Source organism: Macrosteles quadrilineatus, unplaced genomic scaffold (assembly GCF_028750875.1).
Source record: "Macrosteles quadrilineatus isolate MER2022 unplaced genomic scaffold, UCM_ALF_1.0 Scaffold_2__2_contigs__length_208266976, whole genome shotgun sequence".
Taxonomy (NCBI): domain Eukaryota; kingdom Metazoa; phylum Arthropoda; class Insecta; order Hemiptera; family Cicadellidae; genus Macrosteles; species Macrosteles quadrilineatus.
The window spans coordinates 205,624,155-205,693,791 of NW_026542595.1; the positions used below are offsets into that span (position 1 = coordinate 205,624,155).

The following is a 69,637-nucleotide window of genomic DNA, read 5'->3' on the forward strand; positions in this document are numbered from 1 at the left end:
AGTGATTCTTCCTTGCCTCGTAAATGCAAACTGCTGTGTGTAGTTGATTAAGCACTCCCAAGAAGCTAAAATTATTGGCAAATTGTTGGCCCAACGTCTCTGTCGATGGTTGGCCATCGGTATGTTTTGGTACTAAGTTTTACGGTTAGCCAACCAACCAATTTTTAACGAAGGGCCAACCATCCCATGGGACCTAAACATAAAAACACAAAATAATAAAGATTTAGTATGAAAAGCATAATTATTAGTTGAGTAATTATTACTTGAGGGGCATGGAAAATATGATCATTCATAAACAAAATTCAAAATTATGTCTCTACGCTGATGACTCAAATTTAATTTTATCAGCTGACTCATTGGAGGAGATACAAATTTTTTCTTCTAATGAACTTAATAACATTGGAGACTACTTTTATGATCATAACCTTATTTTAAATTCTGAAAAAAAACTAAGTTCATAACGTTTAAAACACAACAAAACCGAAATCTTCAGATCCAACATTAGAATAAATCACAAAAAATCAACCGGGAAAGTAGTATAAATTTTCTAGGTTTAACGATAGATGAGCACCTAAATTGGGATGAGCATGTTAAAAAGATCCTGCTAAAGATTAATTCTGGAGTTTATGCTCTATCAAAAATGTCTTTTTATTGCAATATAAACACTTTAAAGAATATATATTTTGCTCATGTACATTCCCATATCCAATTCGGCATAGCATTATACGGTTCAACAAAACAAAGAAATATGGACTCTATTTTAAAACAGCAAAAAAAAAAAACTATCAGGATAATGCTCAAGCTTAAGGGGGATGATTCAGCCAAACAACACTTTACACATCTAAAAATTTTTACAGTTTATGGACAATATATATATGAAGTTAGTCTTATTGCTAGAAAACAAGATTTGAGTGAAAAACCAATTACAAGCCAGAACTATAAGCTTAGGAAAAAAAGGTGGGGTTGTTGAACCTCATAGGCTCAAGTTTTATGAAAAACCCGTCCAATGCAGGCCAAAGATTTTTAAAATTTATCCCCAAAAATATAAAAAAAGAAACAGATTTTAATAAGTTTAAAAAATTACTCAAAGATTATATATTAAATTTAGCTATTAGAGTTCTCCACCTCCCTGGCATAGGTAGCATTAAGTTATTTTAAATTTGTATTTCATTCTTGACTAACTTAAGACTTGTTGTTATTATTTTACTTGTTAATATTTACTAATATCATTGGAATTGTATTTCTTTTTATTGGTGCTATTCATTGTACCACCTTTGTACAAAAAATATGAATAAAGAATATGAATAATTAATTAAATAGGTAAAAAAACAAATTGGAAAAACTAGAATAAATATTTTTGCCCAGACGGCCGTCTTACCTCTGAGCTATCTGTGCTTGTTGATATTGAGAGTTTTCAAGTGGTCAAAGAGTAGGTGACAGTTTTAATGGTCGCAATACTTTTACGCAATATTTTTGATACAACTACAGTATATAATGTGATTCTGTTATCTGTTTAGGCATCAAGTAGTTGAATTGTTTTGTTTTTCTGGGAGTTGAAGAGGATACTGGCATTTGGATATATATTATTTAATTACCATTAGATTAGTAATCTATCCATCTATACTATTATCATTGACTATTGGATACTGAAGTAGACTTCCCATCTATATGGACCAGCTGTAGCCAATTTTTTATTAAAAAAGAATGTAGTTGAGTGAGCCAGTCACAGAATGCTCTAGTGTCTAAAATTCTAGTATACCTTATTTTTTGTTGCTGACCAGGTTGATGGGTCATAACAGTTGCTAAAACTCATCAAAAGTGATTCCCTAAGTTTGACTTGGTTTAAAAGATTGTGTATTAGGGAGAATTTAGTAATTTAGATAAGCACAATCTGTAGGTGGCTCACATCAACTACAACGATTTTGATTAAAATGTTGGCTACAAATTTAACACGAGGAAAAGCTATTATAAAGAAGAGGTTGTGTCTGTCCGTGTGCGTGTGTGTGTGTGTGCGTGTGTGGGTGTTGGTGTGTGTGTGGATGTGTACAGATCTACTAGACTACACCTGTGGTCCGATATTGATGAAATTTGGGGTACTTTCCTGTTAAAGTGAACATTCATTATTATCGATGATTTATTTTCGATATACCGATATTTTATTTTTTTACTCAATATATTTATATTGATAAATTGAATCTTATCAGCTGACAACAACAATAAATAAATATTTTTCAGTATCAACAAACAAAAAAAAACATATCTTCTTATATATAAAAAAATGGTTTTTCTTTTCCGAGTTCGTTTGGCTCTTCTACACGACCGATTTTCATGATTGAGGTCTCAAATTGAAGGTATGCATGCACATATTTGCCATCAAGCATCGGCATATATTTAACTATAATCCCACTCCGCTCATACGTAAACAAAATTTGCCCTCCGTGTGTTTCTTATGGGAGTTAAATTTGGTTTCTCTTTTCCGAGTTCGTTTGTCTCTTCTACCCGACCGACTTTTATGATTTAGGTCTCAAATTGAAGCTATATGCACGCACTTATTTGCCATCAAGCATCGGCATATATTTAACTATAATCCCACTCCGCTTATGCGTAAACAAAATTTGCTCCCCATGTATTCCTTATGGGAGTTAAAAATTTGGTTTCTCTTTTCCGAGTTCGGTTGGCTCTTCTACCCGACCGATTCTCATGATTGAGGTCTCAAATTGAAGGTATGCACGCACAGATTTGCCATCAAACATCGGCATATATTTATCTATAATCCCACTCCTCTTATACGTAAACGAAATTTGCTCCCCATGTATTGTATTCGCTTTCCATACAAAATTAATTCCACTGCCACTGCTACTCCCCACTCCATCAACGATTCATTCCGATCCGATCCGATGCCGATTCCATTTCCATCTCCTCTCAGTCCACTCCAATCCAATCTCCATCTGAGGCTGACGTCGATCTCATTTCATTTCATTTCATTTTATTATTCTCTTCTTCTCTTCTCTTCGTGTTGTTTTGTATTTTTTTAGACCTTTGACCTTTATAAATCTATCAATTTATAAACATTAACATGTTTGGTTAATATGGGGGAGTGGTTTATGGAGCTTCTTTTATTTGTGTTTTATTATGGTTAATTCATTCATTACCGGTATAGTGTAATAGGAAATAGGATTTCATGTAGTAGGCCTAACTTACTACACATAACCTAGCTTTTTTGTGCTCTATAAGTTAGTTGTTTCCCATAGGCTACTGTTACTTAATTATGTTACCCACTATGTTTGATAATATACTATCAAAAAGAAGAAGACAAATAGACACTCTTAAGATATTCAATGCAAAGTAAGTGAACCTATTTTTTTTTATATTTCACTAAGCTAGCCTAGGCGCTTATTGCTCATATGATAGCCTACTTACAATAATAACTCAGGCTTAGGCTTAGCCTATCTAGTACTCCAAGGCTTAAGGCTTAGACCATATCATATAAAGTAGGCTAATTGGATGCAATACTCCCTGGTGTGGATTAAGTTTAACGTCCACACTAGTGAGTACTACCAGTAGGCCTAATCCTGATAATTAGACCAATTCGTCAGCTGCATTTTAGTTTATTTCCTACACTCATTCGAATGAAAATTATCAATATAACTTATAGACTATTTGATATATCAACTATTTCATTTGATTAGTCAAATATAACTTATACAGTAAATTAGTTAGAATAAGTTAGGTATTATATATGAATATTGAGCGAGTAGTCATTGATATTCGATGTTTTGGTCTTATCCTAGCAACCCTAATATTGTCGATCCATGGTTTTTGTCCTAATTTATATGTCAAATTCATGTTTATTGTACATTAAGCTATTCTGTGTTATTTTTTCTTTTACGAAACCCTTCTGGAGGATCTAACTTTGGATATTTGGTTGAGATTGATGACTCAACCTTGGTAAACAAAGAATTGAAGTGTTGAAGACGTTATGTCAGATGCCAATGACTTCTGTGAAGCTGCCAATAACTTCGCCAATAACTAGTGCATGTGTGTGTGTGTACTGTGGAGCGCGGGCAGCGCGCGCGCCCGTGTTTGTGTTTGGGGGGGGGAGAGGAGAGGTTGTGGGCATTGAACTGTAACTGTTGAGCTCGCGGGTGGGGGGAGGGGAGGAAGAGAGAGAGAGATGCAATTCGTTTGAAAATGTCATTCGGTCAGTAGTGATGATTATTGGAATTATTGATATGTTTCATTAGTTAGTTTTAGTTGTTTTTTTTTTTAGTATTTATGTATTGTAATGACCATTTCCTTTAATAATAGTTTATTTAATTCTATACACGCATCAAATTATTACGAAGCCAATTTTATTTTTGTCAGGTTTACTGTATAGGTTGTGTTTTGTTTACAATTCGTTTCTTGTTATTTGAGTATACTGTCATTTAAAAGTACGTAAAACCAATTAATACTAGGAATTATACACCATAACTCGTCCACTAGATTTGTAACCAAACAGTGAGACAAAAATCAGGTCAAACAAATAATATATTACTGTAAACTTCCACTATGAACACTTGATTGAGGACATGTTCACGCATACCACAGTATCAATGTAGTATCTCATGAATTGCCAATGAAACCTTCACCTCTGCAAAGAACTGGTTACAGTAGCAACAAGTTAAAACTGAATGAAGATAAGACTCAAAGAATATTATTGTCTCTTAAAAGAGAAATTCCAGCAGGGAACAATGAACCAGTCAAAATTCTAGGCTTCTGGCTAGATAACAGGCTTGATTTGAATTTTCATGTGGCCAAGGTTTGTGCGGGTACACTTCCATATCTTTTGGTACAAACAACTGAGTGAAAATATTGATCGATTTTTCGATATATCGTTTGGTTAGTTAGGTAAGGTTAACCTTACCTAACTAACCAAACGTCATATCAAATTAAACCATCGAATAATCAATATTACTCATTCGGTTGTTTGTGCCAACAGATATGGAAGTGTACCCGCTTGTGCAAAATTATCAAGAGTAATTTGTCTTAGGCCTATTAGTAAATTGACAAAGGCGTTGACTGTGGAACACCTTCTGGGAATTTATCATGCCTTGTTCCACAGTCAAATTTGAGCTATGGTCTTCTGTTGTGGGGACACTCGGCTGCCTGCAGTGATGCTCTTATTCTGCAAAAGAAAGTACTAAGAGTAAATGGCTTCGACTCATGACCTTGAACACTGTAACCTCTTTAAAAAAATTTAGAATCTTCACAGTTTATAACCAGTAATAGCTGTGTGCCGGTTCTACGCACGGAGATCTTATAGTAGTCAGTTGAAACCTTATTATATAAAGAACAGCGTTTGGTTTGCATATTTTCAGATGTGCTGGCAAAACTATTATATATAAACCTATAATGACATATAAAGAAAAAGCAAAACTTATACATTAAGACATTAGTTAAATTGAATACTACTGTCCTAAGGTGCAATACTAACGATAACTAATTTGTAATAGTGATGTGTTGGTAGCCTACGTAAAAATTATTCTTGTTGATACCACCGGTTCTAAGGAAAAAACCAGTAACTTACCAAAAACCAATGTTTACAGTTGAGAACTATTAGTACATCCGACCACGTAAATGAGTTAATCTCTTGGTTTTGGATTTTCTGACAAAAAGTTAACGAAAATCAACGTTATTTCCCATTAATTGCATTATTTGTAAACACTTTTAATGTAGGGCCTAAAAATTTTGGTCACAGTTTGAACAAAACAACCTCATCCAAAGAGCTTTTTGTTATTTAAAAGATTTCGTCCCTAAACAATGTTTCGTAAGTATATGTACCTAGTTAACATATGAAGGAAATGTGAAAAAATCACACAATGTTGTGTTTTTTAACGTTTTTAATTTGATTTCCTAAGTAGGTAGGCCATGTATTGTAGGGAAAAGTACCGGTATCAAGGATTGTCGTCGAATAGGTTGTCATTAATCATTGGGTAGGCCTACGTACCCAAGATACAGTCTATGGGCTTATTGGCTGTATGGTCCAGCGATTGCAGCACATAGCGGTGAGTAGAAACCGAAAGTGACACATTGGAAAAGCGAGTTTAGCATCATCCGTAAACCGGCAAACCTCTGTTACAATCACCCACTGCAGTTATGATTTTTCACACTTCACACAACCGCCATTGAAACGCCGTCAATGAGTGAAAACCTTGTTACTAAGCTATTGGCGACGATGATTTATAAATATAAGTTCCCAGCCCTATACGCCACTGATTCAATCAAGGTCTTTTTCCCGGTATTTAAAACTTCAGAACAATTTTATACACAAATCTCTTAAAGCTTGGTTACAATAGACATGATTAAACTTTCGATTAATTAAATCCTTTATGTATGGAAAATAGTTTTTAATCTCACTTGGTTTGGATTTTGCTTTCAAAACGTTATTGAAAATGTTTGTGGTATTTGTAAACAACGTTTAACGTAAAAATCAGTGACAGCTAGAGAAAATCATATTGATCCGTACAGCTGTTCGTTACTTCATAGATGATTATGTGATGGACATTGGGAGAAAACTTGACAAAAATCGTACGAAATCAAGTTTTTAAACATCCGTAATTTTATTGAAAAATAGTGAGGCCATATTTTAATGGCTAAAGACAATCGCCAATCCAGTAAATACATTAAATTGATTTGGATCTTGATAGGTAAACTCTCGTTTTTCAGGAGACGGCCGTGTAAAATGCCGTAACAGACAGACCAACAGACAGAAATGGAGATGAGACTTGTTTCGGCTTCTTAAATGTATAAAACGGAAAAATAACCTAAAAATTTATAATTTTGAGCAATGTACAGACAAAACTCAAATTTTATTTATAGCCTATAGATATTTTCAACTCTCTAAACTACATCAAACAGAATATCAATTTTTTTAATGACAGAACTACCAACACCAACATCAAACTCGTTTAAAGCTCAAAATCTGGAAGTCCAAAAATGCAGGCTTAGTAAAACACAAAAATCCTTTCCAATTGCAGCCACAACACTGTTCAACAGCCCCTCAGCTAACGCGAAAAGCCTTACAACTTCAAATTTCAAGAACCACATCAAAAATGAAATATTATAATGGCCAGTATGTACCCTGAATGATGCAGAAGAAATCCCACTTTTCACGGGAAAGAAATAGAATCAAGAATCAAAAATCAAGAATTTATTGCAACAAATTACAAAAGAGAACATTTTGTATAGTTGAGGTCAATATGAGATTAACTTAGGCTAAGAAGTCTCAGTAATCTGCAAGGATAAAATTTCCAGTGGTTAGCATATCAATTATCAAAATATATCAAAATAGCCGAAAGGCATCTGACGCAATCAATCCCACAAGCTGGGTCAAAGACGAAGACATCAAGTATCAAGTGGACCATGTAAGCTAGATCCAGACTGATGATGAACCTTAGGATTTGAAATCTATTTCGTTGGATCGATAATATTATGATTGCCAAGGGAAGACCTCATCATATCAACTGTACATTTCACTACACTGCGTCTAAAGTCCTATCGATAGGCTAAAAGTAAATCCTGAGTACCGTAAAAATTACCTTAATAAATTTTTTGCTAAAGATAGGTAGCCTATAGGGTCTAGGTTATAGGTAACCTAGTTTGAGAACTAAAAGTAGGTAGGCCTAATCAAAGAATTACACAAGTTTTCAGATTTTCTAATAATTTCTATGAATAGTGTGTCCGAGGTGAAAGAAGACAGTGAGTACAGAGTAGACTTCATATCCGGCAGCAATAACCTATCGCTGTTGGTCATTCTTGGTCCTGACTTTCCTCTAGAGAAGCCCGTGCTAAAGATAGTCCCAGCTGTGCAGCATCCTTGGGTGACAGAGAACGGAGAAGTGACTGGAGCTCCGGGGCTGTTGAATGTAAGTCCATTTTGCTGAGATTACAACAACTCCACAAGAACATAAACCAACTTACTTACTTAGCCTCCTTACAGATGGGGCGTCACAAATCTCAGTTCATTTTTCGCCTCGTAGATTAGCCTCCTCCACTCTTCTCTATCCTCCGCCATTCGGATTGTTCCTCCGCACTGGATCACATCCTTCTTAAATTGTTCATACCATCTTAATCTAGGCCCACCCAAAAGACGTTAAATCCTGTAGGCACGTCCTCACAAACCTCGTTCAGTCTTGTGCCTTCCTGTCTCCGAAGTACATGACCTAACCAACTAATTATTTGGTATTTTATAAGCGCAATCATATCAGGCTCTTTGTATAGGGCATGTAGCTCTCTATTTTTTCTTATGCCCCAACTCCTTCTTCATAAACTGGGCGGAATATTTTTCGAAGTAGCCTACTTTATTTTCAAACACCATCAAACGTCCTTGAGTTCTTTTGTAGAGGGCCCATGTTTCACTTCGATACAATAACACTGGCTGTAGAATTGTCTTGTAGCCTATAATCTTAATTGTGAGCATCTTGGACATAAACTTAGTTATAGGCCCTATATAAAGGCTAAGGATAAAACTAGGCCTATAAGTGTATTTAAGATTGCTGCCAGAATAGTATAGCCTATTGTTCTATTTTATATACTGAGGTTGACGTTACACTGTTTCAGCACTTGATCGCTAACAAATTGTCTCCATGCTTTAAAATTATGTGTTATTTTTGATAATTATACTTCTGGCTCTACAATTTACACTTAAATTTAAATACATGAAATAATGTTTTGTTACAGTTAATGACATCTTTTTTATGATATAATTGAGGGTCACCATCTATTTAGGCTAACTGAATTCCATTAACAAAAATAGTTTTAGTTTAGTTTACAAAGTTTTTGTTTTAAGTACCGGTAGGCCTATAGGATTAGGCTGATTGTGATGGTTGTACTGGTTCCAAAACAAAACATGTAGGTTCTTCAAAGGAATAAGCAAAATGACATACGGTAAATACATTTCCACTCCACACACGCTACCAAAAATCTACAGTAATTTAAAAAGAATAAAAGTTTTCCAAAAATGTTACAGGACACCAAAATGCTGGTTCTAATATTGAGGGGAAGATGTGGCCTGGACTTGGGAGATATTCTGAAGACTTACGCGTCCTACCACGAGAAAAGTATTATAGATAAAAACAAGTTTGTTTTATTTTAGCGAATTTCCCTATAGGGAAGTTATTACCGTAGGTCTCATGGTAAACCGGGACCGATTTACTTTTTCATTTTGATGTCCCCAGAGGCCAAAAACACCATTCGTTCAAATCTTTATATATGTATATTTGTCCATCCAGACGATAACTTGAGTTTTTTTTCTGATTTTGATAAAATTTGGTTTGAAGGTGTAAGACAGGATAAACCGAAATGAGTTCGCGAACCAGCATGATCGGACCATGGGAAAGGGGGTTTTCTCATTTTTTACCCTTAAAACACAAAATTTATTAATTTTTCTCCAGACCTTTTTAAAGAGCATAGCAAAACAAACAATTTAGTATATCAAAGTGTTTTTGTACGGTCATTGGTTACGGAAAAAATTCAAAAAATTGTTAATTAAAATTACTGTACCATGTTATTCTTATGGAGAATATTATAAAATGTTCTAGTTGGCTTGTTTACTTATATGGATACATTTTGATCAAACTTGGCGGATTTATTTATTTCATACTAAGATATTGATATTTTAATAAAAAGCACACTTTATTAGTTTCCCTGTAGCAGCTAACCTAGGTACTCGTTTAACATAATGTTAATATTAATTGAAAATCAATCCAGGCAAATGGAAATTCGCTTAGTCGGCAGGTTTGCTGCAGCAGGGGTATTATTCTATATCCATTGCTACTTGATTCTGGATTTACAATAAAAATAAAAAAAACTTAAACTTTTATTATTTTTTATTTTAATAATCTTGCTCAATATGGGAACAATCGCTACTGACCTATAGTTCTCTGGTTGTTTTACATCGCCCTTCTTGTAAACTGATATTACTTTGTAACTTTCAAGCAATAAGGAAAACATCCAATAGCAAGAATTGAATTTACAATAAAAGTCAAAGGCTGCAATATTACATCAGCAATGTTCTTCAGCAAAAAGTTTGACATTCCATAGACATCTTCTGAACGAGAATAGCTCAGTTTACTAACCACAGACAATATTGTTTATTCGTTAACTAGTTTTAAATTAAAATTGCTATTACTAGAATCTGTTTTCTTAACACAATTCTTCAAATAATCTGAGTAGTCAAGTTTGCTCACATTTTTTTGTCCTAGGACGCTAGAAAGTCCTAGACGAGCCCGGAATTGTTTTTCATATTACTCCAGGCTAGACCTAGGGGTTGCCGCAATATCACTTTGATAAAATCCATTGGTGATTTGGCAGGATTGAAACCTAGGAACTCAGGGACCAAAGTCCTGCGCTATGACCACTAGACCAGCTCGCTCCCCATGTGCCTGTGTAATATGTGTCTAAGGAAATTTTTAAACCGTATTCTCAAAAAACTTTGATTTTATTCACCAAATTCTGTGGACCCTGTCATACAGGTTGGATGATAAAACTTAACGGGTGTGTCACCATCAAGCTGTATCCTTTTTTGTCCGGGTCAAGTTGTATCCATGTCAAGTTGTCTCTTGGTTGAAGAGATACAAAAACTAGATGCGTTCCTCTTCTTGCCTGTTCAGTTTTAGTTGCTATTGATTTGCAGTGATTAAAACCCAAGCAAATTAATAACAAACATAATTTCTTATAGTTCACCGTCCACTCAGACCTGGGCCGAGTTGTTCAAGCGATTGTGAGAGAGTTAGAACTGCGACCCCCTCCTCTACTGGGGGGGACTGTCTCTCCCCCCTGCACTCAGAGAGGTAAGTTCAGTTACAGTCTTAGAGAATGTAAGCTTCAAGCAATATAGGTAGAACCTGAGTAGCCTTTGGGAAGCCTTAATTATACCGATATAAGTGTGCTATCTAGTTAGTAAGTGGCCTAGTCAGTAGCTCAAAGGACTATGAAACCCAGGCAGAAAGAGTAGCAGCCATGTGTTGGGTACGTATTTAGGTCCCGCAACTTAGAATAGTAGGCCTACAATTGTTTATTGTTGTACTGGCTCACTCCTAGTTCAGTTTCATATGTTACATGCATAAGCCTTGCTGTGCCACATAAAGAGAATATACAAGGTTCGCGAGGCCTACCTCTTTAAAGTAAAAATGTAAACTATTGTATCTATCCTGTTTTTTTTTTTTTTTTTTTTTTTTTAATAGAGGGCCAGGCTTCAAGTAACCATGGGATTGCAACGCAGCTAGAACAGCTTATTGTGCACCCTCATTCACAGGTCCTCATTCTTTGTCAAATCCCAGGTCCTTTGTGAACCGTGAGATCCTTTTGACAATGGTGACCCGTTCTTCCCTTTGATCTCCAGTCGATAGGCCAAGGGATCTCATGCGCAGACCTTGTAGGGCTGGGCACATAAATATCACGTGGAATGCTGTCTCCTCCTCCTCTCCACATTTCCTACATAAGAGGCTTTCAACTTGAATTCCCATCTTGTGTAAATGTCCACGGAATACCCAATGGCCGCTAATAAAGCCAACCACCTTCCGCAGGGTCTTCCTACTCAGCCCAAGGGCTTCTGCCGCTATCGCACCTGTAGGTGCCTTCAGCATTCTCTTTGACTGTACATTTCCTTCTGTTCTTTCCCAGTTCCTTTGATGTTCTATGCCCATCCACTGGCGAACAGCTCTCCGTGCTGTGTTGTAAGCAATACCACACGTCGGCTCTGGACCCATGAGCGGGCTTTCAGCTCCTTTGTTTGCCCACTTGTCAGCTCCCTCATTGCCAGCAATACCTTTATGCCCTGGAACCCAACTAAGGATGATCCTGTTGGTCTTTCCCAGGGCTTTCATGGCTTGATGACAGTCCCATACAGCCTTGGAGGTAAAGTCGAAACTGTCAAGTGCCATTAGTGCTGCTTTGCTGTCTGAGTTCATGTATATAGTGTGGCCTATAAGACCGCGCTTCAAACACACTCTCGCACACTCAGACAGGGCCACCACTTCTGCCTGGAATACAGTGGCCATTTTTCCCAAACTTACGCATAACTGCACCTTGGGTCTGACTCCATATATTCCAGCCCCCGTGCCCGTTGGCTTTTTTGAGCCATCCGTATACCAGGTGATCCCCCTTTTCATGAATTCAGGTTCACCCTTATCCCAGGCATCCCTGTCAACAATGTTAACATTGTATGGTTTTTCTAGATCTGTGATCTTCACCATCCTGTCTGGTAGCATTTCCAAGGAGTTCTTTTGCACCTTGTCTACAATTCTTGTGTGCTCACTGGAGGCATTATACTTCCAGTTGCCACTACAAGCCATTCTGTAGGCTGCCATCCTTGCCTCTCCTTTCACAATGATGTCGAGAGGTGGCAGGTTTAGCACTACTTCCAGGGCTGCAGTTGGAGTGCCTCTCATGGCTCCTGTGATGCTAAGGCATGCTACTCGCTGGATCTTTTGTAGTCTCTTTACAGCGGTAGTTTGCATTACCTTGGTCCACCAGACCACCGAGCCATACACTATCATCGGTCTTGCGACCCTAGTGTATAGCCAGTTAGTCATTTGTGGACTTAGACCCCAGGTCTTCCCAACAGCCCGCCTCATCATCATAAGTGTGGTCTGAGAACGTTGCGTTATATGTGCCAAATGGCTGTTCCAGGTGAGCTTGTCGTCCAGCCTTATTCCTAGGTACTTGAACTCCCTCTTAACCTGGATCTGATTACCGAAGAGAGTTGGTACTCTAGCGATATCAACATTTCTCTTCCTTGTAAATGGTACCATTACAGTCTTCATTGGATTGACCCTCAGACCTTCCTGGTTACACCACCTCTCCACTATGGACAATGCCCTCTGCATGAGTTCCAGGCAAGTGTTCATAAATTTTCCTCTTATTAGTACAACAATATCGTCAGCATATCCTTGAGCGTACATGCCCTGTGCATTGAGCTCGGACAGGAGATCGTCAACCACCAGATTCCACAGATTTGGTGACAAGACGCCACCCTGTGGACACCCTCTTTGGGCCTTGACCTCTCTCACCGTCCCACACAGAGAAGCTTGCGCTCTCCTACTTTCGAGCATGTTGGCTATCCACCTCACTACAGTGCTTTCCACATTTCTTGACACCAGCTTTGATACAATAGAGCGAGTACTGGTGTTGTCAAAAGCTCCTTCTATATCAAGAAATGCAGCCACCGCTATTTCCTTGTTCGAGATAGCACTTTCAATCTTACTAACCAGCGCATGCAGGGCTGTTTCGCATGACTTTCCCTTCTGGTAGGCATGTTGGTTCGGATGCAAAGGATGGCTTACCAAGACCCTATCCTTTATTCGTCTATCCACTAATTTCTCCATGGTCTTCAGGAGAAACGATGTAAGGCTGATTGGTCTGAAAGCCTTGGGCACAGCATATGTATCCCTTCCGGGCTTCGGTATGAATACCACCCTTGAGGTCCTCCATGCTGTTGGTATAACTCCACTGGCTAAGCTGGTCCTGAAAAGACGCACCAAGGGGAGTATCAACTGGTCCCCACCTTCCTGCAAAAACCCAGGATAGATGCCATCGGTACCAGGAGCTTTAAATGGTTGAAATGCCCTAAGCGCCCATTTGATACCGTTATAGGTAATCACAGCCCTAGCGCAGGCCCAATCTTCTCTTACCGTCCGCACCCTAGTCTCTCTTTCTATCTCCACCTGGACTGTGCTCTGCGGTTGTAAGGATCCTGGGAAGTGAGCGCTCAAAAGGCTCTCCAGCACTTCTTCTGGGCCGTCTGTATATGTACCATCCTCCTTAAGCATTGTTCCTAAAGGATTAGCTTGACCTCGAGCTAGTACCCTATGAAGCTTTGCACATTCAGAAACACTCTCCATGTTCTGACAGAATTCTCTCCATGACTCTTTCTTAGCTCTTCTAATTGTCCTATTGTAAACAGTGAGCATCTCTGAGTAGTTGTTCCAATTTCCTGTACGTTTTGCCACATTATACAGTCTGCGAACCTTCCTCCTCAGAGCTTCTAGCCCCCTATTCCACCAGCAGGCTTGCCTAGACATGTTCTTTACAGTCTCTGGGCACGCTTCTTGGTATGAGCTTAGTATGGCCGCATTTAGAGAATTCGCCATACTCTCCACCCCATGCCCTTCTGTGTCTTTTAATTGTCTTAGTCTGTCCCCTAGCACCTCTCGATACTGGTTCCAGTCTGTCCTTCTAACGTTCCTATAGGTCTCTTTTACACAGATCGAACCTATAGTGAATTCAATGTAGCTGTGATCTGACGCTGAGTGATCATCAGATACCCCCCATTTTACAACCTTTGTCGCCGCATAATTACTGGCCAAGGTTATGTCCAAAACCTCTTCCCTTAGTACCACCCCTCTCCTCTGTCTAAAGGTTGGTTTGGATCCCTTATTAAGTATAACTAAATTAGATTCAGCTACAAAACTTAACAAGCTCTCACCTCTCTCATTGATATTGCTGCTGCCCCAGGCCACATGATGGGCATTGGCGTCGCAGCCCAACAGCAGGTGTTTTCTTTCCCTGGCTCCATATTCGACCACCATCCTCATTTCTCTGGTCGGTGGTGGTTCCTGGGAGTCATATGGCAGGTATACTGAGGCAAGCAGGATTTTGACGTTACCGTCACCCATCTGCCCGTATACCTCGGTCACGGCACAATCCCTAGAACAGAGATTAGTGACTTTCAGTGTCTTAATATTTCTACTGACAAAAATGCAAGCTCTAGGTTTGTCACTGTCAGTATCATATATCAACTCACCTTTTGCGGTGCTCATCCCCATGATTCTGCCTCCTGCGGTCCATGGCTCCTGGATCAGAGCCACGCCTATGCGGCCGGCAAGAATTTTCTGGCAAAGCGTAGCCGTAGCCGCCTTGCTGTGTTGGAGATTTATCTGGAGCACCGCAACCATCCTCTACTTGTGGGGATCCTTGCTCCCATGCAACCTGAAGGTTACCCTCTCGCAGCCCAAGAATGGGCGCATCGCAAGAGACTTCAGCTTCTGCAGGGAGTTTTCGTCAATTATTATGACCAGGAATTGTCCGCTAGGGTTTGAGTTCCCCCCAACGACCGCCCAGTGGTCTGTGTCAAGGTCATTCTGCAGCTTTATGCCCTGCATCACGTCCTTCTTGGTTGTTGCCCCCGTTGTGGTGGGAACAAACACTGATACTTTCACAGCCTTTACAAGTTCTTTGGCTGGGGCAAGCTTTAGCGAGCTGCCCTCAAAGGGGCTCAGCTCCTGAACCTGTTTGACCAGCCATTCCTTTGTGGTTGTGTTAGTACAGCCGACTACTAGGCATCCACCTTCAAGATGGCAGCTGCTTATCCTGACGTCTTTGCCACGAATGGCCCGTCTGGACAGCTCCCCCTTGATTTTGTTGGCTTCAACCTCTGTCAATTTCCTGTCCGGGTGTTCAGTTCTGGCGATTGCCATCTTCTCTACGGACAATGTCTCAGAATATGTGGGTGCCGATGTCCTCTTTGAAACACCGGACCCCTCTCCTTCCTTCCTCCTTGACTTCTTTTTATCACCCCCAGCATCCTCAGGTGTCAGGTGCTCTCGCCCCCTCTTTCCACCCGTCCTTCTAGAGGCTTCAACAGAGTCGGCTTTGGGAGTGCCGCCCTCACCCTGCTTTTTCCCAGCATCCTGGTTCCCAGAGGAACCGGCTTCGCCGGGAGCAGAGTTCGGGTGCTTGGCAGCCCACGCCAGCCTTCTCTCACTTCTAGATAGCACCTTCTCGCCTTTGGCTAGAGCTTCCGCTATCCTTTGTCTTCGTAACTCTCCCCTGGAAAGTCGTTTGTTTTTTCGTTCCTTTCCAGTTTCCGGGAGCTTGTCATCTTCATCAGATTTTAGTAGGCCTTCCTCCTCCATTAGGGTCGGATCTTCTACATTTACACTAGCAATAGAAGTGCTTTCGACCTGTTGGTCACACTTTTCTTGCTCCTCAGTTATGTTTTTGTCAGTTTGCTTACTAACATTTATTTGGACATCCATTTTGTTCCCACGAGTACCGGGTATATAAGGTCCACCTCCCCAGTGACCCGATTAGAGAGGTAAGGGGTTCATACGACTGGGTTCCCCCTGGTTCCCAGAAGGCTCCGTTTCTGACACTGAGTATTAGGCCCCCAGTGCCGCAAGGCTCTCAGCACGGGTCGCATTACACCTTAGCCCAGGGCCCGCAGTGCTCAGACATAGCTATTGCTATGACTGAACGTCTAGGTGGGCGCCCTGCTCTAAGAGAGGCAAGCCTCTCTTAGACCAGCACGAAACACCCAGTTCTGATGGTGCTGCTGCCCCCCACCAGAGAGTCATTCAGGACTCTAGCCTAGATCCGCCGAGATCAGCGTGACAGGGGCCACGACGTGAACGGTGCAGTCATTGGACTACACAGGCCTGTACTTCATTTTTGTACTGGCCTTCTCGGACGGTCTTGAGCACCATAGATGCCCCTGGGGGAGAAATAGTCCTCGGTTTCAGATATCAGTGCAGCTTTAGCTGTCCGAGGAACTACCTCACCCCCTTAACCCCCAATATCTATCCTGTTTGATGGTCTATATCTTAAAATATTGGGAAGTTTCTGAAATAGAAATTTTTTTAGCTAAAATACTCATTAAAAATTCTTTAAGTAAGATTACAAAATTTCTTGGTAGTTCTTATGAACTTATGATCACCATAAAGATTGGTTTTAGCGCTAGCCTCCTAATCTGAAGAATGCTGGTTCTATCTGAGTCAGACCATTCTGGATCCACCCAGATAACAAATTGTCTTTGATATATCAATTAATGGTGCTATCTTATGTAACAAAATGTTGATGTTCAATAGTAGGACTTTACCAGAAGACTGGCGTTTAGTCTATTTCCTTAACATGTTGAGTGCTGACAACCTATAAACGGGCGCTCGTCAATAGCGGGAAAAGCCCTGGCGCGCAAACCGAATCAGCGAACGAAATTGGCATTCAAATATTTCAAACTGACGAATCGCAAAAGAGCAGTGGTGATTGTGCTGCATTACCCCGAGAGTGGATGTAGTTCACTGAAACACCCAAAGGTAGCAGCACTGCACGGATCCGTATCCAGTGTCTTTGTAATGTGGGTCGGAGAGAGAAAATCCCCAAAACCGGGACAAAAGCATTGCCAGACGGGATTGTACGGGAAATCTTAGTACCAACCTATACCAAAATAAAGCATGCATTCTAAACTACAGGCTGGCAACGATTATAACGTTCCCGGGCAATGGCTGAGCTCATACTGACTCAATGTATTTCAGGTGGTCGGAACGTGCCACCTGGAAGCGCTAGTGACGCCGATGAAAGTCGGCGTTTAGTCAACGTGTTAAGAAAAACTTAAAGAATGTTTATTATATTAATGACTTGAGCAGTCATACCTTCAATATCTTAAAAGGTTACCTTAAACTTATAAACAGTTTACTCACTCTACAATTCAGCTTTTAATAGTAGGGTGAAAACCTCCACTACATTGTGATCTGTGTATTCCCTAGAGGTATTCACCCCCACTCTCATAAATGTATGACTTGCCTTCTGAAAAATTACTTTTTCTTTATTTCAGTGGACATCAGTGGTCCCATGTCTCCTAACAACTACGGCTACTCTGGGACACCTCCGGGCGTTCCTGGCTTCTCCAACTACAGACCTTCTATGTTGCAGAATCCAGCAAAACATATGGTATCTTACATTCTGCCTTTAACTAGATACTGAAGTAGAAATCCCATCAATATGGGCCATCTATAATAGCCAATTTTTTCCCCAGGTTTAATTTTTAGTCCTAAGTATTGCTAATTTCCTTCTAAAAATTTGAAGAAGAAAAATTATAAAATTAAAGTGGTGTTTTAGAGAATGAAAACTACATGAAGTTAAGTAAGTTGTCTAAACCACAAAGAAAGGTGTGTTAGGTAGGCGGTAGAAAAAATGTATGCCCAAGAACGAAGATAGACAACTGCACGGTTCTATTTGCATTCAAGACAAATTTTTATGAAATTTAGTTTACTAGGTGATCATATGCGCTTTAAGAGTGATGTTATGAGAAAAATGTTTAAGTGTGACTTTTAGTCTATTACTGAATCTGGTGTTATATATTTTTAGTTAATCTTAGTTCTATTCTGCCTTTCACTCAGAGAAATCAGGTTTATTTGGCCAACAAAGGTTAAGAAACTTGCCTGATGTCCAGTAAACCATGTTGGTTTCAGTCAGTGGCGTTTCCTGAGCTGAACTCTCTGTCTGTTGCCGAGTTGGAGCAGTTAAACTCCAGTGCAGATTATCTGGATGAGTTTGTGGACAGTCTACCTGTCATGAAGGAGATAGACAGGACCATGGAGGAATGGATCACTAGGAATGAAGAAGTTGCAAGTATGTCTCATACTATTGATCTCTTATGTGTGACTACTGTTCAAGTGCTTATCAAGAAGTTAGTGTTTTTTTCCAGAGCTAAAGTAGATAGGAAAACTGTCATAGACTTTTCAGGTGTAGAAAATGACAATCCTGGACTCCATAAATCAAATCAGAAAAAAAACCTTCCCATAATGTCTACTAAATATTAGTGCCTTTAAAATACTACAGTGAAACCTCAATAACACCCCCTCGATAAAGCCACCCCTGATAGCAAAAGTGTCATTTTCAAATGCCCATGAATTTATTCCACCCCCTAATCAAATGTTATTTCAAACCTTGTATAAGAAGTCAACCTTGATAACAAGTCTTTAGTTATTCAACTATCCCCAATGAGGGTTTGGTTTTGAAGATTCTACTTCATTAAATTCAAGCCTATCACAAACTCTTACACCATAACTTGACTGTACTTTCTGGGCACTGCACATCACATAGTTTCGATTCAACTCTTTTATCTGCAGTAGTGTAGTGGGGTGGTAACTGTGTTCCCAGTTCCCACTCTACTTTATCCAAAGAACCTATACATTGGTAAGTGACCCGTATCTCTCTGCAACCTTGGTAAGTCTTCCCGCTCTAGAAATTTTAAGACCACCACTACCTATCTGCCTCTTGTCTGCAGAGTGCCAACAGAAAACTGGGGCCGAAAGGACGAATATCGACTTAATTTATACTTAATAGTTTTGGTAATGGTGTTATAAAACAGAGAATAGCGATCATAGTGATTTTAATGGAAACAAAATTAAAGGCTTGAATAGGATTAATAACGGAAAATCTCATTAATGTGTTGCTTTTTTACACGTTTTCTATAATTTTTTGTGTGGTTGGGATACGATATTGAGACCTCTACTGAAGCTGTATCTGTGTTTGTAGCGGAGACATTGTCCAAGGAAGGGCGACTGCAGCAGTTAAGATCGGGGGTCAGCGAACTGTGGGATTCTGCCTCTCAGTTGAAGGGACGACATGAAGCATTGAACCAGGAGTACCAGCGACTGGCTGACAAGTACAGTCCTCAGAGCATTAGGGTGAGTGATACGTCGTATAATAGATAAGATTCAAATTATACAACCTCCAACCACCAGGGTTATTACCAATCCTGATTTGTCAGGAGAGTGCCGACTTCGGTCGCTTTAGTCTCTGTTTATGCCGGTATTAATTTTGGGGGGAGAGTAGGCTGTCCCAATCAAAGGGGGAAACCCTGCGACCCACCAAGGTGTATATTTCAAAAGATGACTGAATTTGTGTGTTGAACGGACATAATAGCTTAGTAACTGACATGGTCAGCTGTTTATGTTTATTTATTCCTATTACTCTTACACCAAAATGTTATAATATTTGCGTTTTCAGCAAGAAGTCAAGCGAGCTGCTGTAAGGAGTGATGAAGAGAGTGAACTGATCGCAGAGAAGTTTCTCAACGGGGATGTTGACCTGGACAGCTTTCTACCTGCTTACATTGAAAAGAGAATGGTGAGTTGAATACGTTTTTGGTGTAAAGGTCGTTTCTACGACTTAACTTACTCTTACTTACTGTACGCACCGCGATGTACGCAGACGCACTGAATATAATGAAATGTGTAATGGAGACGTAGGAATTGGCTAACCCAGGAACTCACTAACTCGGTCGTGTGTCGGAACTGGCTAACTCTGGAACTGGCTAACCGTCTCAGTCAGGAATTGGCTAACTCCGGAACCCGCTAACTCGATTTTGTCTCGCGGCGGAATTCGCTAACTCTGGAAGTCGCTAACCCGGCCTTGGCCGTGGGCGCCACTGCACGGAGCGTTGCCAACCTTGTTCGACGAAATACTCGTACACTGCCGTATTTCAAAATGTCAGTGTCAATGAAGATACAGTAAATGTTATTGTTTTTTGTTATCAATTCCACTTTTAACAGATAACTAGCCCAAAGTAATTCAAAGACAATAAAAAAATCATGAAAAAATGTTTTTTATTTTTATTTAACTGTACAATGGCCAATTAAATGTTTATTATTTCGATCTCAAATATAAATGCCATTAGTGACCATAATGACTCACTAATGAAGTTTGACTGACTGCCACTGTCAAGAAGTGCTCTACATGTCAACTGGGTGCCATGAGGACTGATAATTTTGATCAGGGCTGTTGACAGCAACACCTCCGAGTTCTTATTTGTGGATGGTGTTGTACAGGTGCCTAGAGACTTGGTGAAGTGTGTCTTAAGTTCTACCGTAGGATATGTGCTGTTAGATTGTAGGTCTTCTACATGTAGCAAAGTATTATGCTTGTGACCACACTGCTTACACCCTGAAGATCTGCATTGTTCAACACGGTGGCCCTGATTCAAACAATTGTGACAGATTCTTGAATTCGACAATAACTTGAGTTTGTCATCATGTGAAGAGTTCATTAGATCATTACAATGGTATATTGCATGGTTACCATTGCAAAGTTTGCAATTTTGATTCTGTATTACATGGGCCTTGAATTGATATGGTTGAGTTTGCCTTATTGTAGGGATGGTCAAGTCTCGAGATTTCGGGAATTTTTCGGGAAATTTCAAATCTCGTTACACGAGACGAGATTTCTTTTTGGCCGAGATTTTTATCAAGACGGGAATAAAAAAAAAAAAAAATTAAAAACGCCTGCAGAAAGTCAATGCAATACCGCAATACAGGAGTGTATTGTAGTTGCGTTTCCTTTGTGAAGGCGTTCTTATTAAATTAATTCTTTACATGTAAATATTACTTTTATTATTTTAATAATATTACTTTAATAACATTTGAGAAGTTTCGTTAAGTGTAAGCAGTGTGAGGAATGTTTTATTACTATAAAAAGTCAAAACAAGTAACTATTTTATAAAAATTAATATTGCTTTTATTTTATGATTTATTTTATTTTAGGATAAGTTGAACTCTATCCTAACTGATATCACTATGTTTCCTAATCGTAGGCATTTTTAATAAGTTAGGCGTGATTAATAAAAAAATGTTATGCTGATGTTTTTTAATAAAAGATTGTAAATATTCTTGCCTATTATCATTATTTTTGTATTTAAACAGTCATCTAACAATGTTACAAAATCAGGTAAAAATTTTAAACGTGCATTTCCCGTTGTGTATGAGAAGGGAAATCCCGTCTCGATCTCGTCTCGAAATTTTATGAGAAATAAAAAATCTCGTCTCGTCTCGAACTAAAAATCCAATCTCGTCCATCCCTACCTTATTGTATGATTTGGAGGTTTCTGTGTAATCTGTATTTTGTTGGAAGAGATGTTCTCAAGGATTTGACTCCTCTTCTCCAGAAAGTCGGTCAACTGCTTAAGTGTTGGGTGCTCTCTAGGCTCAGTTGATAGCTCCTATTCACGTTGTATTGAAGTGTCGAGTTTGGGGATGATTATGTGTATGAGCAAAGTGTCCCAATGTTCTGTTGGTTGATTTAAGCATTTCAGTGCCCGAAGATGAGTGTGGAGACTATTGAGAAGTTGCTTGAGTTGTTGAGATGCGTCCTTGTGAATTTGAGGAAGGTTTAAGATCGATTTTACGTGATTTTGCACGATAATTCTCTCGTTTTGGTATTGATGCTTGAGTAGCGATAACGCTATAGCATAATTGTGTGCAGTCAGATCTAAGTTGTCTAATGTTTTGGCTGCATCACCTGTCAAGGAAGCCTTGAGGTAGTGCAACCGTTGAACATTGGTTAGGGCGTCATTGCTGTCAGTTAAAGCTGAAAAAGTGTCATAGAAGGACATCCATTCTTCATACTTTCCGGAAAATGTCGGGAGGTTTATTGTTGGGAGTTTGACTGAAATTTGATTGTTGATAGATGATGGTGAAATTGATTGTTGTGGAGCGGTGTTACTATTGTTCTGTTGTAGGTGTTGTTTTACTTTGGATATGACGTCAAAATACTGAGTTTCAAACTCATCTCTTTTGGCTGAGTGATCTGACGCATCATCTATAATTTCTATTTGTTCTTGAACTGATTCAAATTCACTAAGGAGGTTGTTTAATTTTTCATATCTCACTTCAATTTCTGCTAAGTTGTGTTTTTTTGCTGGATTTTGAAAGAATGTGATGAACCGTGTTAATTTACCCTTAATCTGACCTCTCTTGTTGGTTAGTACTTTCAGTTCTGCTTCCATATTCTGAATATATTGAATACTGTATGGTTGAATGCGTGAGAGGCTTGAAGGTTAGGTTAAGACAAGAATTGTTTTGGAAGTACATAAATAAACGGTAGGAGTTTGACAGGTAATACATGGAGGAAGACTTTGAGAGGGAGGTTATGTTTTGACACCTCGGTCACTCACCCTCGTCAGCTGTCGTGGCTCGGGTCCTGTCGGCTGCGCTCGAGACGGCAGAAGTTGGCGAGTGCACTCGGGTAGTGTCGGCTGCAATCGGTCTTGCTCGGCTCCGTCCAGGGTTGATGCAGGGCGATGGCGTTGTCCTGTTGTCCTTGAGGGGGTTGATTGACAGGCAGTAAACTGGCAGCTTTCTCCTCGTCTCTCCTCGTCGATGTGTCCAATTTCAGCTCAAAAACTTGTAACTGATGAATCTTCGCTATAGATGAACTGTACACTGTAATCCACTTTTCGCGTAATCCAATGCCGAAGGACCAAAATATGTACGCACCGCGATGTACGCAGACGCACTGAATATAATGAAATGTGTAATGTAATGAACTTGGTTTGATGGAGCTGAAATATAACACTGGATATGGAGTGAAACACTGTTTATTGAAATATAACGATGATGATAATGCAACTGTATAATTGATAATGAGTAAATGAAAATATGTAACATGAAACTTGAAATGTAAACTTGATTGCGATATGTTAAATGAATGAAATTGAAATGCTTGAAAAATGACTACCGACGCGACCGAACGTTGGTGCCTTACTGACCTGTGCCACTCACACCCCCGAAGCCCAGGGATGGGGACGACACTTGCCGTTTTGGCGCGAACACTTACTGATGGGGCGTCACCAATATCAGTCGATTTTTTGCCTCGTAGATTAGCCTCCTCCACTCATTCTCTTTCCTCCACTATCCGGATTGCTCCTCCGCACTGGATCACATTCTTCTTAAATATACCATCTTAATTTAGGCTTACCCAATAGAAGTCTTCCTATAGGTACGGCCTCACAATACTCCTTCAGTCGTTTGCCTTCCTGTTTGAGAAGTACATGACATAACCAACTCATTCTTTTGGCTTTTATAAGCGCCATTATATTAGGCTCCATGTACAGGGCACGTAGATCTCTATTTTTTCTTATACGCTAATGGCCCATACTAGAAAAACTAAATGGGGGATTTTAGGGGAAACTTAAAAATCTCAAATAGAAAGACCCATTGAGTGACCCCTTATTTTGAAGGTCCTGGTAAAAGAAAACTAACAACGCAAACTAGAGGTCTCTATCTCAATCCAGTAAAAAATGGCAGCCAATTGAAATTCTCAGAAGTTAAATTTAACTTACAGCTTTCCAAGTCTGGAGACCCCCTGTAAATTTTGTAACGGCTCACACTAGGAAAACTAAACTCTACACACCTTTTTGGCATGTTATGAAGTACTTTTTAAGCCTAATAGCCACTTGGTTCCCAAACCCAAAATGAGGGATTTTGGGGGAAACTCAAAAATCTTAAATGATAAGCCCCATCGAGTGACCCCTCATTTTGAAGGTCCTGGTAAAAGAAAACTAACAACGCAAACTAGAGGTTTCTATCTCAATCTAGTAAAAAATGGAAGCTGATTGAAATCTTTAGAAATCAGAAATAACTTGCAATTTTTTATTTATTGCAGAAGTGTCTTATTAGCTTAAACAGTAACCCCATAACCAATTTCTCAAAACTATTCTAGAGGGTTCATTCATTGGCACAGAAGTACGATATGAACTGACGTGACGTGACGAAGGAAAAATCAAACTTACACTGTAACGGATGGACCTCCCTTTGAAGTTAGAACGTGTCTTCTCAACAAACAGAAATTTGTTCTCAAATAAAATCATAGATTAATCTTTATTACACTGATGGAATCGCGGAAGTTTTAACTACAAAAGATCCACCAATACGATTTTAATGCTCTAGGTTCTTCCAAAAGAAGAGATACCAGTTAACATACTAATAACTCCGATGACGTACGGTATTGAAAATATTTTATTCATTGAATGATCAACCATATTTGGTAACTAACGCAATTAATATCAGTATTGTTTTTACACTTATTACTCTTTAAACAATGCTAAATGCTCAAAATGGGTATGTATAATTTCACTCAATTTATCGCAGTTAACTTAGATGAATTAGCGTAAGCCTTGAAAGTAACCGTCAATTTCGACGGGTTTCACCTAGTCCCTTTATAAATTAAAATAGGCTCAAAAATAAGCACAAAAAATTAATTAAAATTAAAAAAAAAACTTAACATGGACCTTATGGGTTGCCATGCTGGTGACGGTATAACAACGCAATATAAACAGGAGAAAATAAAAACAAATGGAAGAAATTCCAATCACATGTTTTATTCACAGCGTAGGGTAATAATATAGAAGTTTGTACATTCCACATTTTTTTGAGTTTTTGACCACTGGGCGACATAGTTATAATTAATATAGGCCTATAATATTTGTGGCCAAGTGGTCAGTGTCAAAACCTCCTGGCTTTACAAATCAAAATCTTGCTCCCCAAACCAAGTCCTGCTTTACCTGGGTTGGTGAGCGGGGTTAATGCAACTCTTCATTGTTTGATTAAATTGTTAGAGATTTATTCAAACCCCAGAGAGTCACATGACTGATCTGAGACCTGTTCACTTTTTAATAATTCCCGGGAGTTGCTTCTCCCCACTTCAGTGAAAATCTGGTAACAAAGTTAACCCTTCATAGGGGACACCACGAAGTTTTCCTCCGGGCACATTTGTTTTTATAGAGTAACAGTACCTAATGTGTCTCTTTCTAGGAACCCATTGAACATTACTTTGCTCTCACACAACCCCTATTTAATCAGTTAAAGCCCGAAGAGTTAACCAGGATTAACCAGCTAGGAGCCTGGCTCCGTGTTTCACCGCTCGCATGTTGGGTTCCCAGAGTGTAGTTTTGTGTGTCACCTAAGGTATTGTTTTTGTTTGCTATATATCCATATATTAACACGTTGACTGCGCGCGCCGACTTTAGTCGGCGTCAGTCGGCGTCGCCAGCGCTCCCAGGTGGCGCGCGCCGTCAAAAGTCGGCACCAGACCAACAGAAATATATTGAGTCAGTGTGAGCTTAGCCTCAGACGGAGACGTTATAATCGTTGCCAGCCTGCCAGCTTAGAATGCGAGCTTTACTTTGGTGTGGGTTGGTACTAAAATTTCCCGTAAAATCTTGTCTGGCAATGCTTTTGTCCCGGTTTCGGGGATTTTTTCTCTTCAACCCACATTACAAAGACACTGGATACGGATCCGTGCAGTGCTGCTACCTTTGGGTGTTTCAGTGAACTACATCCACTCTCGGGGTAACGCAGCACAGTCACCACTGCTCTTTTGTGATTCGTCAGACTGAAATATTTGAATGCCAATTGCGTTCGCTGATTCGGTTGCGCGCCGGGGCTTCGCCCGCCACTGGGGAGCGCCTGTATAGTCGGCACGCGCAGTCAACGTGTTAATAGGCAAACATGTTTCTTTAAAACCTTTTTTCTCAGCTCGTGTGCATCGCAGGAAAAATCTGCGCATACTTTTACAAATATATTTACTGTAGATGTGCAGAATCCTTTATAAATTGAAATAAGCACAAAATATGAATTAGAAATTTTAAAAATTAACATGGGCCTTATGGGTTACCATTCTGTTGACGAAATAACAACAAAATACAAACAGAAAATCAAAACAAATGGAAGAAATAACAATCGATGTTTTTTTTACTGCGTGCGTGAGGTGAAAATAGAGAAGCCAGGTACATTAGGGTACATATTTTTGGTTGAGTTTTCGGTCATTGGACGACTACTAGTTTTTATAACTATGTAGCCTAGAGTTAGGTTTTATCGATTTCATGTACAATTTGATTGAATGAATATAAGTTTTGGATACTTTCTTGTAATATATTTATAAAATCACATTGTTTGTCTAATGTTTCAACACCCGGAAAAAAACTCCTTGTGTCACTGATCGGGTTTTAGAATCAAAGACACCCATGAAGGGTTAACAACAACTCCTATTAAGAGGAAGATTGCCTTTCTGTCTTGCCCAAATCATTTGGGTTGAAAATTGATCTCTTCTAATTGGAAAGGAATTAATATATTTATAGACATAATTATGACTGTAGCTCACACTGGGAGTTTCAGTTTAGTCATTCAACTATGTTGTATTTGGAAAAAAAATTTGCTACAGCCGGTCTAATTTTGATGAGATGTTTACTTCAGTATCCAATAGCCAATGATGCAGCTCTTTTAGGGCCAATAGCTAACTTATGACTGATTCCGAGAATAAACTTTTTCTAGATCATCTGTTAGCCAATATTATTACTGTCTATTTATTGGTAGGCAAATTATTTAATCACTCATATCATCTTAAATAGTACCAAGTACAAAGACAGGAGTGTTGTCATAGTATGACTAAATTATGGATTTATAAAATTAAAGTTACAAAATAAAAAATATAAGATTAAGATGGTTAGGTGACCTAACGCTTAACACACACTTTAACGGACCAATTAACTTACCTGTATTTGTTGAGCGGGTGCTGACTTACCTGATAGGCCTCCTCTAAAACATGGTGGGGCGAACTATGTGGCCACTGGCAACATCATTCGCTGCTGGCTTATTGCAATGGTAATATCAGTACAATAACAAAACAATGTGTAAAAAAACATAAACATGGGGCAGCCACTCCATATGAGTTATTGCTACAGCTGTTTCTGTAGGCCAGGACCGCAGTGTTGTGACTTTTGTCTCATCTTGGCCATTACGCCCTTTTAGCGAATTTCCCTATAGGGAAGTAGCTATTACCGTAGGTGGCACGGTAAGACCTAGACCCGGGACCGATTTACTTTTTCATTTCGATGTCCCCAGAGGCCAAAAACACCATTCGTTCAAATTTTTATATATGTATAAAAGTCCATGAACGCGATAACTTGAGTAATTTTTGTCCGATTTTGATGAAATTTGGTTTAAAGGTGTAAAGCGGGATAAACTTGAATGAGTTCGCGAACCAGCACGATCGGACCATGGGAACGGGGCTATACGGGGGGTTTTATGGGGTAAAAATTGGTTTTTCTCACTTTTGACCCTCAAAACACAAAATTTCCCGATTTCTCTTTAGACCTTTTTAAAGAGCTTAAAAAAACAAATAATTTAGTATATAAAAGTATTTTTGTTCGATTATTAGTAACGGAGAAAATTAAAAAAATTTTAAATTTAAAATTCACATGTTATTCTTATGGAGAATATTGTCAAATGTTGTAGTTTGCTTGTTTATGGATATATTTTGATCAAACTTGGCAAATTTATTTATTTTGTACTAAGCTATCAATATTTTACTCAAAAACACACTTTATTAGTTTCCTTGTAGCAGCAAACCTAGGTACTCGTTAAACCTAATGTTATTAAAATATATTTAACTGAAAATCAATTCAGACAAATGGAAATTCGCTTAGTCGGCAGATTTGCTGCGGCGGGGGTATTTATTATTATTACTAGCTGTGTGCCCGTTCTACGCACGGGGATCTTATTGTAGTCAGTTATTGAAACCTTTTTATTAAGAACAGAATTTGGTTTGCATTTTTTCAGTTATGCTGGCAAAACTATTATATATAAACCTTCGCAAATACAGTATCTGACAGTTTCAAGCCAAAACAAATGCTTCGAAATTAAATGTAACCTGGGTCGTGTTGGTCCATATGTTAAATCCAATGATTAAACTAAAAAATGCTTTATAGATCTTTGAGGCATAGCCCTAATGTAGGCCTATAATTGAAAGTTACCTTCCACAATGGTTAAAAGTATTTAAGGTACTACCTCAACCTCCCAATTTAACACATTATTCGTGTTGACAATTTTCATTATAAAGGTACTTCTGTCCTTTCCGTGAAACACTGAAAAATAAGGACATTAATGCTTTACTAACAGACATACACACAACAATACAGAACTTAATTAGGGGATTTGCTACGCTTTAAGCATAACAAAGTACTTGTAAAATTAGTATCTGAAATATTTTGTTAATGTCATCAAATTTCATCATAACAATGTATATTTGCTTGGACCGATGATGACCCGAAATGACGGCTTACTATATGAAATGAAATACTATAGACGATTGGTAATTCATAGTAAATATTACCAAAATAGGCCACGAACTATTGATACATAAACAACGTAAAGCGTTTAAACAATTCATTATGGTTTGCTGAATAAATGTTTTACTAAAATGCGTTATCGTTTTCTTAGCATAAACTAACATTTTGGAATCAAGAAAGAAAAAGCCAAAATTGTACAGTTAAGACATCAATCAAATTGAATACGCCTGTAATAATAAAAGGTGCAACACCAACGATAACTATTTTGTAAAGTACAGTGATGTGTTGGTACTTAAAAATGATTCTTGCTACTACCAACAGTACCAACGGTTCTAAGGAATAGAACCGGTACCAAAAACCAACGTTCACAGTTGAGAACTATAGTACAGCCGACCAATTATATGAGTTAATCAAGTCCCGAGGTTATTGATCTCTTGGTTTTGGATTTTCTCGTAAAACGTTTTAAAACGGCAATCAAAGTTAATTCCCATTTATTGCTTTATTTGTAAACAACTTTTAATGTAAACTTATCGGTGTCAGTTTGAAAAAAAAAAACAACCTCATACAAACAACTTTTTGTTATTTAATAGATTACGTACCTATTCTTTAAACAATGATTGGTAAAGGCTATCTAATAACATTAGAAGGAAATGTGACAAAAATCACACAACGTTGGGTTTTTGGACGTTTGTAATTTTATTTCTTAAGTAGGTAGGCCGTGTATTCTAGGGAAAAGTACCGGTATCAAGGATCGTCGTCGAACAGTTTGTTATGAATAATTGGGTAGGCGTACGTACCCAAGAGATGGGCTATGGGCCTATTGGCTGTATGGTCCAGCGATTGCATCACACGGTGAGTAGGTACTATTGACTATATATATATAGTCAATGGTAGGAACAGAAAATAACACATTAGAAAAGCGAGTTTAGCATCATCCGTAAACCTCTGTTACAATCACCCACTGCAGTTGTGATTTTTTACTTAACACTTTACACAACCGCCATTGAAGCGCCATGTCAATGAGTGGAAACCATATTTCTAAGCCATTTGGCGACGATCATTATTAAATTTAAAGTTTCCCAGCCGTATACATCACTGATTCAAGGTCTTCTTTCTGGTTATCAAAACTCAAGAACAATTTATACACAAAGAATCTCTGGTTCCTGAACTGGATGATGCCTAGTTATTTAATTTCATTTACACGGTTACGCAATTACACTATATTATTGCACTTTCGATTAATTAAATCCGTTATGTAAGAAAAACGTTTTTAATCACTTGGGATTTACATTCAAAACGTAATTGAAAAAGGTTGCGGTATTTGTAAACAACATTTGTAAACATATCAGTGACAGCTAGGAAAAATAATCTTGATCCGAACAGCTGTTCGTTATTTCATAGATGATTATGCAATAAAAATTGGACGAAAACTTGACATAAATCGCACAAAACTACATTTTTGAACGTTCGTAATATTATTTACAAAGTAGTGAGGCCATATTTTAATGGCTAAAGACAATCTCGCCAATCCAGTGAATACATTAAAATGACTTGGATCTTGATAGGTACTCTCGTTTTCCAGGAGAAGATAGCGTAAAATGCCATCTTGAGTGTTACAGACAAAGGGAAAGACAGACAGACAGAAATTGAGATAAGACTCGTTTCTGCTTATTTAATGTATAAGACGTAAAAATAACCTAAAAATATATAATTCTGAGCAATGTACAGACAAAACTCTAATTTTATTTACATAGATTATTGTTATTTTTTTGCATATTAGAAAAGGCTGGCCAAAGTCAAAATGTATGTCTTTCAATGGATGACAAATGGATTGTCAAAACAAAATGTCTAAACATTGTAATTTTGTCAATGTTAACATTGAAACCAAAATTGGTATTTTGAACGTAACTTTTGAAAGTATGGGAGGAAGCTAAGGACTTTTAAGATCTGGAATAAGATAAACACTTTTGTGGCATATTTAAAATAGTTTAAGTTTTTCAACAATAGAATTTATGGTTTTGTAGTGCCTAAAGGATATTTATTAGATTTTATATGTAAAAATAAATAGTCCATAAGTATGAATAATTTGGTTTTTATATTGATAATCCTGATTTACTCTTATTGTTTCAGCTAAGTTATTGCCGCAAAACCAAAGAAGAAAAGCTTAGTCATCAATTGCAAAAACTGGAGAGAGCCGGCTTTTGATATTCTGCGCTTTTATATACACATCACAATGTTCCTTATTTATATATATATATTTGTATATATTCATTCCAATTCTCTTTTTTATTATAAAATATAGTTGTATGTTCAATGTTTATTTTATACATATATTTATATGAGTTTCATTTATGTGTTTTTTTCATTACCTTTGGTAGATTTGAACTTGACTCTGATTTGAGGGATTAGTTTGAGAGAAAATGGTGTAGTAATATACTTCATTACTAAGTACCAGAAAATTACTTTTGGTACAAGTTATGAAAGATTCTTTTTATCAAATTGCAAAAACGTTGACTTAAAATTTTAGGCCTCAGTCATTTTAATATAAAGACCCCCGCCACAGCAAATCTGCCGACTAAGCGAATTTCCATTTGCCTGAATAGATTTTCCATTAATCTATTACATTAACATTTAAGCTTTAACAAGTACCTAGGTTTGCTGCTACAGGGAAAATAATAATGTGTGTTTTTTATTAAAATATCAATAGTTTAGTATAAAATAAATAAGTCTGCCATGTTAGATCAAAATCAAAATATATCCATAAACAAGTCAACTACAACAATTGACAATATTCTTTATAAGAATAACATGGGAATTTTAAATAAACAATTTTTAAATTTTCTCCGTAACCAAATTCGTTAAAAACACTTTGATATACTAAATTATTTGTTTTTTTAAGCTCTTTAAAAAGGTACAATATACGCACACTACAAACTAAAAACATAGCAAAACTGTATTATGTCTATTTCTGTTTACATTTTTATTGTTGAACAGTAAAAACAAATGATTTAAATGATAGCAATAAATTGTAATTAAAAGTAGCATGGTTAGTGGACAAATATGGAACTAATTGAGAGCTAATTATCAAATATTTGTTCATATAGTGGTGAATTTAATTCTTACATATTAGGATGTTTGTTTAATGTGATTTACAAAAGAATGATGAAGTGTGTTGTATCATAACATATCAAAACTAAAAATGTTTAACAAAACTAGCAACAGCTGTTACATAATAAATATTAAATAAGTATAGACCAAAGGCATCACAGATGTGGCTAAGCTGACGCCACACCTACGTTCCCTAAAACTTGTTAAATTAGGAACGTCTAGTGCACACTATATCAGCCATTTATGATTATTATGTGAAAATAGTAAACTAGGCACGTGATCACTGGTATCAAATCTTTCTCACGAGTCTTTACAGCACCGCCCACTTCCAGTCTGCTTAAACCAATGTCCGGTTAAAAAGATGGCAGTTCTCCTGGGTGTAGTGCGGTTAAACTGATGTCTGGTTAAAAGGTGTCTGGAGAATGGAGTCTACTGTGGTGCATAAGAGAGTTTATCATGTCCTGCTGTTTATTAATTTAAGACAATTTATCATGCTTTTTTCACAAGAATTAGGCGATTTGAGGCAAAGTTCTCCCCCCACTTTTTGTTTAATGTATTTTGCTGCTGATTAACATGCTTAATAATGCTTATTTTGAGCTATCGTTTTAAGGGTAGGTTGAAATGTAGGGGATGCGGTTTTTCTTCTCTTAAACGGCCTACATTTTGTGATCTGAGTATATGAGTCTGATTTAACACAAGTTAGAACAAAAAAAAAACTTTTGACTTTTCTCGTGATTAAATTAAACTAGGGATACTTTTATCTGAAGCATCTTGTAGACAGAAAAAATAAAAAAAACTGATTGCTAACTACTAGTATTTGCACCTAGGAATTTCACTTCTAGGAGACTTCTGACATAGTAAACATATAGAAAAAATAGTGAATACTGAATTGTTCGACTATCAGAAGCTCAAGAATTAGCAGCTGTGATGACAAAGATTGGTTCAAATTTACATATGTGTGTTTATATTCTGTTCCCAAAATTGAGGCAGTTTTAGGGGAAGTTCCCCCACTACTTTTTTACTTGGTTTATATGGCGCAGCTAATTTAAATTTTGGCAAACCCCTGTTTATTACTTTAGCTATTATTTTTAAAGGTAGGTTCAATTAGAAGGGATAGATTTTTCCCCCTAAAAGCGCCTAAGTTTTGGGAATGGAGTATATTATTAGAGTTATGTGTTAAAATGCTGATTCAATCAGGATCAAGTAAGGTAAAATTTTGCCCTATTTTGGTTTTTGCCCTAAAAGTCTTTACTTTAGGGGTCTAATAGAAAAAATTGTAATTTACAACAATAAAATCCATAGTTAACGTCACATAACACAGCTAATACTATACATTAATGCTGTTATGCTTCTGATAAGAAGTCTTTAGAGCGTTGATAACCTGTGGAAAGGGTGAAAAACAAAAGTAAATCTCACCTATCTGTTCTCATTAGCGGCTTATATCATTGCTATATCCTAAGTTTTCTACCATAATACCTTATACTTGCGTCATTATAATTAGTTGTTAATGGCTTTTCTTTGTTTTCAAATATTTTATCATTCAATAGACTACAGAACATGTCAGTTACAAGACTACAAGATCACACTACTCATCCTACACTAATCTCTAATCATTGGCTTAAAAATCTACCTTTGTATGTTCGCCATTTCAATTGTATTAAAGTACATAACCAAGCTTTACTTAGCTTCTTGGCTGAGTTTGGACACATAATAAACAAGTAGTAATATAAACAAATTTTACTTAGGTCGATTTTAGTTGTTATTGTTAGTGATAACTTTTTTTTGGACTTGAGTAGGTGAATTATAATAATTGTAATTCATATTATTTAAATTTCAGGATTTTTTTTAAGAACACAACTTTGTTTGGATTGTTGAAGCTGTATTTAAAAAATCAAATTTGACTTTGCCCTGTTGCCAAATTAATCATTAAGTACCTTAATTTCATATAAAAATAGTTTTAACTTAAAAACTCTTTTCTGAAACAAAATTACAATCTTATGTTTTGGTCTAGGATAGGTTTAGTAATAAATGAAATCAAGTAATAAAATTATTTATCAAACATTTCATCAATTTGAATAACAAAATATTAAAGTTATTAAATCATAAAACAAGTAAGTCATAAAATTGAACATGAAACTTGTAATTAACAATGTAATCGTCAACTATATTGAAATAACAGCAAACTATACAATTGTTATTTTACTTACCTCGGGATAAGAAGGGTTATCCTTTATTCCTTTTAAACTAACTATGAACCAGCTTAATCATTGGGCTATCAATGCGCAGCAAACCTGCAGATTAAGCGAATTTGTATTTGCCTGATTTGATTTTCAATTAAATCTATTTCAATTAAATTAGTTTTAAGAGTACCTAGGTTTGCTGCTACGGGGAGGGCAATAAAGTGTGTTTTTAGCAACATATCAATAGCTTAAAATAAAATTAATACATTTTTCAAATTATAAAAAAAAATCTATATATTAATAGGCAAGCATGTTTCTTTAAACAAATTTTTCTCAGCTGGTGTGAATCGCAGGGAAAATCTACACATGCTGCTAGAAAGATATTTGCCTGTAGATGTGCAGAATCCCTTTATAAATAAAAATATGCTCTAAAATAAGCACAAAAAATGAATTTAAAATAATACAAAATTTACATGGGTCTTATGGGTTGTCATGATATAACATATCATGCTTGTGACGAAATATGAACAGAAAATCAAAACAAATTAAAGAAATGCCAATCACATGTTCTATTTACAGCGTGGGGTGAAAATAGATGAGAAGTCTGTAAGGCCTACATTACATTTTTTGGTAGAGTTTTGGACCACTGGACGACCTCTAGTATCCATAAATAAGCAAACTACAGCAGTTCATTCATTCACCATAAGAGTAATATTACAACTTTAAATTTATAATTTTTTGAATTTTATCCGTAATCAATAAATTGTTCAAAAAAGCTTCAATATACTAAATTATTGGTTTTTTAAATTTCTTCATAATGATTTAGAGAGGAATTGGGGAATTTTATGTTTTGAGGGTCAAAAATTTGACAAACAAATTTGTTATATGTATGTCCATTATACTTACCGCCAACAGATTGCAGTTCGACCATAAGAAAGTAACACATAGGTAACAAAGACGAGAATTTGATAGTTCCTTACAAATCATATAAAAAGTTGTCAATTGTGTTATGAGCCATATAAAGATTTTTTTTACATCTACAGTACAATTGAAACTTACATCTATGCAGTGGTCGTTCCAAGGGGGCAAGGGGCTTAAGCCCCTCCGTCCCCATTCGCTCCTGGAAAATAAATGTAAACCTACATTTAAACTAAAGTAGTTTTTTGGGCACCAGTTCCATGTGATTTAAAAACAAAACTCTGCTCTTGTTTGCTTGATGGCTCAGGAAATTTCCATTATTAATTTTCAACTGGAATAATTGTTGTGTTTGTTTCATGTTGTTTTAAGTTTCAGTTTCAATTTTAGCGCTTATAATTACTACCCTAGGTGATAACTGTTTTTGTTGACAAGTATTGCAGCCTTTCACTTACATTTAATGGTCATTAAGGAAAATAAAACCAAGTTGAACTGTTACATAGTTGTAATAGGTTGTTTACATATTTACACAGCTAGAACTAGTATCACAATTAGCTATAGGCCTAGTATTTAGCAAAATGTTATTAATAGGTAGACAAGATGAAACATGAAGATAAGTACAAAAAAAAACCTTAAGTATAGCAGTTTAATCAAACTTAACCAAACTTTAATGATATCACTTCCTGAAAATATTCAATGGCTATACAACTAATTTTTTTACAGATCTAGTAGTCTACATTTATCTGTTACAACCCATGTACTCGAACTTTCAATCCAAATTACTAAGACAAAATATTTAATTAATATGCTACCTGCTGTAAGTACAGTATTTCAAACTGTTAAAATAATTGATTCTGTATCCTTCATTGAAGGACCTTTTATTATACGGTGTATAGTCAATCGTACGACACTGTTATTATTGGATAATTTGACGCAAGTGAAATTTTAGTACCGAGTCCAGAACTGGGTCCAGATAAAATTAACTCAAATTAACGATTAGCGTGCATTTTTTTATCTTCCCTTTCTCAATGTTAAACTTATCATACATTTTCATGCATTGAAATTTCCTACCAATTTCGTGACAGTATGTCTAAATAAGTTAAGTTAGGTATTATAATATACATATTCACCTTTTTACAAGCTATACAATTATTTTACATACATTGTATTATGTACTAAAGACATATTTTTTAAATAGCCTTTTCAATTCAGTTCTTACAAAATGAAGGAATTCACTTTACCGCATTGTTTACTTACTTTACGACATTGTTTTGATTTTACTTTTCAGAACTGTACGGACCATTGAGGTTCAAGAATTGAGAGACAAGAAGTAAAATTGTAATGCTTTAAATCGTCAACTTATCAGCTGTTCAGTGGCAACGAAATTGTTATAAACGAAAACATTACCTCTCTTAGAAGTTATGAGTAGCCTATTGATTCTTAGTAATAATAAGAGGTAAAGAAAGTTGTTAAGTTACCAAACTCAAGTAAATAAATAGTCTTTATCGTTGCGTAAACTACTGTTTCGATGCTATGAATGAAGTAAAAGTTTTTAAAAAGAAAGTTTGTTAAAAAACTTATATTTAAAGATGATAATGTTTGAAATGTAAGTCTGTATTCAAACCTTTAATACATAAATCATACATAAACATTATAAATATATTTGTAGTTTGTATGTATAATGTTTGTGGAAATTCATAGATTAAAACAGTATGAAGAAAATATTGTCAATTAATAAAAAAAAGTATTAGGCTAAATTGTATTACGATTGTGTAACTAAAAGTCTATTTCGATTCACCCCAAATTATTTTATTGACCCCCATTCAAATGATTTTCTATGTAAATTAGATTAGTTATCACGAAAAATCTTCCTACAATATAAGTGATGCCATGGATAGAACTGGTCATCATTTTCCCATGTTTTTTGTTGCAAGTTTTATACTAGCAATAAAAATGAACAAGGTAAAACTGATCCACAATAAAATGAAAGTGCGCTGATGTCCAACATTCCATCTGTTTAACTAAAAAGAAATTACAAACTGCATCTTTTATGACTCATTAATTACTGCACTGCAGTAACAAAACTGAATAAAAATAATTTGAGACTGAAACACACCATGTGAGTAGCTAAAAAAAGGGTACAAATACTTAAATAGGAGAAATAATGTCGGTGACACTAAATAACATCGTTTGTCTTAACCTCTAGTAGTTTGCATAATTGTACCTCCACTGGTCGTCTAAAGTGTAGTAATCACAGTAGACCGCCCTTATATCAATGTCCAGGACGAAGGGAGCAACGACCACAAGGAAGATCTGAAGAGTTGATAAGGCTGCCAACCCTGTGATAAGAGAGATGACAAGACTTCCCACTTCCATCTTATCACTTCTGTCACTAGTCTTATCACTTGATGATGCAGTAGAGAGAAAGTCACACGTGAAGAAGTAACCACACGAAGTTTATGTTTAAATTATTTAAGTCCTCACAATTGTGTTTAAATTGTTTCTTCAAATTAACTAAAATCTTAAGAACGTCCTAATAGTTTCTTAAGGTCTAACTGTTGGTGATGCAGTCTGTCAATAGAAGGTCTCTCACATATTCCTAGAAAAATTTTTGAAACGATTAACCAATTCTTGCTTTTAAATTTACGAAACAGTGGTTTTAAACTCTAAAAATATGTGTATCACTAGATAAAAATCAACTACCGTACAGTTTTTTGCACTGAAAATATGTCACTATTCAGTGGAATATTTGCTCGAAATCGATCAACATATGAGAAACCGACACGAGAAATATTTGAAACGCCGAGACCAACACTAGACCGCACACTACTGATGAACACAGTTCCATAACGCTGGGTCAGAGCTCACTGATCTGAGTTGGGGAGACGGGAGAGAGAAGAGAGGTGCAGAACCGAGTGAGAGAAAGAGAGAATCGAGAGGGGGAGGGGCCGAGAGAAAGATTAGCTGTGGAAGAATGCACACCGTTGTTGACTCCGAGTCATTAGGATCGACTTGGGCGCAATCACCCCGATTTGACGTAAACGATTTCGATTCCAAACTTGGTTGTAATCGTAGAAAATTAGTTTGTATCCGTCGCAGGAAAAATCTCACGGGAATTCGTTATTGCGCAATTGCTTGTTTTCTGTCCTTAATCAGAAAATCTGACTATGAAAAGAGAATTATGTATAGATTAGTAGGGGTGTTATTATTACGGTATGTGATGTGTTCAAAAGATATAGATTTAATGTATTTTTATCGAGGTGTCGAAGTGGAAATGTTGAAGATGTTCACCACATAAGGAAACAATTAGATGATGACTTGTGTTTGCTTATGAATATATCTGAATCATCTATAGTTTAAGATTAATTAGTAGTGAGTAACAACTAAATATTAGAATTATATCTAAAACTACCAGATCCTCTTAACCTGCTTTCCATGCATAAAAGGTCTAGTCTGTAAAAAAACAAAAAAAAAAACAGAAAAAACTTGTCTTGTATAAAAAACAAGGTATGTCCATAAAAATGAATAGGTACCAGTAACCCAAAATAAATTTGAAAATACCCCTCAATGACTACAAGCAAACATGACTAAATTATTGCCATTACTTCTTGTTTACAAAACGAGTACACAAAATACTCGTAATTATTTGTAATAGGGCTACGTTTGACTGGATCAATTACTGGACTCAACTCCAGATAGTAAACAATTCATAGAGGAATCAGCGCAAACTGTTTATAGTTTTTGAAGACCTAGTTTATATTTGGCCTCAGACTACTCCAAACTTTACTTTCTTTCAATAATTTATACTGAAATGGTTCAAGTAATCAAAAATATGTTCAATTACTTGGGAGTTGTTGAAGGACCCTTCACCACACAAAAATAATATTTCTGCATGAACCTCTTGAATTCAACACTCACTGGTTATAACAATAAAACTACATCACTAAACTTATCAGCATGACTAGCCACAGAGTAGAGCCATTGACTATATAACCACAACGTAGAGCACCATCATTCCCATCTTCACTTTGAGACAACATGCCACAACTTGTGTACATATTTTATGTTGGTTGAATACAAATAATGCAACATGTGCAGTTTTTCAATGTATTTGTTGTAATTTTACTTAAAACTTAACGTAATATCGAACGTTAACGAATCCCATTCTCAACTAAAACGCCAACGGTTCATCAAATTTATCATACGTTGTGTATTTATATTTGACGATAAAGATGTAAAAACGAGTTTGTTTCTAGTGGCAGTTTGAATGAATGAATGGATAATGTCAAGGAAATGTTTACCAATGTACAATTTTGAGTTGTAAACGTTAGCAGTAATTATTCAACCCTGTAAAATAATACCCCCGCCGCAGCAAACCTGCAGACCTAGCGAATTTCCATTTGCCTGATTGGATTTAAACTAAAATGTCTCCTTAAAAATATCACATTTATTCCCTATCTAAACAGAATTAGTTTAATGAGTACTTAGGTTTGCTGCAACAGGGGGGTAAAATTTTTTTTATATAAAATGTTAAAAGGTGCTGTGGTAAATAAATTAATTTAGTAAGAAATTAATGTACCTATTTTCCAAATTTGATCAAAATATGTTCATAAACAAGCAAACTAAAACAGTTGACTTATTCTCCGTAAGAATAACATGGGAATTTTAAATTACAATTTTTTTTAATTTTCTCCGTAACACTTAGGCGCATAATAACGCTTCAATATACTAAATTATTTGTTTTTTTTAAGCTCTACAAAATGGTTTGAAAAGAAATTGTAAACTTTTGTGTTTTTAGGGTCAAAAATGGGAAAAACCTATTTTTACCCCATAAAACCCCCCATAAACCCCCGTTCCCATAATCCGATCATGCTGGTTCGCGAACTCATTCAAGTTTATCCCACCTTACACCTTCAAACCAAATTTTATCAAAATCGGACAAAAATTACTCAAGTTATCGTGCGGATGGACACACATATATATAGATATATAAAAATTTGAACGAATGGTGTTTTTGGCCTCTGGGGACATCAAAATGAAAAAGTAAATCGGTCCCGGGCTTAGGTCTTACCATGAGACCTACGGTAATAGCTACTTCCCTATAGGGAAATTCGCTAAAAGTGACCAATACCCATTGTTTTGTGCTCCCGTGAATTAAAATTACCGGTAATGCACAAAAGCAAATTTGCTGACACTAAGATGTTCGTAGTTATAAGTTGTACGTATTGGAAAATAAAACTAGAAGTTATATCTATAAGCAATCGCACAAAATGTATAAGTTATGTAAAGGAAGAATCTTGCCTAAAGCTACAAAATGCTGTAACCAGCTTGTCCGAGTTTAAAATCGCCACGGCGAGAAAAGATCACTGTCTCCGGTGAACATTTGGATGATTTATACTATAAACCGGGTGACTATGACCTTAAACCGGATGGTCGACATCAAACCGGATATGTAAACCAGCTGGACGTTTGTCTTGACTCAACTTTTCACCTGGTCCGCTTGGTGAAATTCGCGTAGCTCCTTCTTTTTGGACAGACCTTGAGCAATCATTCCCCCCCCCCAAAAAAAAAAACAAAAAAAAAACACACTCAATCCGTAAGGTGGGAATGCGCTTCGCGTGTCTTCGAACCGTTAGGTGGATCCGTTATAAATTCCCAACTTTAAAAAGTGAAAGTTAATATTTTTTTCTGGACGCTGTAAATGTTACTGGATTGTGTATTTTTACTTATTGCGTTGTTACAAAATCACAATTATATGTTTACAAACATATAAGTTAATAAGTTTATTAATGGATGTTTTCAACCCCGAAAAAATCTGTGGTAGCTGAAAAACATTATGCCACACAAGCAAAATGTGGTAACGGTGCGATTCGCAGTAACTCGAAAGAGGTCTGCTAGGAAGCCTTCGTTCCTTAAAGATTTTCTTTGCCTCATTTCTTTCTTAGCGGTTTTCACTATAAGCTCATTAAAGCTCAAGGTTTTTCAAAGTAACTTCGAAGTGAAGATTTGCGCTGAACTGATGATAAGAACTTACCACGAAATTAAAACGATTCCTGAAGAAACTTTGAAAGTATATTCGATGGAATTTTCAAGCAAAAGGAATGTCAAGAAGGGTAAGGACGTAAGTTGCTTCCAGAAAATAAAAAGAGTCAATTAAGATGAAATGGCACGAGATGGTTTTTTGATGTGATATATATACAGGGTGTTTCAAAAAGAATCATTCGATTTTGAAAAATTATAGCTGCTCATATATGAATCCGATTTGATCGAACAATATAATGTTAGGAAGATGAGGCTCTCGTGTTTTACAGAGTTTCTGCCAGGTTGCAGTACCCCGCTTCTGTCAATGCCCAGCTCAGTAGTTGCCAAAATTACGTATGCAATAAACGCCCTAAAATTTCGAATTCTCTCCCCCCTCTACTATTCTTATGGGGAATAGCATTGGTGACCCAGGGCTCCTGTTGGTGACCGACTTTGGTACGCTCATCTGAACCGTTTAGACACGTGCTAGAGACTTGAAATTTTGAATAGGGTGCGGAACGAAACCTTAAATTATCCAGAAAATATCCAAAAGTTCTATTTAAAAACATTAACCCCCCAAAAATCCAAAATGGTGGAAATCTGAGAACGAAAAAACACGTTTTTTTAAAACGGCTATAACTAGAAAGCATTAAAGCTAGCAAAGATTTGAAAGAATTTTCATGGTCGGGAATTAAATTTTCTACAAGACACTCTCAGAAGTTTTCCGAAATTCGCACCCTTTCACCCCCCAAAAAACGCCCTAATTTCCAAAATTTGCGTTTATTTTCAAATTTTCAATTGTTTTCACACAGCCTAAGTAAATTTTTATTGCAAGTTGCTAAAGAGGGTCATATTGAGCACCTGTAAATGGTATGTAAAATAACGTTATTAGTTACTCTTTAATATAAAATTTACCTCATGTCTGTATAATTAGTTTTCAAATTATAAACCAATCGAAATCGGATGATTATTTTTAAAACATCCCGTATTTATGTATAGGCAAGAACATATTACATTTAAACTAGGCTTTAAGTTTGGGCGCTCGTATAGCCTCACCCTGTATTTGTCATATACTGGGTGTTTTACAATGAATATCGGGATTTTAACGCTTTATAAATTTTATTACATTAAACTTACCGCTATTAATGACTAATCTAATGAAATATCTACTCAAAGTATATAGATTGAAGAATATATAGATTGAATGATATAATGCAACTATATTTATATCATCTATTTATATAACTATGCAACTATATTTATATAATTATACACTTTATATCTAAACCAGTACTTATTGTGCTCGATCATGACCAACCTGTGAAGGGTTAATTTGATTAACGCTTCATTGTCTCGGAGCCTTGAATAAAACAAAAGAGAGCACGTTTGGAGTCAAGGCCGATTTCTACAATAGTAAAGGTATTAATACTATTGTAGGTCGACTGGTAAACCAGGCGCTAAATTGTTTATCTTGACTTCTCCTGAAAAACTACTTATTTTCATAAATAAAATTTATATAGTGTCATTTGTCAAATTATAAAAAAACACTGTATGGTAGTAAACAGCTATTGAATTCAGTCATTCAAAACCTCGTTTAGCCAAATAAAACGATTTTATCATAAATACATACTCGTGCCCTAGTTAAATAACAAAACATCAAAGCACAAATCGTGAAATTAACCCTAAAATAATAGAACAAAGTTTCGTCGACACTAGCGATGATTGTCACCGGACATGAACAATACATGACAAACGAGCTCCTACATTTAGAATCTATATAAAAGGCAAAGCCCTCACTGACTGACTGACTCACTCACTCACTCACTCACTCATCTAATTCTCCTACTTCCCATTTACCTAGGAGGCTGAAATTCGGTACACCGATTCTTTGGGCATTAACAGGAAAACTAAGTAGTTTTTATTCTGATCGGGCTTTCGGGCTCCGCCCCAGTGGCTCTGGAGTTTCCCATGTTAACCTTATGATTTTTCATATTTAAAATGAATTTCTTAACAGCTGTTTCAATTAAACAAGTTGGTTCTGTTCTAAGATGTTCAATAGCATTAAAGTTACAAGGACTACCAACAGGCTGCAGCACTATCATTATTTTTAATTTATGACTACAGCCAATTTGCAACCAAAAGGTGAGTGAGCGTAGGGAACGGGGAGGGCTTGAACTGCACTCAAGGTCAGTCCCTGGTCCTATCCTAATCCAACTACGGAACTGCACTCACGGTCACTTTGAGCCTTTCTGGGGGTACCGGAACTGCACTCACGGTCAGTTTTTAATTAGCCTATATCACATTGTGCAACACCATGATTGAATTGATTAAAACTTAAATTAGTTGAAATATATTGAAAAGTGTTGATTAAATTAGTCTAAACGTCAAAAAATAAACTTACTACTGACATTGTAAAAAATACACATGTGTACAGAAAATTCTAGCATAGTATTTACGATAACATGATAGGCTATATTCTTATTATAACGAAGCTTCTTTTGTAAAGGTTAGGTTAGGTTAGGTTAGGCTAGTTATTGTTGTATTTATTGTTGTATTTATTGGGACAGACACTAAAACGTGTATTAAATAAAGTATTGGATAAAGTAAGACAGAGGACGGAATAAACAGATGACTAAGGGGCTAGCGAAGCGTTCAGCCGTGAAAGACCGATTTTTGACCGTGAGTGCAGTTCCATATGGCTTAGGCGGGCTACCCTTCCAACCCTTGTAAATTCCTTTGACCTTGAGTGCAGTTCGTTGTCAGCCAGCGAACGAACTTCAACCTGGAAGCGAGTTAGCGTAGTGAACGAGCTAACCTGAAGGCAAGTGAGCAGAGCGAACGAGCTCTAACCTAAAGGTGAGTGAGCGTAGCGAACAATAACGTGATTGAGCCATGCGAACGAGCTCACTTGTGAAGTTAAACGGGGCAAAGCCCGCGGGTACAGCTACAGTAGTAGGATTATAAATGCCTACTTGTGTTGGCTAGTCTATGTTAAAACATACCCTTTATACTTTGTATCTCCACGTTGCTGTTCCTTTCCATCCGAGTAAATATGTTGCAGCCTTTCCGTAAACAACTACAGGAATGATAGTTCATAAGAAAATCTTCCTAATTTGGAACGGAAATTGTGGACACGTGGAGATGCGAGCGTGGTATTTTTCCGAATAAAGTTTGAATATTTAAACGTACTCTTTTGAATTATAAAATGAGGAATACACTTACAGTTTAATTGATAGCAAATTACGCTGATTTTGACTTGTTTTACAATTTGTGATTTTTTTCATGCTATAGAAAACATACACACAATACACACATGGTTAACTAATTTACAAAACTTGTGATTATGTCTTTCTCTTTATTGTTTCTTTGTCTGAATACATATGTTTAGTGCTTAGGATCGAAGATTTCAAAATCAATACAGTTTCTTATTATGCAGTAACAATTAATGTTGAGTATATAAACAATAATTTTGTATAAACAAACTCATACTATTATAAATAAGAGGTGGTGTCTGTCTGTGTGTCTGTGTGTTTGTATTAGATAAACTCACAAACCACTGAACAACTGAAACCGACTGGGCTCAAATTACACACACATGAAGCCTAAATCGTGAACCTATTTAGGCTAACTAGGATACAAATCCAATGATAGATTTTAAGGTATAACAAAATTAACATGTTAAATGGTTTGTACTGTAAACAAAAAGCTATCACAATAGTTCCAAACCCGTCAACAGTGTAGTTTTCTAACATATTTTAGTGAAATTATAATCAGGCAAATGGAAATTCACAATCTGTGTTGACGAAAACGTACTATTACTATTATCAAGTTAAGTCATACAGTTCAATTTCGTTTCCAAATTAAATAATAGGAGTCAAACAATTTTTAAGGCATTTTCAAAGCCTTTGTCTCTTTTGCATACTGGCCCCGTTGCAAGGCACGGGTATAGCTGATGGTCATATATATATACAATTGTGTATAAACAAACTCACAAAACATGTTTATGAGGACTCTACAACTACAACCAGGGCGTATGACTCGGATCTAGGACATACCACGAACGAAACAATAGTAGACTAGCTACACCCTTACCAAAATTCGTCAAAATTATGCAACTCTAAACAAAACTCGGCTACCAAAGTCATTGTCCTCGGCTTCCCAAACAGGCAGTAATGTTGACAGCGACACTCACTTTCACTTTCCCGCCAAAAGAAAGTGAAAGTGATGTTGATACTCTTCCTCATTGCCGCCTTTCTTATCGACCTTTCTTCTACAGACGACGCATCGGACATTGACAGCTGTTAAGGTTAGGCCACAGACGATGGAGGTTATATTGTCTGTGGTTAGGTTCTCACATGTAATGTAACTAACGCGTTCAATCATTGTGTTTTGCGATCCTTAATTGGGTTGTTATTTACGCTCTGTCTCTCACTCGAAACGCCCTCGTTAGTCAGGACTTAAAAATAAGATAATTTAAATTATGATAATAAATTAATGCTGTTCTGAAAGAAACCGAGGTAATATTGCGCTTTGAATTAATTTGAAACAGTAATTTATGGGTTTCAAATAGACTACATATTTCGTAAATAGCTATTTGTGTAAGAGTGCTATGACTGTTTGTGCTCGTAATACACACACGAATTTTCCTACCACCATTATTAACTTATAATACACATGGATTACCTTTTTGGATGTGTAAAAATGCAAATTTTAGGTTATGTTTGCTAATTTTTAAGTCATGCTATTTGCCAGTTGTTAACTCAGGTATTGGATCCGCGGCTGTGGTTGGTGTAGAAACAACTCTGTGAAATCAGCTGATTAGCGAGCGGGAATGATCCATTCCCACTCTAGAGCGGGTTATAGATGTGGCAATGTGATAATTTCCATGCAGTGGTAGTAACAATATATGTACATATATTTTAATTTCTGGTTCCTTACTATTAAGACTCATAATATTAACGGCGCAACATCTTTATATTGCATATTTTGTCACGGCGCCTTAACAATATCGTAGAATAAATGGGGTTTATTTAATCCGGATATGTTTCAGTACAACCTTTCATAGTACCAGCTAATTTTTCGATACCAGTTTCTGGTTCTGACCCAAATTGATCACAGGTCCTTGGGATTTGTACCATTTATGTCTAAATACATAGTAAAAATTCTTTGAAAACAAGTTTAATACGTTAAAAAATTCCATATAGAATTTAAAGGTGTGATAATAATTTTATTTCATACAACAAACATAATTGTTGACTTATTGGTGTACAGTATTTGCAATTGCAATCCAAGAATTAGGATCATACACTTTCAAAAGTTTAAGTGTATAAGTTTGCAACTATGGGTGCAGGTATTATTTTTATCATGCAATTGTAAAGAAAATAAAAGTATCAAGGATGTCTATCAGACTGGGTAACCGGTAATTGTCCATTAGGTTTTAGTGAGCGGTATGTTTTCATTTTTAATTATCACCGGCAATTGGCAGAGCGGAAACTAGTTGCAGGCGTTCCGTAAGTTTTCTTCGCGTCCTAAAATCGAATCACGGGCGATGATCACGGATGTTGCCATGTTCGTACCACGTGATGACTGATGTTATCGCGATACTTTTGCAAAGTTTCTGTGGTTTCGTTTTAGACCAAGACGGATTAATTAGACTCATCTGGGAGAGGGGGGGGGTTTAGGTAGGTTAATAGTCCTAAACCCCCCCCCCCCTCTAGTGGTCTACTATTCTATGATAATGTTAATAATGAAGCATTTCAAAACAAGAGGACCTAACCCTATAATCATACAGTAAAATTTATTTTACACTATAACATCCCCAGTCCGGTAGGATTTCGAATTCCTGGATTGAAATATCACGAAATTTTTTTTGTTTAGTTTGGAAAGTTTTGGCAGCACATCACACGTGTAGCCCACCAGATGCAGTCAAGACTCTTTGGATACAGGAAGAATGAAAGGTATACATCCCATTGACCTGAACCAGATGTACCATTGACTTTAGATATTGGAAGTAGAGTTCACACTTACTTAAACCAGATTTGGCATTGACTTTGGATACTCCATATAGACTTGCCACTTTTGTGAACCCGAGCCCACTGGGAACAATCAATTCGTTGTTTTCTCAAAATTAATGGATTTACAGTATACGCTTGTTCCGCTCAATATTGGAAGCAGACAACTGCATTGCACACCTAGTTAGTTTAATGGTACGGTAATGTTTTAACCAATAGAATATTTTAAATCGCTTCAAAATAGTCAACCAGACATTTTGATAAATTCCTTAAAATATTTTAGAAGAACAAAGTGTACTATACTTTTGGATAATTTTTAAACTGTATGGGAAAAGTTTTACATAGTTAAAACCTTTACGTCCTGTTTATGATGGAAGTCGCGCCATTTTTAATGCTTATTCTCGGTTCTTCCCAACTTGATTCCGGTCTAGGTCATAAACTTGTGACGCATCTATGTTGGAACATTTTCCTCCACGTGGAGGCTACAAGGTTGTAATTACATATTTTGTCTCAAGTAATAATAATCGTAGTCAATTTTTGGTCATTATTCATACAGTTCTCAGACTACAAATTGCATTGAAGTTCACAATAAACAATGTTGTATGTCAACTTTAGGCCTATGTAGTATTGCGATGTGTTCATCTTTTGTATAGTATTGTGGTTAATCGACATTCTACAATATTATTTTGTGTCCATATTTTGCAGTAGTGACAAATCCTATACATTTAATCACTGTTCTTAACAATAATTAAGTTTCAACGATTTTATTTAAGACCACATTAGGGTTGTTGGTTATTTAAAAGCCTCAATTAACTCAACGTGTTTAACAATTACGGTAAATATTTTAAAGATGATTCGGAATTCAAAATCTTAACTACCGGTACTAGCCTTTCAACTGGTCTATTAGACCAAAAACCGTGGCTTAATTGATTTATATTAGTTTTAGGGACTTCATGATGGGAATGAAATGTCTAAATCGCGGAATCTTTAGCCAAACGTAGACGAAAAACCCAACCGATTTATTCAGGAAACATACTTTATCTCTTATGATTGTGACACATGAAAATATCAAAAAGTCAACGTTATGTTCAAGGTTTAATAATATGATTTCATAAATCTAGCTATAAAACTAGGAAACTGGCCAAAGCAGGTTCGTTAAAGCATGAATTAATGCAATGGCTCCCAGCAAAAAGTGGTAACAGGAGTGAAGAATTTAACGATATCATGTGTTGATCCCTAGATACAGTGTTTGATACTTATTTTATGTTTTCCAATCACCAAATTTTGAATTTTGCCAACTGTGATGTCGTCGCAACTGGGCAAAAAATTAATATGAATATGGACGAAGATTGGCCCATTAGAGGAAGATTGATGTAGAATGGAGTGAGACAGGCCTGTGTAGCTTTTTAAAATTACTAAAGTTAAAACACAATTTATAAAATTGTTTTTGGCATCGTCGGCACACGCAGGGCTTTTTTGTAAAAAAAATAACAAACGTATTACCGTATACGTGTGCCCAGGGCCGGGGATACTAGCTACTATCCCCGGCCCTGGGCACACGTACTTCAAGATTTAACTAATTACAATTCTACTAGCTTATTATCTTTTTTACATATTTCTTGAGCCTATAGTGTCATTTTTACAACTAATACATCTCCAACACATGTATCATAAATATGTATTTTAACAGTCATTATTTAGCCTAGTTTAAAATGATTTGACATTGTAATCATAGAGAAGTCAAGTTACAATAAACAATTGGTGCCAACATTGCTTAGTACCTCTTATCAGCTGAGACGACCACGTCTGCCAACACTGTTCTCTTATCAGCTGTTTCAAAGCTGCGGTTGTTGACTCTTTTAAACCTCAATGTGACTTGGTTTTGTTTCTGTGATTTGTTTTACAGTTGTTATGCAATGCCAAGTACTAAAGTTGCAGTGGTAAGTACATTTTGAAATTATTTACAAATATGTACATTTATAGGTTATTTTATAGATAGTAAGTTTTGAGTTTGAATAATTATACTAACTAGAGGTCTTCCAGTGGTTGAAAACTCTACCAAAATATCTAATGTATAGACTTCTCTATTTTCACCCCAAGCTGTAAACAAAACATGTTATTGGAATTTCTTCCACTTGTTTTGATTTTCTGGTTATATTTCGTTGTTATTTCGTCACCAGCATAGCAACCCATAAGGCCCATATTTTTTTAAAAATTTTAAATTAATTTTTTGTGCTTATTTTTGGCCTATTTAAATTTATAAATGCATTCTGCACACTTACAAGAAAATATATTTTTAACAGTATGCGTAGATTTTCCCTACGATGCACATTAGTTGAGAAAAAAGTTTTTAAGGGAACATGCTTGTCTATTAATATATAGATGCCCAGTGCTGTGATAAATGTGTTATGTGTTAAAAATGTTAAATCAAATCAGAATATACTTTTGTTCAAAAAAGTACAGACAAAATTGCTTATTTAATCATATTCACATTAGTAAATAAATGTTAAACGAAGGTTTATGGCCTAAATAAATGTTTAACAATGGTTAAACAAAGGTTTGGCCTAGTAGCAGGTAGAATATATTTTACATTTAGTTTTTATACGAAAAATCTATTTAAAATACGAAGGGATGGCTAGTTGCCTCCTACGAAGTACCGGTAGTAATGACCAGCCTATGAAGTAGATAAAAATATTGATCCCAAAACATAAACAAACTCATGTTGGATGTAGGAACAGTATTGACACCTGAGCAGTAGGAAACCTTTTATATTTGACATTATAATTTGCCTACTACCTATTAATTACAGTACTCAATGGTAATGGTGGTAATACACTCGATGGTATTACTGTTCAATTGTTTACACATTTTATTAATAAGAGAGGTCGAAGACTCTTACCTTCCTGTTCTATCTGGATTTGTTTAAAAGATTATGTACTTTGAATATTAAATTGAATGCGCGTTTAAATGACTCCAAAAACTTATGAACTTTCGATTTGATATATATTTTACATTTTGAAGCTTATTTATGTTTATAGCTGTTATCGTTTGTGTTCAGTTCATTTAGATAATTCTTCCTACTAGCCTTCTTATTTAATATTAAAATCAACAGCTGACCATTGCAAATCTGAAATTCATAATATTGTAAAAATAAATATTCCTTTCTGTTCTTCTTGTAAATATGGTTTATAAAACCAATTCAATTTGAAGGCTAGTAGGAAAAATTATCTAAAAGAACTGAACATACTCCCGGCCTTGAAGTGTCTCACTGCAACAGTTAGTTTAGAACAAAACAGTTTGGCCAGTATGACCTTCGGCTGATTCCCCAATTATTTTCACCGTCTCACGGGCAAGTGCAATTGCACCCCCCCCCCCAAAACCTGATCTTCAACATCATAACCTTGCACTCATACACTAATTATTAACAATTTACCATCATAACCATTTTCTCTCGTTTCATCATGCAACATATATGTCTGGTCAACAAATTGGACACACAGTTCCCCGAGACTGTAGATTATTTTCTTTGATTTTGGTTATTTGCTCTACTTTTCTTCTATTCTAGTAATTTTTTCCTTTTTGAAGGAACTTATGGTTCACTTTAATTTTGGGGTAGAATATCACGCAATTCATTGAATTTAATTTTAGAACTTTCTAACAGAAAACAACAGTAACAACGTCAGGTTACAGGAAGCAACCAAGGTATTGGTTACAGCATTGTACAGAACCTGTGCAACCAATTCCCAGGAGTTGTGTATTTGACCTCAAGAGATGAGAAGAAAGGGACAGCTGCTGTGGAAAATCTTAGAAAGGTATTTGATTTATTTAAAGTTAAACTATACACCCTATCTTATCTGGCGAGCCCTGCATAGGTCCAATAACTATGTTGGTATAAAAGGGCTTCTTGTAAACGTGTTAGCACTGTAAGAATAAAATATGTGTTTGTATATCGTAAGAATAAAACGATGCACTAATCTTCTAAACTATCCTGCACTCAAGTCGCAATGAAAACTTCCAACCTGTTCGTCTTGGTGACATAAATATACCGAATGATTGTACCGTAGAAAGAAAAACGTTGTCCTTTGAAAACCCATAAAAAGGGTTATTTTCAACCATGGCAATTGCTATTACCGTATTTATAAATACACCCACATATTTTGCCATATAACTACCTAAAATTAATTTAATTACTAACAATCTCGCATTAAAGTTTACTAACTAAACACCAGGGTTATAACCAAACTAGACATGTACGGACTCGATTATATTTTATTATTGAAAGGATGGGGAAAAAAGTCTTGCCAAGAACCAGTTGTGAACGGATAAACTTATCAACCACCTAGAGTCGGACAATAGAGGGACTAGTATAAAATCCCTATTTTACATTAAAACTTCAAAAAAGCTCTAGGTTCAAGGGGTTTGTTAGTCATACCACAGACAAGGGAAACAAAGTATCTTTTGTTTCCTTAGTCAATGGTCATACTTTTGACTCATTGCACGACTTTGTTTTAATACAATACGGTACCGTATTCTAAATCTACTTTAATTTTATTCACCAATCTTCGTGAGCTCACACTATGTCGTTATTCAGCATGAAATATTTAATTAATTATCTATGCTTTAATAAATCGTATGGATAGGAAAGAAACGTGTTCCAAACTTGATGTCGTCTACGTGATTTTATTGTTTAGTGACGATAAAGTATGATTATAATGTGTCCTTTTAGACTACAGTAGTTGTTTCGTTGACAAATTTTGAGATCCACACACTTATTTTTTTTATAAAAAAGCAAACAGGTCTAGCCAAATCAATTAGTTTCAGCTGCATACAAGAAGTAAAGAAGAATCCTTATTTTATGTAGTTTTTAATTAAGGAGAAACAGGTTGTAGTCCTGGTTTCACTACAAACTACATAATACACTTTTAACACAGCACCTTTGTAGTACCCGGTACCCAAGATCAATTACACCCCTTTATGGATTTATTATACTTATGAGTCAGATAAAGGTGACACTAAGATATATTTGTGGACTAGAGCACAGAAAACGTACTACTATACCCAGAATGCCAACCGCATGGTAAAAAGCATTAAGCGGTTTGAGAGAGTTTTGCCTGTCAATCCGTAGGCAGCGCCACCAGCGTTGCTATGCTATGCGGTTGGCATTCTGGGTATAGTAGTACGTTTTCTGTGACTAGAGTAAACCTTGGTTCCATTTCTGTCACCAAATAATGCAGTGTCAAAGATATTTTAACCGCAGTAAAATGCATCTGTAATTTGTCTCAAAATTAAAAAATGAAATTTATTACAGTTGTCACTGAGTCCAGAATACCACCAGTTAGATGTTTTGGATGAAGAAAGTGTTTTAAGGTTTGCGAAATACCTAAAAGAAAAACATGGAGGGATTGATATTTTGGTGAATAATGCCGCCATGGCATATCAGGTAATATTTGATTTTGTAACAAGTAAAGCTATAAAACAGATAACCAACGGATGTACAGTACATGTGGGCAGAAAATGAGTATGAAATGTACTAAAACAATCATTCATTACTTACGGTTTAAAACTGTCATTTATAAAGCTTTCTTAATACAGGTTTACTGTTTCAAATCTGGTTCTACCAATCTGTGAATGCAATTTATGAATTTACATTATGTTCAAAGGCTTTGAGAAATTAATTCAGTATTAACTATGTTATTAGTAGACTAGGATTTTCTAAAGCATAAAATTGTGCATAATCTATAATATTAAAACGAAACAGGGTTTTTTTATTTCACGATTCTGAATCAACCACTTGACGGATTTTCATGATTTTTGTGTTAAAAGAAAGATAATTTTGAGAACTAGGGAATGTCGAAGCCATAATTTTAGCATAGATAAAACATACTCCCTTTTTTAGTTTAGGGTTTCAGTTTTTTGGAAATTAAGTTTTAATTTTTTAAAAGTCTAGCAGCCGACGCTAGCAATTTAAAGTAATTTCAATGCTGGTTTAACTAACAGCTGGTTTATAACTGTCATTGAAATGTTTATGTTACGAGTTGTTTGTTTACAAATAGTTGTTCGTGTTTGCCTACATACTATTTCACTTTAAAATTTAGGTAGTTTTCCCCTACCGTGAAGGATCTGCGTTATCAGGAAATGTGTTATTTTGAACTAAACATCTCAAACACTTGCGTTTAATCAAGTTTTGTCGTAAATGCAATCTGTGTAAGTATTTAGTTTATGCATTGCAAATTTCAACTCATATTTGGGAAATATTTTTTCAGCAGTTAATCGCTTAATTGTTTAAGGTATAGTGGTTTACGTGTTGATACTTCTTTTTCTGTATGTTTGAATGTGAGTATGTCGGCATACTAAAATTTGGGTTAGTAATGAAAGCGTCCATCGGTGTAGTAGGTCTCTATAAAACTGTCAAATAAACTGCAGGGTGCAACAGAAACCAAAGTCGACTCATACCATACCAACTATCCCCATAGTGCTGATGATTCAGAAACTTGGGCACTGACCAAAGAACCGAAAAACCTTAATGCTGGGTTAGATAATAAAGTGCAGAGAAAATATACAGACCCGTTCAAGATAACGGCCCGGAGGTTGAAATAAAAAAGAACATAGAGCTCAGAGAAATGTGTTAACACCAAAATATAGGGATGCTTGCCAGAAGTAGCTAAAGCTTGGATGGACAGGCTGTGCATAAACTTTTAAAAAGTATATTCCAAGGAGTACCACACGATAGACGGGAAATATCAAGTTATGAAATGCATCCTCAGACTGGGATCTAAATTTGGAAGAGGCAGGTGATAGAAGAGAATCCTCATAAAAGTTTCAGTGGTCACGGAGGTAAGATAAGGTACGGTAAGTACATAAGTAGTACAGTATGCAATTGGAGGTGGCATGTAACTACTCTTCTCAAAACCAGTGTGAATTGGTCGCCAATCTCACTTCAAGATTTTTCAAATCGACACAAATGCTGTTTTATGGTAAAATTATCGGATTTAAAATGCCTATCGCCATATTTTAGGTCTATATTCGAATGGAATAAATAGGTGTTCACGTTACATTTGTTTATAAGGTGATCTTCCCCATTAAAACTGCCAGAATTTGTGTCTATGCGTGTAAACTAGATGTTCTGAATTATTCCGTTTTAGTTGACAACTCGATTCCCGTACGTAGGACGGGCCACCAGCTCGTAAGATTTTAAAAATATTTAGACTACTGAGACCAATAAAAAAATGCATTGATTAAACATACCACCTCACAATGGGATTTCTACTTACCTCCATAGTGAAATATGCCATCTAATTGTTTTTAATCATAGTCATACATTTATTTCGTAGGTTGATTCTCCAGAGCCGTTTGGTGAGCAGGCCGAGACATGTCTGGCTACCAACTACTTCGGCCTGCTGCGGGTGTGTGATGCGATGTTTCCTCTGCTTCGTCCGCATGCTAGAGTGGTCAACATGTCCAGCTGTGAAGGACACATCTCCAAGATACCAGGAGAGAACATCCGCGACAAGCTGACCGACCATACACTAACTGTCGACAGACTGACTGCCCTAGTGAAAGAGTTCATCGAGTAAGAAATTCTTATGTCAAGTAAGCTCGCATTTTGTATGTTTGAAAGGAAAGGCTCCAAACCTTGGCCTTGTTTATGTAACGTTCACGTATTTTAGTATCATTAAAAATACAGAGAATCACCAGCAACCTGTGTTTGAACCTTCAGATTTTACGAAAAGCACTATAACTACTACTCAGACATTAGGTGTAGTTTTGGGCTCTCTGATTTTCTTTTTTTGAAACGCCTCCTATGAAAAAAACCGTAGGCCTAATTTTAGGTGGGTCATAAACACTTTCTGGATGAGGAACCATTACAGACCTTTGGTATATCACGGGAGTATCACACGAATATTTAGAAAACCTTAAGCTGCAACCCAACCTATAACAAAGAGAGAGGCACTCTTGCCTTTTTACCACCATAGAATCATCCTGTCTAGGTCGCAGTACAACAAAGAATCAGATAGGTCTAATCCTTTTGGTCAAACCCTTACCTTACCTTTCCCATCCCTACATCAATTAAATTACTTAAAGTTATTGACTGATGAGTTGGCTAATGAGTTGGCTGGTGAGTTGACTGATGAGTTAGCTGATGAGCTGGTTAAATGAGTTGGTTGATGAGTTGGCTAAATGAGTTGGCTAATGAGTTGGTTAAATGAGTTGGCTAATCAGTTGGCTGATGAGTTCGATGATGGGTTGACTGATGAGTTGGCTGATGAGTTGGCTGATGAGTTGGCTGAATGAGTTGACTGATGAGTTAGCTGATGAGCTGGTTAAATGAGTTGGTTGATGAGTTGGCTAAATGAGTTGGCTAATGAGTTGGTTAAATGAGTTGGCTAATGAGTTGGCTGATGAGTTCGATGATGGGTTGACTGATGAGTTGGCTGATGAGTTGGCTGATGAGTTGGCTGAATGAGTTGACTGATGAGTTAGCTGATGAGCTGGTTAAATGAGTTGGTTGATGAGTTCGATGATGGGTTGACTGATGAGTTGGCTGATGAGTTGGCTGATGAGTTCGATGATGGGTTGACTGATGAGTTGGCTGATGAGTTGGCTGATGAGTTGGCTGATGAGTTGGCTGATGAGTTGGCTGAATGAGTTGAACGACTGTGTTGTTGCGGTTCTTCCAGTAGCCCTTATAAAATGCAGTGGAAGTCTTTTATAACATGTCACTTCCAGATCAGCCAAGGCAGGGACCTACCATGAGACAGGGTGGGGTCGCAGCTCCTACAGGGTGTCAAAGAATGCTGTCAATGCTTTGACATTCATCCAACAGAGGGAGTTCGATAGAGACCATCGGCCTGACATTGTGGTCAATTCTGTCCACCCGGGTTTCTGTTCTACCAACATTACTCAGTACCGAGGCGTTCTCACCCCAGAGCAAGGTAGGTCATGACTTTTAATTAACATATAGGCCTATTTGGTGTTTTTATTGATTGAAAACACCACACGTATACGTATGCTAATAAAAATGTACCTCACCATAATCATTAGTCCCTTGTGAGATCTGAGAATGTTGAACTAGAATAGATAAATATCTTTAATGGATGCCTGTTAGTTTTTATCCCTACAACTAGCCCTGAAGCAAATAATTTTGCAAAAATGTTTGTGTTGCCATAGGATATTTATATTTTTCAAATCTAACTCAAACTTATTAGTATGATGAAATTCAATATTTCAATCATGATTTGTTGAACATGAGACCACAATAAAAGCCTAAGTATTGTCTCGGTTCATTGATTTCCAAAGACAGTTTATCCATAGTTATCGTTTTTTGTCACTAATGGACTATCTTGCTATCTGTTGAGTTTCATTCATATATAGGCTGCGTTTATTTTTCAGGTGCTGAGGCCCCTACTTATTTGGCTCTTTTGCCTCCTGATGTTAAAGAACCCAGAGGCCAGTTCGTGTGGAAAGACAAAACTGTTGTCAGTTGGGTGGAACCACTTAAAGAGAGGTTTTAAAGTGCTCTCGAGGTTAATATTGATAAACTAAAATGAATTATTAATTTGTAAACTAATATAATGTGAAAATTATTGTTTTAATAAATTAGTTTCTTTTCTTATAAAAATGTTTATTTTGTATTGTTGATAAACAAAAGTACCACTTTGATCGAAAAGTCACGGTCCCCTAAACAATAATTTATTGAAATTTATGAACTTAACTGTAATTTAACTAATACACTAACAGAGTGCTTTTAAATCAGTGGAGGACCCAGGGGATAAGGAAAGATTTCCCATCTTCTATGGCTCCTAAACCCTAAAAATAAGTATGCAAACCCTATATCCCATCCAAAAACCAATAATTACACATTACACAGATTCAAAACATTTTTTAGACTCCCGGTAACCCCTCCCCCCATTACACAAATTTACCCTCTTGATCCACCCTCGCCCAGAAGACGCCCATATTTATTTTTTATTTCAGTTTAAAATATTCATAGTAACAAATTTATTTGCAATACAATAATATAAACATATGCCTACATATTCAATAAGACCTCTTCTTTGTGGTCCTAAACTATTAGACCTACTAATAATCATAATCTCCTAAATATGTCCTAAATACTGATCATAATCTTTAATATTATGAAAAAAAAACATGTTTAATACTATTTAAAGACAATGTATTATTTTTCTGTGAAGTTCGTTGATAAAAAAGATAAATCAGTAAGTGTTTCTCAAATTAGTTTGTTTGCAATGGTTTTACGGAAGACAACGTTCTGCGAAAAGAAGGTTTTGCGATTCATAGTCAATGGTTTTGCTGAGGATACGTCTGTTGGACTACTGACAGGGTACTTTGAAAATTATCTGTCGGTAACGTAGATCGTAGTTCTCTCTGTCATCAATAGACTGCACTGCAAGCTTGACAACCAGCATAATGCCAAAGTTTGATAATAATAATTAAAAAAACAATTGAATTATTGGTTTCATTTTGTTCCTGTAAAAGTGTATTGATTTTTGTAAGCATGATGGAAAAGTATAAATTGAGTAAATGTTTGTTGTGTCCATATATAATTCTGTAAATACCCCCGCCGCAGCAAACCTGCAGACTAAGCGAATTTCCATTAGCCTGATAGGATTTACACTAAAATGCCTCCTTAAAAATATCATATTTTATTCCCTATTTAAATAGAATTAGATTAACGAGTACTTAGGTTTGCTGCAACAGGGAGGGTAAAAAGGTGGTTTTTTATGTTAATAGTTTAGTAAGAAATTAATGTTTTTTCCAAATTCGATCAAAATATGTTCATAAACAAGCAAACTACAACAGTTGACTTATTCTCCATAAGAACAACATGGGAATTTTAAATTTACAGTTTTTTTTTAAATTTTCTCCGTAACCATTAGGCGCACAATAACTCTTCAATTTATACTAAATTATTTGTTTTTTATGCTCTACAAAATGGTGTGAAAAGAAATTGTAAAATTTTGTGTTTTTAGGGCCAAAAATGGGAAACCTATTTTTACCCCATAAAAGCCCCCATAAACCCCGTTCCCATAGTCTGATAATGCTGGTTTGTGAACTCGTTCGAATAAATGTAGGTTTACACGTTTGTACCAAATTTCATCAAAATCGGATCATTTTTGCCCGAGTTATCGCGCTAACGCATATATATATATAGATTTAAGTATGACACCTTTCGAGCACCTAACGGCTCGCTACGCCACCTTTTCGGGACCTGCAAGTCCCCGAGTCAGGTCCTCAAAAGGTCTATTTTCAGTCACAAAAACGACATTTTGAGGACTCTGTATATCCTGTCACGACGATTTTTACTTTTTGAGGACTTATACTATTTGGCGTAACTGCTCGCCGTGCCACCTTTTCGGGACCTGGAAGTCCCCGAGCCAGGTCCTCAAAAGGTACATTTTAAGTTATGAAAACGTCATTTTGAGGACTCGTGTATCCTGTCACGGCACTTTTTACTTTTTGAGGACTTAAAAACTATTTTGCGAAAACACATTTCAAGGACCTGGAGAACTAATATACTACTGCTATTCTTAAGGAGTTATTTACTAGTAAGCTGATTGCAATTTAAATATACTTGTATATTATTTTTTTGTAATACCCCCGTGTGAAGAACACACTTTATGTGGCGTAATATTGTGGGTTATTTGTGACTAAATGAGATTTCAAAGTTATTTTATAAATTTTAAGTAACATTATAATAATTTATCTACCAATTAAGAATAAAAGTAATACACCCATTATAACTATTCCTATTATTACAAAAAAAGTTGTGTAAAACTCAGGCATCTACCCTATATTTATGTACTTTTTTATTTTGCTATTTTGTATAATAACAACCATGCCTTTCAGCTATATTTGATTATAAATTTATTATATTCTATTAAAAGTGTGTCTTGACGTTTTAGGCAATATTTGACCAATTTCTACATTTTGTACATTGTCCTGGTAGAGCTGCCGATTTAGGCCAACTTTCAAAGTTTTATTTATTCTAAAATATTAGTTTCTGTGTCGATCTATATGTGTTTGGACCTGCATACCGTTGCACAACTGTACCGTTTATGCCCCTCGTTAAAATATACGTAACACGTATTACAATGTATGCCTTCTACACTAAAATAAAACATTCTATACTATTTTAACATTCCATTCTATAATACCATTTAGTATACCGTTTCACGCCCTATAATCAAAAATAAGGAAAAATCTAAAGATTGTTCACGTAATTATAATGCGTTATAGCATTTCAAAATTTCAACGGATTTCGTTTTGACAAATACACAATACAAATCAACTTACAAAATCACTATTTATCGCCCAAAAAGGTGAGTTTTGGTGTTAAGCCATATGTTTGTGTACCCTAGCTATCTATTTCTTTGACTTTGAAAGTCAACTAGTATGCCGTTATTGACCTACTGTATAAAACATACAGTTGGTTGTGTTGCTAGCCTAGAATGGGACGGGTGGCGTCGTCCTGTAATCCAGCTACTAGGAGGTCACGAATTGTGGATATTTATAGGCATGCACTGTGGGTGTGATACTCCCTGGTGTGGATTAACGTCCGCACGAGTGAGTACTACGACTATCCGCAGTACTATCCTGATAATTAGACCAATTCGTATATACCAAGGAAAAAATGTGGTTCGGATTCCACTATAAACTGTAGGTCCCTTAGTTGCCGTTAGCTGTATGGGCTATTAATTAACAGCTGTGTCTAAGGAATGTCGGCCTCAGTCACTAACAAGACTACAAGATCGCACCACTCATCATACACTCATCTCCATTCATACTTGGCTTAAAATACCTACTATGTATGGTCGCCATTTCATCGAACAGTATCAACAGTAGTTAGCGTTTCGGACTTCGGTGTGGGAGGGACAGTTTCAATCCCCGGCACATCCACAAAACGATAATGGGTTTGGACAGCTTTCCCTCAAAAGTGTTTGACTTCATACTTCATTACAACAATGCCACTGTCGTAGATGCGAGCAAAAAAATGGGAAATTAAAAAAAAAATGTTCACGTAATTACAATGCGTGTTAGCTTTAAGGTAATTCTATGTAGCCACTGTATGGTATGTAATTCATCGTCTCTCAAAATCGTTAAAACACTTAACGCATTTGAACTGACGTAATTATTCATTTGGTAAGTAATACATTATACTCTCCAAATGTATTATATAAGCAATTTTCAATAGTATTCATGGAAATGTCCTTTTCCTTTATTCTGCCATTTCCTAATTTACTACTGTAGTGTAGATGATTTGTTACCAGCTTATGTTTACAATCGATTTGTTTACATTTTCATAACCATTGACGCGAGTATAGTTAAGAGTTTCAGTAATTTTTAAATAATAGCCATACAAATTATTCTCTATCTATACTCAGGTACTACCCGATATACTCCTTTATGTGGGTGTCACAAGTTAATTGGCTTCAATAGACATTACTTTGGTTGTTTGCTGTATTAACATCAATTAAATTATTTACCGGAGACAATGCAGAGTTAAAGGGCCTAATGTTATGCAGTTTGTTTTACCTTAACTGTAAATATTTGAATCCTTCAATGTAAGTTTTAATAAAGGTTTCTTTGGAGTAGTCCTATTCTCCTGAAACCACTAGACTTTTATGAAAACACAGATTTAATGTCCTTGACGTGCTAGTTTTATTTACCCTTAGAGGGGTTTCCTCTGCAATTATCACAAAGCAAGTATACGTTTCCTTATCGTTCGTGTTTTACAGCTGTCCATATTATGTAAAATATAAGCAAAGTGCATACAAATTGTAAAATCTACTCTTCACCATACGAGTAAAACATTGAGTTGACGCAATTGCACTCAAACGTCACCAACACAAAACACTCATTAACACTCGCTCTATATTTTATAGCAAAATACGATGATTAATTGCATTACTTAAAATCAATGCTAAAATTACTCGTTTACATAGTAATATCTTTGGATGGAAGTCATGTTGACAGTTGGTAAATTAAAAACAGCTGATTGAAAATTCTTTTTAATTATAATTTACTTCAAATAAGTATAATGTTTTAAAATATTTATTTCATAGATACTGTAAATTAAACTTTGCTAACAATAAATTGCTTCAGTACATAGGGATTTAGTTTTAGTGGGTGGCATTTAAGCAAGATAATCAATATTAAATCACGACTATTTCCCCCCATATCGTGAAATCTTCAGTGTAATCTTTGCTCAATAGTTGTTTGATTCCACTGAGTTGTGTCAACTGATGATAGTCTATTTGTACTGTATTTTGTTATTGTTAGTCTACTAAGGATGGCTTGTTATGGACACATGTTACAAGTCCTTTGTTTACCTGGGAACATTCCCTTGTTTTGAAAGAGGTTAAAAACTAAGCAAAACGCTGAATTTTTATTTCAGGATTAATTTTGCCAACAGTGTCATTCGTAGGCTTCTGATTGGCTGAGGGAACACCATACCGGAACGATATAAATGACCGTCATCGGCTTCGGTGGCTTTACACCTCCCTAACAAAAAAAAGGCATTGTGGATAGAGTGCTGGGCTGCTAAACGGGTGGGCCGGGTTCGAATCCTTCCGATAGCACTAACCTTTTGTCTAGAATTTGTTTCATTATCAGTAAGTTTATTGGTTAGATTAGGTTATGGCATTTGAATTTTATAATTAAAACATTATAAAATTGAATTTGAGCCATTTATAGTTTTATTTTATGAACAGAACTGTTTGTCCGATTAAACCTTCATTCGATTTTTCACTATCAGCAAGTCTGATTAGTTTGGTTAGGTTATGACAGTTTAATTTCATAATTAAACAAACGTTAAATTGAATTTGAGGCATTTATAATTGTATTTAATGAACAGAACAAATTTTTCGATTAGTAAACCTTCATTATAGTCAATTAGAAGTCTCCGAATGACACTGTTGGCCCAACTTAGGGTTTTCTTGATAATACCCTGTATTTTATGGTATTTTTGGATAGCAAATGAAAATCTGAGACTTTTTTATTCTTTAGTAAATTTTGATATACGTTTACGAGCTACAGAGAGATAAAGTTGGAATTTAGTCTCTCTTAATACCTGAAATACCCCCGCAGCAGCAATCCTGCAGACTAAGGGAATTTCCATTTACATGGATGGATTTCTAATAAAAATACATGGGGAGCAAATATCGTTTATGTATACAACGAGTGGGATTATAGATACATATATGCTGATGCTTGATGGCAAATCTGTGAGTGCATACCTTCAATTTGAGACCTCAATCATGACAATTGGTCGGGTAGAAGAGCCAAACGAACTCGGAAAAGAGAAACCAAATTGAACTCTCATAATAAATACATGGGGAGCAAATATCGTTTACGTATACACCGAGTGGTATTATAGATAAATATATGCCGATGCTTGATGGCAAGTCTGTGCGTGCATACCTTCAATTCGAGACCTCAATCATGAAAATCGGTGGGGTAGGAGATCCAAACGAACTCAGAAAAAAGCCAAATGTTTTAAATATATAAGATATTTATATTTTTGTAGTATCACAGATAGAAACCCATCAAATATAATGCTACATGTAAGGTTTTATTAAAGTAATTTAACGGATAGTTCAAAGAAAAACAATAATCCTTATAGCTTGTTTACATCAAAATATATAAGTAATTTAGTAAAACACTACACTTTCAAAATGGTGTTGGGGGAGGGGTTTTACGGGGAAGCAAGGGGGGAAATATTGGGGATTTTCAGAAAACACCCTTCCTATACACATACACTATCGCCATAAAAAAATCAGCTTTACATCTTTCATGTATTTAATGGCTATGATTTTTAACTTAAGTTACTGGGCTAATAGGTGTTGCTGTTGCTACGGAATTTGAATTTTATTCTGCGAAATTACGCCCCTGAATTTAGTGTTTTCCCCTCAATATGACAACACCGTTGGATAAATGCAGGGATGTAGTGGGCTCTGTGGATCGAAATTTCCCACCGTTTTGCGGCTGGAAGTCCTTACTTGTCAAAAGTCTCGTTGATTGACACATTTTCACTTAAAACGATGGAATAAATTTTATCTAACCGTTTGACTGGTTTTGCCGGTTATGTTAACATTATGTTTGTGTCAATATACCAGTTTATATTTTTTCCAGTATTTATGAATTGTTTTCAATACCGTACTATATTATGAAATTGTGTTATCGATACCACAGTACACAGTATTTGTTACGTTATAACAGTACAGATTTGTTTTATTTTAAAATCAAATTTTTACTGCAGGTAACTATTATTTAATAGAGGATTAGGAGGAAATCGCAATATAAAAGCAGCAGTTGATATTAATCGATCTATAAACGCCCGGGGTTTTAGCAGAGATATTAAGAGTTTTTAATTTATTTGGACGTTTTATATAATAATAATCATATTATAGTATTATTATAGTTATTTTATGTATTCTTTATTTTTATAAATACTATGTAGAAGGGTGTAAACCATAATCCTGTGTTTACAAGAACGGGACTCACCCAAGAAAACTTTATTAAAATTTTGAAAGGAGTCAAAACTTATACATTGAAAAAAGTAAAACTTAACAATTGAAGGAGTCAATTATTTACAGTTGTAGGGAAAAACACATAAAACATCAGTCCAGCCTGCATATTTACAACAACTTGGCAATGAAACACGGTAAAACGTCTTTTGTTTTGTTTTACTGTATGTTGAAGATGCCACGTTACGTTAATCGATTACTAATTCCGAATTCAAAAAGAAATTATTTACGAACGACTCTCGTGATTGACCGAGATATTATTATTAGGGCACGTTTTACTTTGGTGTTAACCAAGTACAACAATTTGTGTTTTATTAAACCTCGTAAAATCATTCACTTATATTCTTATTCGTGCGATATCTATCTATATAAATAAAATTAGAGTTTTGTCTGTACATAGTTTAGAATTATATATTTTTAGGTTATTTTTACGCTTTATACATTAAAAACCCCGAAACAAGTCTTATCTCTATTTCTGTCTGTCTGTCACGGCCAAAGAGACATTTTAAGCGGCCCTCTCCTGAAAAACGAGATTATCTTTCAAGATTCAAATCGTTTTAATCTATTCGCTGGATTGGTGAGAGTATATTTAGCCATTAAAATGTGGCCTCACTACTTTGTAAATAAAATTACGGACGTTCAAAACTCCAATTTTGCGCGATTTTTGTTAAATTTTCTCTCAAAGTTTATCACAATATCATCTATAAAATAACGAACAGCTACCTATAAAAAAAAAACGACTATAACGATCAAGATTATTTTTTTTAGCTGTCACTGATATGTTAGTATTAAATGTTGTTTACAAATGCCACAACCATTTCCGATCACGTTTTGAAAGCAAATCCTGTTAGCTGAATTTTTATTTCAGGATTAATTTTGCCAAATCGGGCATCCTGTTAATACTGTTCAATGAAATGACGACCATACAAAGTAGGTATTTTAAGCCAAGTATGAATGGAGATGAGTGTAGGATGAGTGGCGCGATCTTGTAGTCTTGTTAGTGACTATATAAGGCCGACATTCCTTAGACACAGCTGTTAATTAATAGCCCATACTATACAGCTAATGGCAGCTAAGGGACGAATATATACGAATTGGTCTATTTATCAGGATATTACAGATGCAGATTAATCTATGATTTTATATGAAAAAAAAAATTGTTTGTTGGGAAGACACGTTCTAACTTCAAAGGGAGGTGTATCCGTTACAGTGTAAGTTTGATTTTTCCTTCGTCACGTCGCGTCAATTCATATCGTATTTCTGTGCCAATGAATAACCCTCTAGCACAGTTTTGAGAAATTGGTTGTTGGGTTACTGTTAAAGTACTATGATTACAGTACTATGATAGCTCCGCTCAGTATTGCAAGCAGACAACTGCATTGCACACCTAGTACACATTAGTATACACGCAAAATCATGCAAGGGACCTTAAAAGAAATATTGGCAATGAATTTTTCATAATGGCAGAAAACAATTACAGTACAAAGCACTGTGGTGCATAATCAACACGGTAAATCAATCAAAACAGAAAAAGATCAAAATCTACACATTTCTTTCTACATCAATTATTTCTTACTTTACGAAATCGCCGAAACCACGCTCTCCTCGTGTAAGTATAGATATATAGTGGGAACAACATCTGCCCTAGGTTGAATTAGCATAATAGCGCAAGTTTAAATTAAAACAATTATATAACTGAAACTAGTCAAAATAATTGATTTGGTAACTGATGACGTTGTTTAGACCTATCAAGAAACTACGCTCCTTTACCACGTAAATAAACAACATAGTTAAACTAACATAGTTTGTACCTCTGTGATTTCGTCTAATCATATTCAGTGATTCATTCTTTACATAGTTCAAAATTCATAGTTTGTCTTTTTCGTAGGCCTGGCTTTAAAGCTTACGTCTGGTTTTACATAGGTTGTCGCTGGTTATACTGTACTTTCACATATTCGCGCCTTTTTTATAGCGTATAATCCCGTGCTTTTATCGAGTGCGTTGACCTTGACTAGTTATTCCAACTATTTTAATCAGTTTCTTGTTCTGTAACACACATCCTAATCCTGATGTATCCCTCACTTCATTTCCGCCTTGAACTGCATTATTTGACGAGTGTCTGGTTTAAATACATTAATCGATTTACAAGCTACATTATGAAATATTCATAATGTAGCTTGCAAATCGATTAATAGATAATCTACTAACTAATTTACTCCCTACAAATAATTAGGTAGATTATTTAATACAGTTATATCAATGACAAATGTATATGATACTTTTACTAATACAATGTTCTTAAATTTATTACACCTATTTGCAAATGTTTCAGCTACCTTGTCCACAGTAACATTTGCATTCGTGTAGTTTTTGACAGAAGACTCTAATACAAAACTAGATGTATGTCTCTTGGACTTGACATAATTTCAATTGCTTTTCTAACAGTTAATTCATTGGATTGTTATATAAGCTATTCCCTTATTTCAGAACTATTCAGGCCCAGGATTAATTGTGAGCGTAGATGTGAAATGATTGTAGGTCTTTTGCACTCAGAACACACAAAGTTGTAGTGATTCTTCATAATGTGTTAGTTCTTTAACGTAATCTTCAATGATTTCGTCATCTTGTTAGGCTCTTTATACAAGCTTGTGTTGTTCTGCTATTTCCTTCGGTTTCGGGAGTAGATGGTATTTTAGTAGGTATAGTTCATAGTATGTTTTAGAATTCGTCAAATTAGGTAATGTTAAATCACAACGTAATTTCTAGGTTTTAGGTGCTAGAAAATCCTAATTTCTTCGTTCCAAATTGGAGTTTCTTTATTCCAGGGGCGGCTCCAGGAATTTTTTTTTGGGTAGGCCTCACAAGGCATAAAATAGACCATCGAGTACTTCATAAATACTTAAACAAGCCACCATTTACGCCATCTTGGAGAAGTGCAGACGAAACTACCTGTATATTTTCGTGCTACCGAATGCAATGAAATGAAATGAAAACTTTATTTTTCCAGGCAAAGTTAGGGTCACATGTCCATTTCTTACACTTAACCTAACATTCACAATATAAAGCTAAACCTATAATAGTAAATACTAAAAAAACACGATTTGTTAATACTATTTATTCGCCATTAACACAACCTCAATAAGTCGGCAACCTCGGCCATGACACACCAGCAACAGACATCCACTCAACACATCACTTTTTTCAGTGACGCCACAAACTGATGATGACTTTTAATTATTGATCTTAGGTAGTTTGAGAGGTTATTGCAGAGCCGGCAAGAAGTCACAAAAAAATTTACTGCATATGGTTGATAATGTTTGTTAAAATTGAGATACGTTTTAGCAAATCTACTTAAAAATACCGTTACTTTGACACCCAAACGTAAAAATAGGCCCAACCGTTGTCGAGCAATAACTGTGAACAATAAACACCATACGTGATAATATTATCAGTCTAGCTCTGTCAGCTGGGCTGATAGAGCTCGTGAGTACTTTGCTCGCTGCACGCGTGCATGTGTCACCGTATCAAGACACAACGCAAGTGAGTCGTTTCACGTGGTTTTGAGGATTGCGTGGATTTAAGGATTACGTGGTCTTAGCTTGACACCGAGATACCGTGGTGTTAGCTCAACACTTCAAGGAACTAGGGTATTCTGTTCAAACTCTTGCTAAATGAGCAACCCTTCTTGGAATTTGAAGTGTTTGTTCAGTCAGCCAAACAGCGTTACTAAAGTGAAAGAAGTTTATTTAGGTAGTAATTTCGATGAAATATCATAAGACCGAAGGGCTTATAACTAGAATTGTTCATTTGGAAAATAAACAATTCTTATTCTTCTTCCTGGACTAAAGGCGGTGTTTACCGCTCAAGGACTCAGGGAAGACAAACAATTAATTATAAAACTAGAAGATAATAACATGCTATCTTAGGCAGCTACTGTGATGATCGCTAGGGCTGCCATCATACACGTTGAACTATTATTCACCATACCGTTCCTCACATACTAAAACATACTTTTTGACATAAAGATCAATAGGATTTAACAACCGATTTCCTAATAAAAACGGTATATTGTCAAAATTTTCACGCTCAACATAGTAGACCTTTAGGTACATTATTGATCATAGTTGTAATGTAATAAGCATTATAAATCAGCATTATTCGGTGTAGAGTTTGAGACCATTGTCTTTAAATTTCAAGACTAAAAAATTTTCGTTAATAAATAGTTTAGTTTGTCCGCATTTTTCCGTCTACAGGCTAAACGGTATATTTTCGAAAGTTTGAAAATGCCAAAATCGGATTCCCCACATACTAAAACATACATTTTGACATACGGATCAATAGGGTTTGGTCATCAATTCCATAATAAAAAGAATATAATGTCAAAATACTCGCGCTTAACATACTAATTTTTATTTACCTTATGGCAACATGATCGATCATATATGTAATAACCATTATGAATCAGCATTATTCTGTGTTGAGTTTGAGACCATTGTCTTTAAATTTCAAGACTAAAAAAATTTCGTTGATAAATAGTTTAATTTGTCCGCATTTTTCCGTCTACAGGCTAAACGGTACATTTTCGAAAGTTTGAAAATGCCAAAATCGGATTCCCCACATACTAAAACATACATTTTGACATACGGATCAATAGGGTTTGGTCATCAATTCCATAATAAAAAGAATATAATGTCAAAATACTCGCGCTTAACATACTAATTTTTATTGACCTTATGGCTACATGATCGATCATATATGTAATAACCATTATGAATCAGCATTATTCTGTGTTGAGTTTGAGACCATTGTCTTTAAATTTCAAGACTAAAAATTTTTCGTTGATAAATAGTTTAATTTGTCCGCATTTTTCCGTCTACAGGCTAAACGGTACATTTTCGAAAGTTTGAAAATGTCAAAATCGGATTCCCCACATACTAAAACATATATTTTGACATACGGATCAATAGGGTTTGGTCATCAATTCCATAATAAAAAGAATATAATGTCAAAATACTCGCGCTTAACATACTAATTTTTATTGACCTTATGGCTACATCATCGATCATAGATGTAATAACCATTATGAATCAGCATTATTTGGTTTAGGGTTTGAGACTATTAAATTTAAATTTCAACACAAAAAGGTTTTTAAAATAAATATTTCAGTTTGTCCGTCTTTTTCACTCTACAGCCTAAACGGTACATTTTCGAAAGTTTGAAAGTGTCAAAATCGGATTCCTTACATACTAAAACATACATTTTGACATACAGATCAATAGGGTTTGACATAATAACAAACTGTATATTGTCATAATAGTCGCGCTCAACATAATAATTTTTATTGACCTTATGGCTACATTTTCGATCATAGTCGTAATGACCATTATGAATCAGCATAATTTGGTTTAGGGCTTGAGACTATTAAATTTAAATTTCAACACAAGAAGGATTTTAAAATAAATATTCCAGTTTGTCCGTCTTTTTCACTCTACAGCCTAAACGGTACATTTTCGAAAGTTTGAAAGTGTCAAAATCGGATTCCTTACATACTAAAACATACATTTTGGCATACAGATCAATAGGGTTTGACATAATAACAAACTGTATATTGTCATAAAAGTCGCGCTCAACATAATAATTTTATTGACCTTATGGCTACATTATCGATCATAGTCGTAATGACCATTATGAATCAGCATAATTTGGTTTAGGGTTTGAGACTATTAAATTTAAATTTCAACACAAAAAGATTTTACGCCACACCACATTATTTTGACGAACTTCCCACGCAAGGATTTAGTCCAGAAAACAGCTGTTTCCCGCCAGCTTATTCAAATGGGGTTTCATTGCGTACTACTGTACTGTAATGAGTTTTGCCGGACACCAATCAGCTGATTATACTATATTTAGGTGGCAATGAATTATTGTTATAAAAAAACATAACCTCTCTTAGAGGTTATGAGTAGTGATTTTTAGTCCTTTAGTTGGTGGAAATATATAGGGATTTGTACAGATTTAGTAGTATGGCGTAAACTATCGTACGTAACTCGTCCAAAATGTGTGTACCGGACTCGTATGGTAATCCCGTACTCGACTTGGTCTCGCACGGGAACTACCACACTCGTCCGGTAAACACTTATTTTCAGGACTAGTAACGTAATATACTATTTCATCACTCTGTAACGAAAGTAA

The 69,637-nt window shown here is 35.9% G+C and overlaps 2 protein-coding genes across 2 annotated transcripts; both read left to right on the forward strand.

The window, feature by feature from the left end:
- The first annotated feature begins 3,077 nt into the window (after positions 1–3,077).
- LOC128987478 (vacuolar protein sorting-associated protein 37A-like) lies at positions 3,078–30,963 on the forward strand. The gene is made up of 8 exons (XM_054408340.1): positions 3,078–3,345; positions 7,718–7,907; positions 10,721–10,832; positions 17,591–17,706; positions 18,228–18,387; positions 19,297–19,448; positions 19,771–19,890; positions 30,794–30,963. The coding sequence occupies exons 1-8, from the start codon at positions 3,269–3,271 to the stop codon at positions 30,866–30,868; spliced, it is 1,002 nt and encodes a 333-aa protein (XP_054264315.1). The 5' UTR covers positions 3,078–3,268; the 3' UTR covers positions 30,869–30,963.
- A 17,761-nt stretch (positions 30,964–48,724) lies between these two features.
- LOC128987669 (carbonyl reductase [NADPH] 3-like) lies at positions 48,725–56,509 on the forward strand. The gene is made up of 6 exons (XM_054408644.1): positions 48,725–48,838; positions 50,582–50,710; positions 52,207–52,338; positions 54,230–54,468; positions 55,626–55,831; positions 56,289–56,509. The coding sequence occupies exons 1-6, from the start codon at positions 48,815–48,817 to the stop codon at positions 56,408–56,410; spliced, it is 852 nt and encodes a 283-aa protein (XP_054264619.1). The 5' UTR covers positions 48,725–48,814; the 3' UTR covers positions 56,411–56,509.
- Positions 56,510–69,637: the final 13,128 nt, after the last annotated feature.

What these genes read in the sequence shown, in the direction of transcription:
- LOC128987478 (XM_054408340.1), top strand. Translation starts at nt 3,269, where the DNA reads ATGTTACCCACTATGTTTGATAATATACTATCAAAAAGAAGAAGACAA. An exon ending in TCCCCCCTGCACTCAGAGAG is followed by an intron (nt 10,833 to 17,590) that starts GTAAGTTCAGTT and finishes TCTTTATTTCAG; the next exon opens with TGGACATCAGTGGTCCCATG. An exon ending in AGAATCCAGCAAAACATATG is followed by an intron (nt 17,707 to 18,227) that starts GTATCTTACATT and finishes TGTTGGTTTCAG; the next exon opens with TCAGTGGCGTTTCCTGAGCT.
- LOC128987669 (XM_054408644.1), top strand. Translation starts at nt 48,815, where the DNA reads ATGCCAAGTACTAAAGTTGCAGTG. An exon ending in CAAGTACTAAAGTTGCAGTG is followed by an intron (nt 48,839 to 50,581) that starts GTAAGTACATTT and finishes TAACAACGTCAG; the next exon opens with GTTACAGGAAGCAACCAAGG. An exon ending in ATGCCGCCATGGCATATCAG is followed by an intron (nt 52,339 to 54,229) that starts GTAATATTTGAT and finishes TTTATTTCGTAG; the next exon opens with GTTGATTCTCCAGAGCCGTT.